Source organism: Rhinatrema bivittatum, chromosome 5 (genome assembly GCF_901001135.1).
Source record: "Rhinatrema bivittatum chromosome 5, aRhiBiv1.1, whole genome shotgun sequence".
In the NCBI taxonomy this organism is placed as follows: Eukaryota; Metazoa; Chordata; class Amphibia; order Gymnophiona; family Rhinatrematidae; genus Rhinatrema; species Rhinatrema bivittatum.
Window position 1 is genome coordinate 331,527,768 of NC_042619.1, and position 72,089 is coordinate 331,599,856.

The 72,089-nt window shown below is 46.3% G+C and overlaps 1 long non-coding RNA gene across 1 annotated transcript; it reads right to left on the reverse strand.

Annotated features, from left to right (window-relative positions):
* Positions 1-11,460: 11,460 nt before the first annotated feature.
* LOC115091696 lies at positions 11,461-33,603 on the reverse strand. Its single transcript, XR_003856798.1, has 3 exons — positions 33,476-33,603; positions 15,516-15,819; positions 11,461-11,765 (listed from the first exon to the last, which is right to left on the reverse strand). It is a non-coding gene; the product is annotated as an uncharacterized LOC115091696 (long non-coding RNA).
* Positions 33,604-72,089: the final 38,486 nt, after the last annotated feature.

The following is a 72,089-nucleotide window of genomic DNA, read 5'->3' on the forward strand; positions in this document are numbered from 1 at the left end:
AATTTTGTTGGATGCTTGGATAAGAGCTGGAGACTTCTTGGGTCAGTTGAATGCTGGGTTAGTGAGTGGGCAGCGGTTTGGAGTATCCTCGAGGCTATTGGTGTCGGTAAGAGAGGGAGGTGAGTCTGTCTCTGTGGGTTCATCTATGGTTAGTAGGTTAGGTCCGCTGTAAGGGCACTGCTTTCGTTTCCGCTGGCTGCAGGCTGTCGTGCTTACCTTGAGACCCAGCAGTGATTGAGGCCTGGCTTCTGGGCTTCTCTTCTGGGCTGCACTAAGGGGCGCACAAAGGGGCCAGCCCCTTTGTCGTGCTCCTTCGGCGTGCGACGCTCGGCGTGCGACACCTAGGCGCCGCTTTGGATTTAAAGGGCTCCTGGCCCTGCTGCTATTGGCGGCTGGTGGTAGGTCTGATTGGCTGTTTCCGGCCCGGAGGAGGGCTGAGGGAGGCGCCTCGGGTCGCGGCTCGGTGCCTCGTGGTCGGCGCTGGGGGCTGCCATGGGGCAAGGGTGCGATCAGGCCTTACCCCGGTGGGCCTCAGCGCCGGCTGCGCAGGCCTCGCAACGATCGGAGCCGCTGGAGAAGGTAAGAGGCAGTTTTAGCGTCGCCGCGGTGGATTTAAAGGGCTCCTGGCCCTGCTGCTATTGGCGGCTGGTGGTAGGTCTGATTTGAACAAATGCATTTGTCTTCACTGGCGGTCATACCAAAGAAGGCTCCGGGTAAGTTCAGGTTGATTTTGAACCTATCTTAGTCGGAAGGGTTGTCGGTAAATGTTTTATTCCACAGTGAGAGTGTACTGTACGGTATGCTTCATTCGACAAGGCGGTCGCTTTAGTGAGAGGTGTGGGAAAAGAGGCTTTACTAGCGAAGGTGGATATTGTATTAGCTTTGGTTGTTTCCCATTTACCCAGCGAGCTTTCCTTTGTTAGGTTTTGTGTTCAAAGGAGGTTACTATGTTATCGTTGTCTGCCTATGGGTTGTGTGATTTCATGCGTATTCTTTGAAGCTTTTAGCACTTTCATATAATGGGCCACCATGTAGTAAATGGGGTGCGGAGACAGGTTGCGTTACTTAGATGATTTATTGTTTGTGGGACCTAGTCAGTCCAGCATTGTCAGGATCAGTTAGATGGTTTTCTGGAGGTAACTCGTTCATTACGGGTGCTGATCGCGTGGGACAAAATGAAGGGGCCAACTACAAAGCTTACTTTCTTAGGTAAGGAATTGGATTCGGTCAGACTGGTGTCGTGTCTGCCTTTAGACACAGTTGTCAAGCCGAAGGAATTGGTGAAGTTGGTACGATGTTCGATCAAGGTGATGTTATGGCAGATGCAGTCCTTGATTGGTTTGCTTACTTTTGCATGCCGTGAGAGTCCAATGGGTAGGGCTTTCATTCGTAGGCTTTCTGCGATGACTATAGGTGTGAGAGCAGGACATCATTTTAGCAGGGTGATGCGTAAAGTGAAGGATGACTTCGGGGTATGAGACGGCTTCTTAGAGTCTTTTAACGGAGTTTGCATTATGTAAGAAGGGAAACTATCTAACAGGGATCGGGAGCTGTCTTCGGATGCAGCTGGGGCTTTCAGGGTGCATGGATGGGTGCATGGCTGGGTACATGGAGAAATGACTGGCAGTCTGGTAGGGGGAGGGTATTACTAAGAATTCACATTATTAGAGTTGTTTCCCATAGTAGTAGCGGTAGTTATATGGGGAAATAGACTACAGAATAAAAAAGTGTTTTTGGGTATGAGAACATAGGGGTGGTGCAGGCGATTAACCGGCAGTCTGCCAGTTGTTTATAAGTTAGGTTGTTGCGGGCATGGGTACTTTTGTGTTTGCAATGGAATGTGATTATCACGGATTGGCACGTGCCAGGTAGTCAGAATTTGATTGCCGATGCTCTTTCTTGTTTCAAGTGGGATGTTTTTCGAGCGTGGGCACCACAGGCGAGTTCGACCGGAGAGCCATTTCCGGAGCATTTATGGCATCTGAGCAATCGGAAACGTGGAGATTGATTAAACAATCCATGGCACCGGCCACATGGAAGTCGTATTTGGTGGGCAGAGGAGTAGTGTCTCATTTGTTGCAGACATTAGGAGGGAGAGAAGGGATGGTTCGTGAATATGTATTGCGGGCAAGGTGGAATGGATATTCACTAGTGTCTATGTGTTTTCATTTAGCAGGATTGCGGGTGAGTAAACAAGTTGCCCGCTCCAAGGCGAATGCTTCTAGTGATGATCTTTTGGCCCAACACGTTTGGGTTGGCGAGAGGGCGGTCACCTAGTGTATTCACAAATCAAAGGTGGATCAAAGCAGTAGAGGTCAGTGGATTTTGTTAGTTCCGGCACGCGATCAGTTGTTATGCCCAGTGCGGACAACACAAGCGTATAGAGATGTGAATCATGTGCCCGATCGTCTTAACGATCAGGTTCGGATGGTAGGAGGGAAAAATCGGATCGTTAGAGATTGTGAATTGGAATCGTTCCGATTCCAATTCACATTGTTAAATTTTTAGTGAGGCCTGAGCAGATAAACAAAACCCCACCGACCCCCCCCCCAAAAAAAATGTTAAATTACCTGGTGGTCCAGTGGGGGGGGGGGGGGGTCCCAGCGCGATCTCCCGCTCTCGGGCCATCGGCGCCATTTTGGCTACCACTGATAAAAAGGCGCCGATGGCCCGAAAAAAAAAAACCCACCCCGACCCTTTTCAAATTACCCCTTTGCTTCTCCCACCCTCCCGACCCCCCCAAAAACCTTTTAGATGTACCTGGTGGTCTAGCGGGGGGTCCAGGAGCCATCCCTTCAATCGTGCTGGTGCCGGTGCTGGAGGTTTCAAAATGGCGCCGATCGCCTTTGCCCTTAACTTGTCACAGGGAGCGACCATCGCTCCCTGTGACAAGGTAAGGGCAAAGGCGATAGACTGTCAGAATGGCGCCGATCGCCTTTGCCCTTACCTTGTCACAGGGAGCGACCGTCGCTTCCTGTGACAAGGTAATGGCAAAGGCGATCGGCGCCATTTTGAAACCTCCAGCACCGGCACCGGCACGATTGAAGGGATGGCTCCTGGACCCCCCGCTAGACCACCAGGTACATCTAAAAGGTTTTTGGGGGGGTCGGGAGGGTGGGAGAAGCAAAGGGGTAATTTGAAAAGGGTCGGGGTGGGGGTTTTTTTTCGGGACATCGGCACCTTTTTATCAGTGGTAGCCAAAATGGCGCCGATGGCCCGAGAGCGGGAGATCGCGCCGGGGACCCCCCCCCCCCCCCACTGGACCACCAGGTAATTTAACATTTTGGGGGGGTTCGGGAGGGTGGGGGAGTGTAAGGAATTTGTTTTAAAAGGTCGGGGTGGGTTTAGAGGTTGTGTTGGTGTGCCGGTTTTCCCACCCTCTCCCAAATAATTCCCGTGCCCTATTTAACGATACAATATAAATGCTCCTGACGATAAATCATGGGCATTTGTATTGTATCGTGTACTCTAACGGTTTAGAACGATTTTAAAATTATCGGACGATAATTTTAATTGTTCAAAAACGATTCACATCCCTACAAGCGTATGTTTGGGTGAGGCCGGATGTTCAGGGCTTGTTTCTGGTACACACTGATGGCATGCCCTTGACCATATTTCAGTTTTCCAAGGTTTTGAACTGGATGATCAAGGGTTTGGGATGTGAAGCAGAATACTTTGCATCCATTCCTTCCTTATAGGAGTTGCGACTACCGCAGCAGAATTAGGGTTGCCAGTAAGGATGATTCAGTCTATTGGGCTATGGCAAACAATGCTTACAAGGCAAATATCGGGGGATGAAGACTAGAGGTAAGTTGGAAGGGGAGGGGAAGTGTGGAGGCTAATGTCCTACTTTTCTTTTGCAGACCTAAAAGGGGTGTCTTACAATTCCTTCATGCACTGGGCTCAGCTACGGGCAGAGAAGCATCCATATGGAGGGAATTGGACCATGGATAGCAGGAAGTGGACAATTCATTGGTTCTGCAGGAGGGGCATGAAATGAGGAGTTGGTATCATTCCTGCAAGGGCTTGTTAAGAGTTGGGGTGTCCCACTGATGCTTATTATACATTTGGGTGGCAACGATATGGGGATTTTCCTTTTCAGGAGTTGGTGGCGCAAATGAAGAAAGACTTGGCATTTATTATGAACGTGATGCCGAGTACTAAGGTGGGTTGGTCGGATATAATCATGCAAATCTGACATCATACCGAACCATTGTGGATATAGTGTGTGGAAAAAACGGAACCGACAGATAGGTAATGGGTACAAAGGCAAGGTGGTTTTTGGGGTGCGGCACGATTGGTCGTGAGAGGTGTTAGGAGGTTTATTCCATTCTGATGGAGTGCACCTTTCGGATGTAGGCATTGACTTATTTAACAATTCTTTGCAAGAAGGTTTGGAGCAACAACTTAGAAGGGTTTAGGGGCCGCAGTGGGGGAACAAAGATAACCAAGGTTGTCTTTGTTTGTGGCGGAAATCCGAGCCCTAAGTGATAAGTGTTAGTATTGGATTGTAGAGATGTGCAATCGTTTATCACGAATTAGGCAATTACAAAGAAATTGCCTAATTCGTCCTGGTTCGGGGGCCCCGAAACCCGAAAAGGATTTTCACCGAACTTCGGGGAAAATCCATTTTTCGGGTTTGTATGGGGAGAGAGGCACTTTTTTTTTTTTTTAAATTAAAAACCACCCCAAACATTAACATTAACTATAATAACACCCCCCCCCATCCCGATCCCTCCCCAAGACTTACCAACATCCCTGGTGGTCCAGCGGGGTCCCGGGTGCCATTTGTCCCTCCGTGGCGTGCCCAGTGTGCTAGTGCTAGCCACACTCAAAATGGTGCTGAATAGCCTCTGAACTACTATGTCACAGGGGCTACCAGCGCCATTGGTCAGCCCCTGTCACATGGTAGGAGAACCGACCAATGGCGCCGAAAGCCCCTGTGACATAGTATGGGCAAAGGCTATCGGCGCCATTTTGATTATTGGCAGCCGATGACAACATCGCTCCCGGACCTCCGCTGGACCCCCAGGGATTATTGGCAAGCTTTTTGGCCAGCTTGGGGGGGCCTCCTGACCCCCCCAAGGCTTGCCAATAATCCCTGGGGGTCCAGCGGGGTCCCGGGTGCCATTTGTCCGTCCGTGGCGTGCCCAGTGTGCTAGTGCTAGCCACACTCAAAATGGTGCCGAATAGCCTCTGAACTACTATGTCCAGGGGCTACCGGCGCCATTGGTCAGCCCCTGTCACATGGTAGGAGAACCGACCAATGGCGCCGAAAGCCCCTGTGACATAGTATGGGCAAAGGCTATCGGCGCCATTTTGATTATTGGCAGCCGACGACGACATCGCTCCCGGACCCCCGCTGGACCCCCAGGGATTATTGGCAAGCTTTTTGGCCAGCTTGGGGGGGCCTCCTGACCCCCCCAAGGCTTGTCAATAATCCCTGGGGATCCAGCGGGGGTCCGGGAGCGATGTCGTCGTCGGCTGCCAATAATCAAAATGGAGCCGATAGCCTTTGCCCATACTATGTCACAGGGGCTTTCGGCGCCATTGATCGGTTCTCCTACCATGTGACAGGGGCTGACCAATGGCACCGGTAGCCCCTGTGACATAGTAGTTCAGAGGCTATTCGGCACCATTTTGAGTGTGGCTAGCACTAGCACACTGGGCACGCCACAGAGGGACAAATGGCACCCGGGACCCCGCTGGACCACCAGGGATGTTGGTAAGTCTTGGGGAGGGATCGGGATGGGGGGGGGGTGTATGTAATGTATTAAAATTAATTTAAATGCGTGGGGTGGGGTTTTTTTTTAGCTTTGTTTTCCCGCGTCGTTTTTTGGCCCGGTTTCGGTTTTCCCCGTTTAGTTTTTTTTTTTTTTTCAAAAAAACTAAATGATAAAAACCGAACTTTACCACGAAGTATCCGAGTCAAAAAACGACCCGGTAGCAAAACACGAAGCACATCTCTATTGGATTGTAAAGGGCATTAGAGGGGGAGGGGGGGGAGAATCTCGTGTAATTTGGGGCTGCTACACAGGATGGCCTATGAGCAAGGGGGAGGGGGGGTGTTGCGATCCCAGGTCGCCCCCGGGACCGGCGCTTACCCCCGGCACGGCCTCAACGCGGTCCTGGCGTCTCCGGGCCTGCTCAGGCCTCCCACGCTGCGCTCCTGCCCAGGAGGAGCTGCCGGCATCCTCCCGCGGCTGGCCCCGCCCCCTAGGTGCGCGCGGGGCTCCTAGATTTAAAGGGGCCAGCGCGGGAGAATCTCAATCGGCCTCCAGATGACGTCAGACGCTGCAGGGCTACTTAAGCCCTGCAGCTGCAGCCATTCCCTGCCTTGCAACGAGGTTCCCAGGGTTCCCCTGCTTCCAGTTGCGGTGTTCCTGCTTCGTCTTCAGGTTTCTCTGGTTCCTGACTCGGATTGGCTTCGGTGATTCTCTGGTTCCTGACCCCGGATCGGCAAGCGGTGATTCTCTGGTGCACGACTTGACCTGGTGAGCGACGACCCTCCGGCTCTTGACCTGTGGACTTCTTCAAGACTCCGCCTCCGAGGACCCACCTAAGTCCCAGCGGCCGGGTCCCTATGGGCTCCTCCTGGGGGGACACCGGCTTCCAGGGTGAATCTCCTAAGTCCCAGCGGCCGGACTCTTACGAGCTCCTCTCGGGGGAGTACCGGCTACCAGGGCGAAGACCTTCTACCACCAGGTCAGTCTCATCTTCTCTTCATCTCCCTGCTGAGCCCTTGGTCGCATAGGGCCTCCCGTGGTTCCTTCCTCCAGCCATCCTCGAGTCTGCCTCTGCCGCCTCCCGGTCGGGACCACTGCTGCGAACCATCCTTCGGTTCCGATCGGCCCAAGGGTCCACGAAGCTAACAGGGGGGGCTGATGCTCAGGCCGTGAGCTTACCCTCGCTTGGGGCTACGGCGGGGTAAGAGAGAGGGGAGTGTCGGCTTAGTCTTACCACTGGGACGCAGTGGTAAGTGAAGTGGAACAAGGAGGAGGAGGGGGAAGGGGGCAGTGTTTTGGTATTGTTTGTATAATAAGTTAGAGAGCTCAGGTTATGTTATGCAATAAACTGCGGCCTTGTATTTTAAAGCCATACAGGTGTAGTGTAATTCTTGTAGAGGGGGGGTGGGAAGGTGGCAGCGAGCTGCATGTCTTGCTTCCCTATGTTAGCACTTCAGTGAGTTCCAAAAAATTAATTCTGGGTCTATACCCCTTTTGTGGGTAGTATCTTCTTCTTTGCTGTCATTGCTGCTGAGCCCATCCCCTTTGCAGTATTTTGCACAAAAAACAGCATATCAGAAGCATGGCTGAGCCTTTTAAATCAGTGGTCCCCAATCCTGTCCTGGGGACCTGCCAGTCAGTCGGGTTTTCAGGATATCCACAATGAATATGCATGAGAGAAAATGTGCATGTTATGGAGGCAGTGCATGCAAATTTTCTCTCATGCATATTCATTGTGGATATCCTGAAAATCCGACTGGCTGGTGGGCCCCCAGGACAGGGTTGGGGACCACTGTTTTAAATGCTGCAAATGGCATGTAATGCTGTCATGGTCATGTAAAGCACTATTCTGACAAAGATATCCCGGTGTATTAAAAGGGCCATTCCTGCAGATGTCTAAATAGTAGGTGTAAGTATAGCCAGATATACTTCATCAGTTGTGTGGCAAAAGCAGCTAAAAATTTGACTTCTGCCGACTCCCCTGACATGCCCCTTTTTTTTTATCTGACTAAATGACAATGTTCACCAGAGATATTTGGATAAGTAGCGGTCACTAAAAATGCTTTGTAGCTGGGTAAGCTGTTTTATCCAGATAAGTGGCATCTAGGGTTCTGAATATTGACCTCATAATGTTTATTTTGGTTCAGCAAATGAACCAAACCAAATTAAGCAATAAACAAACCAAAATGCAAATTAAAAAAACTCAAACAAACCTGAAATGAAAAAATGAAATGAAATGAAAAACTTTCACCTGCACATCCCCAGCTGCTGACTTGCAACCTCTCTGGTGGAAAGGGTTAGGTTCAGCTTGGGAAACAGACATCTCCTTTACTAGGGCTTTCCTGTTCCTATTGCTACTGCTGCTTTGAATTTTGTTGTTGGAAATGCTGGCATACGAATGTCACTGTTTGAAAGATGGCTTAGTACCATCTCTCTACTTATGGAATTTCACTTCCACAATTCTGCTGTCTTGTGGGATCCCCTCTCTGTATCCTCGTGCGGTGCTGCTGGGGCTGGGGTTAAGGGAAGGTCAGAAGGTAAAAGGCCAGTGGCATTTTTCATGCTCTTGACTGCCTTCTGTTCCTGGGGAAAGGGAGGGTAATCTTGGTACTGGCAGGATTGCTTACTGCCTCTGCAGGCATGCTTTCCACCTGCTACTGCTTGCTGGATATTACACTAGTGAGTGTAATTAGGTCCTCCAAACCCTCCTTATCTACTAGGTGTTTAATGAATACTTCTAATTCGTCATATCCTTCACATGATTATGAATCAATAGATTCTGCAAAGATCTGCTGCAGAGACTAATCACAACAGAGTGCTGTGTTGGCTTTAGCTAATGCCTAACTGCCTTTGTCCCTCTGCTGCTGCCAATTTCCACTGACTTTTTCTGCCACTGCAACACACCTACAGTGGAAATAAGAGCATGCAGCTGCTGTTCCAGTTTCTTACCCAATCCTATCTCTCTAGCTGGTTTCCTCCTCTTAAAAAAAAAAATATCTTCCGAGTTTTGGTAGGAGGGATTGCCATCCTCATCCTATGTCTTTTATCATTGCCACTGCTACCTGAGCTGGCTCCAGATCTCTCCCTGGAGGAAAAGCCTTCCTTTCCCATAGCTCTGTTTGCTTCTTTATGCTAGTGACATAATGGAATTTATTAAAACTAGTGGGATTTTTGTGTTACAATGTTTGTACCTTAAAGTGTACTCACACAGACAACAGACCAGTCAGTCACTTATGTCACAAACAGAGCATGGTGAATGATCATTCTTGCTTACTGATTATATACTGTATGTTAAGAAAGTAAATCAAATATAATGCAAAAATCATACATATAAGAATTAGTACAATGTCCCACAGATTATTTTGCTAAATGGGGTTTTCTCTGAGGAGGGCCTTGCTACTAGTGGTGTGCCTCAGGGATCATCCTTGGACCAGTTCTTTCCAACATATTTGTCAGCGACATAATGGAAGGGTTGGGAAATGTTTGTCTTTTTCCCCAAGATACCAAAATCCATAACAAGGTGGATAGCCTGTTACAGTGGAAAACATAAGGAGGGATCTAGTGAAGCTCGAGTAATGGTCTAAGATCTAGCAGCTAAGATTTAATGCTACAAAATGCAGAGTAATGCATTTAGGAAGCAAAAACCCAAGGGAAAGGTACAGTATTGGAGATAAAATAATTCTAAACACAAAAGATGTTTCTGATATTCTTAAGGTGGCCAAACAGGTGGATAAAGTGACATTAAATGCCAGAAAGATGCTTGGCTGCATAAGGGAGAAGAATGGTCAGCAAAAAAAGGAAGGTGATATTAGGATGTGCAGAAGGAAAAAATTCATTTCGGTTCATTTATTTGTTTTGTTGGGACCCCAGTTCATTTCATTAGTTTCATAGCAAAAAAAACCCCAATTTGCTTATGAGTTTCATTCGTTTTTCGTTTGCCATTAAAGTCAATGGGGGAAGTATTTGCAGCCTATTTTTGACTGCAGAATTGGGGTTTTCTTATCAATTTGGATGAAACTTCTAGGGAGCAATCATCAGAACGGGAAAAGAGCTACAAGGTACCTAGACTGTGGCAAAGTGTACCAAAGTGGCATTAATAGCCTAAGGCACTGTAAAGGGGCAAAGGGGTACCAGGAGTGGCAAGAATGCTTTAACAGAGGTGAAAAGCAGCAGCGAGAGTGTAAAAAACAGACCACAGCTTCAAAAGAGAGCACCGATAACAGTTGCATGAACCCTCGAAGGCAGCAAGAGAGGCAAAGTGGCAAGACAAGTGGCAACATCCTACAATGAAAGGGGAACATAGCAAGCAGAAAGGGTGTCAGAAAAAAATACAAGGCGCCAATAAAGGGACAAAGCAGCAGAAAGACTAGCATCAACACACTGAGGAACCATGATAGTGGCAAGAACACCACAAGGAGTAGAGTCATCTGGTGTATGGCAGCAAGGCAGAGTGGCAGAAAGTTGATAGGAACAAGACAGGCTGGCATAGTGGTGGTAGTCAGGTCCCTGTGGGTTTGATAGGTGCAAGACAGGCTGGCAGAACGGAGGTAGTCTAGTCCCTATGGTTTTGGTAGGTGCAAAGCAGGCTGGCAGAGCGTAAGTAGTCTAGGACATGTGGTTTTGATAGGGCAAGACAGGCTGGCAGAGCGGAGGTAGGTCGCTGTGATTTTGATAGGGGAGAGACAGGCTGGCAGAACGGAGGTAGTCAGTTCGCTGTGGTGTTGATAGGTGCAAGATAGGCTGGCAGAGTGGAGGTAGTCAGGTCACTGTGGTTTTGATAGGGGCAAGACAAGCTGGCACAGCGGAGGTAATCAGATCCCTGTGGTATTGATAGGGGAAACACACATCAAAAGAAGAGGGTATCACTGGTCAAAAATAATACACAGTAAAGAATAACCACCTATGCAGTGTCTATGATACTGGTTTGTAGGACCTACAACTTGATGAGTTTGGCTGACATACAAACTCATGCTCTATGTAGAAGGTTCATTTGCTTTATTTTAAACAATCAATTTTTAAGTTTTTGTTGTTTTAAACTCCACCGAGTTGCTTTTAAATAAAATTCTGTGTCAATGAACTGAAGTTGCCACACAAAGTACTTTATAAGTCACACGTTTCTGAGACAAATACTCACAACAATGGTCTGACCTCTGTCTACTTGAAAAAAGAGTCTCATGAACACATTTTGGAAACACATCAAATCACCAAATAATTAAGAAGAATACTCATCTGTATCTATGAAAGCAAAAGTCCATTGCGAAAAAAGTCCCGAAACACATCAAATCAGCAAACAATTAAGAAGAATACTCATCTGTATCTTTGAAAGCAAAAGTCCATTGCGAAAAAAGTCCCGACACGAACGTGTTTTGGACCATACCGGGTCCTGCTTCAGGGGCAAACGACTCTTAAAAGTAGCTCTTCATCACCCGACGCAAACTTCAGTACAGCTTCATTTCTTTATTCTCCAAAACACAATGCTTTAATGGTTGAATCAGCTGTTATTCGGCGTGGTCTGCATTCAAACCGCAATTTAACAAAAACATGGCAGATCCTTTGATTTTATACACTCAGACCGGAAATGCTGTTACGTCATCGTAAGTTCTCAACCAGGTAGTGTTTAAAGCAGGTGCCGAAAAATGAACAAAGAACAATGAAAAAATAATAATAAACTGGAAAATTAAAAATATGAAAAAAGACTGCACACACCAATCAAATATCCATCGATCCAGAAGAACAAGGTATCAAACTTTTACCCAAAGTGCTCAAAACAAAGTCCAAATGGCACACTTTACATTAAAAGCGCAGCATGAAGACATATACTTAAGGCAGTTTTCAGCTAGGTCCATCTAGAAAGACAAAAGTTCAAATCAAAGAGTACCAATTTATCTTCTCATTCAGCCCCTGGGGATGTACAGCATGAAGTTTGTAAATCCAGAAATGTTCACGGCGATTAAGGCGAGCTTGAATGTCTCCATCACGAATGCTCTTTTGAAGTTTCTCTAGCACTGACCAACGTAGATCTGTAAAGGTATGTCCAGTCTGTAAACAATGTTGGATGAGAGGTGCAGTCAGTTTAGCAGTTTTAATGCAGCTTCTATGCTCAATGAGTCTCGTCCTGATTTTCCTCTTTGTGCGACCCACATAAATCTTATCACAAGGACATTGAATTACATAGATGACACAGTCAGATTCGCAGCGAGACAGTATTCATTTGCATATGCGCACATTGATATAAAATCTTGCATGCATGTATGCATGGGTAGCCAATTTTATACCATGCATGCATAAATGTGTACATGTTATAAAATTTGTGCACCCATGTGCACAATCCAGCAAATACACACATATGTGTGCAAGCGCACAGGTATTAAAATTCACCTCATAATTAATTTATGACATACAGCTGCTAGTTTGGATAGGCTGATTTAAAAAGTGCTGAAACATGATCGGCTCTTTTCCTTTCTTATCTCATCCCCAATTAGCTTCACGCTATTTATTTATTTATTTGTTTATTTGTTTATTTATTTATTTAAACTCTTTTCTATACCATCGTTAAGCTAGAAGCCATCACAACGGTTAACAATAAGGCACTTAAAATAATGTAGCTTTATTTTAACATCTAGATGGGTGCCTGCCTGCAAGGTATGGTACAGAGTTTCATAATAGCTATAAGATGCTAGGTGAGGTTGTGTGTTTAGGTTTATCAGGTCAGTTCAAAATTATTAATAATCTACATGTTATCTGTTACTGCTTAAAAGTAAAAAACACTCATAATGAGTAGGTGTATTGTGTCAATGCACAGACTCATCGCTTTCTGCAATTCTTTGGATTCTATTCTCCCTTCTCTTTGTGGTATGCTTGTTTAAATAGCCATGAATTTAGGCTCTTTTTGAATAGTTTGATGTCTTTTTGCAGCCTGATTTCTGATGGCATGGTGTTCCATAATGTAGGCCCTGCTAATGATAGGGCTCTATCCCTTACTTGAGTTAGTCTTGCAGTTTTAACGGAGGGAATAGTTAGTAATGCCTTGTTTGTGGATCTCAGGTTCCTGTTGGGGACGTGTACTTTCAGTGCAGTGTTTAGCCATTCTGTTTTTTCAACATGGATTAATTTATGTATGGTACATAGTGATTTGTATTGTATTCTCTGTTCAATGGGTAGCCAGTGTAGTTCAATTAGGATGTCAGTGATATGGTCCCTTCTACTCTTTCCAGTCAGAATTTTTGCCACTGGGTTTTGCAGTATCTGGAGTGGTCTAATTGTTGTATATGGTAAACCCAGGAGTAGGGCATTACAATAGTCAGTGCTTGCAAAGATTAATGCTTGTAGCACTGATCGGAAGTTGTTTGTAGTTAGCATGGGTTTTAATCTCCTAAGAGTCATAAGTTTCTTGTAACCTTCTCTTATTTTAAAAGATATATGTTATTTCATATTCATTTCAGTGTCAATTATCACCCCTAGGTTGCGTACTTTTTCAGCTAGTTCAATCTTTTGGTTGTTTTTGAGTGTAATAGGATTTTGGATGATTTCTAGATTTTTTCTTTCTAGATGAAGGAATTCAGTTTTCTCTATGTTAATAACTAACTCCATTTGGTTGAGAAGCTGTTTGATAATATCTAAATACATGTTGGCTAGGTCCAGAGTTTATTTTATTGTATTGTCAATGGGAAGGATTAATTGAATATCATCAGTGTATATGTAATGTGTTATGCCCAGTCCAGCTAATAGGTGGCATAGTGGCAGCATGTATATGTTAAATAGTGTGCCGGATAGGGCCGACACTTGTGGGACTCCTGTTTGAAGTTCTATTTTATTTGACATTGTATCTTTGATCTGTACTTGGAAGTATCTGTTATTTAGGTATGATTTGAACCACTTAATTGTATTGTTGCTTAGTGCTATTTCTTCTAGTCTATTTAGCAGTATTCCATGGTTTACTGTATCGAGTGCAGCTGATAGGTCTAGCATTACTAGGATAAAATGTTTACCGCTGTCAAACCCTCTCATGATGTTGTCTGTTAGTGCCAGCAGGAGAGTTTCAGTGCTGTAGTTTTTTCGAAAACTGTGTTGTGACAGCTATAGGATGTTGTTGGTTTCTAAGTGTTCTGCTGATTAGTTTTGTACAGTTTTTTCTATTAGCTTTGCTAGTAGAGGTAGGTTTGATACCGGCCTATAGTTGCTAAGGACAAGGGGATCACTGGGTTTTTTTCTTTAATATCAGTTTCACTATTGCTCCTTTAAGCGTATCTGGCATGGCCCCTTCTGTTAAGGATAGATTAATGATATTGGTTAGAGTCAGAGAAACTGTGGAGGCTAATTTTTTTTAAGTCTATGGTTGGTATTGTGTCTTGTGTATGTGGGGCTGGATTTAGCTTCTTTAACGTTGATTCTACTTCTAGTTCTGAAATTTCAGTAAAAGCTGTCCATTGCTTAACATCTCTTTTTTGCATTTTGATTGATTGTGTTGATGATTTTGGAATCTTTGTTTTTAGGTTCATAATTTTGTCCTTGAAAAAATTAGCTATTTCATTACATCTATTTGCTGGTAGGTTTGGGGAAGATTCATTTTTGTCGTTTGTGAGATTTTTAACTATGGTGAATAAAGTTCTGGGGTTGTTTGCGAATTTTTCAATTTTAGTACTGTAATATTGCTTTTTTGCATTGAGGATTACTTGTTTATAGTAGCCGAGAAGTTGTCTGTATTTTGTCAGGTTTTCTGCTGTTTTATTTATCTTCCATACTTTTTCTTTTTTTCTCAGATTTCTTTTGACTTCTTTTATCTTTTCATTGTACCAAGGGTTTGTTTCTTTGGGGTCTTTGATTTTGATCAATTTAGTTTGGTTTATTTTGTTGGCTAAGGTTCTGGTTGCTTGTAACCATGTTGAGGTAGCAGAGCAGCAGTTTGTGTAATCTATGTAATTTAGTCTTACTTCTAAATTATCTTTCAGGATGTCTATGTTATATGGCGGGCTGTAGTTAAATTCATTGGGTGTATTTTTTATTTTCTTTTGTAGTTCTGTGTATTTGAAGGAGGATTTAATGAGGAAATGATCTGACCAAGGGATCTGTGTATGCTCGGTGTTGATGTGTTCTAAGTGTTTATGATTAGTAAATGTTAGATCAAGGGAGTATCCTGCTTTGTGTGTGGGCTTGTCGGTAGTAAGAGTGAACCCTAGTGCTGTCATGAAATCCATGAATGTTTGGCAGGTATTGGATAGGGGCTGTTTATCCATCTGCAAGTTGAAATCTCCTAGGACAATTTTTAGTGGAATTTAGGTGTGTCGTTAGGAATTCAATTAGTGGTGAGGTGTTTAATTCAAGTAGAGTAGGGGTACAGTAAATGAGGCAGATTTTAGATTGTTGGTTTCAAAAAGGGCAATTTCATGGTTATTGGGGGGTGTTACTGGGATTGGTTTACATTTAAAACTTTTTTCAATTATTAGTAGGAGTCCCCCTCCTCTTTTGTTTATTCTGGGTATTGAAAATATATCATAGTTCTTGTGCGCTATTTGATTCTTTAGCACGGTGTCTGATTTTTTTAACCATGATTCTGTGACAGCAATGAAGTTAGGTTTTTCGTCGTATAATAGGTCTGTGATTATAGGGAATTTTTGGGATTGACTGGGCGTTAACTAGTAGGAAGGTTAGCATTAGCAGGTTATTTGTATTTGTGTTGTTATTTAAATTGATCATCTTTATTTTTATGAGGTTACTGGATTGTATTTTCTTGGTTTTTCTAGTTATGTTTCTGTATCTAATCTTTTGTGGGTAGTTGTTTCCAATACATACCTTTCTTTAGGCAGGCTTTAATTGTATGTGTTTTAGCTTCATCTCTCATGTTTTCCATAATCAGTATTGAAGAGTTGCAGTTTGTTGTGTGGTTTCTCCGGGGTGTACGAAGGGGTGGGCAAAGGGGCCTGCCCCTTTGTTGTGCCCCTCCGGTGTGCGGCATCGGTGCGCGGCACCACCGTGGTTGGCTCCTCTTTTAAACCCCCTTCCTGGTGCACTTTTGCTGGCATCAGTGACATCAGCGTCAGCCAAGAGGGGGAAGGGGAGGAGTTTGGGTCTTGCTTCGGGGCCGCAGTTCCAGCACCTAGGGGAGAGAAAAAAGAAGGAAAAGAAAAAAGAGACACAGCAGCATCAGTGTTAGATAGTGCGGGAGAGAGAAGGAGAGAGGGGTGGAGAGCAGAATCGGGAGGTTTGCAGAGCCTTGTTGTTTTCCAGGCAGGGTGTGTGAGACAAAGCTATCTGGCTTTGAGTACATAAAGGTTCGATTTTCAAAGGCCCATTCAGGCATCCATGTGCGCACAGTTCCTGGTGTTAGGGGTGTGCATTCATTTTCAACGTATTGGCAATCCGTAATGTATATGTCCCTATTCGTTATATTCGTGGGAAAACGAAATGTATCACGACTCCCCACGAATATAACTTATCATTCGTTTCATCCGTTACATGGTGCACGGTGCATGTACGTGCTTTTCTTCAATTGGAGGATGCCATTTTGGTGTATCCAGAGCCAAAAACCAGCCCTTTCCTGTGAGTCATCAGTGACTCACAGGAAAGAGTCGGACAGGTTCGCATGGATACCGGAATGCAGAGTATCAGCAATAACATTTTGTGAAATGCACTGAATGCAGTCAATCGTGCTGTCATTCAGTGCTCAGTGACGATTTTCCTGATGACCCAGCACTATATATACTTAAGCACGCGGCGTGCCACGCACTTTCTTTGCAGTGGTGGTGTGGGGAGGTGGTCTCTGTGGAAGCAGGCTGCACTCAGAGCTAGTCTGAGTTCAGAAATCTCTATTGAATTGCTAGCTAGGCTAGTTAGTAGGGAAATAAATGCTATTTATTCTTTATTTGGCTGCAGTGCCTGTGCCAGCTAGCCCTGTTTGTTTTTTAAGCAGTTTATTAGGTGATCTGAGACAGTCTCTCTGTGCCAGGGAGAGAAGCTGCTAGCAGTGCCATTTTGTTTCATTCACCCTCTGGGCTAGGCTGCAAGCAAGCACCATTTGGTTGTTGTGGCTGTGAGAGATATATTCAATTTTGCTAGAATTTCCATTGGAAAATATATTTCATCGATTTTCCTGCTGTGCCAACATTTTCAGCTTTTTTAAACTGAGTTTGTTTAATTCAACTCACTAAGTCTCTCTGTGCACTGGGCTTCAGTGGGCTGGCAGTTTAGCAGACTGAACTTTATTATTGGGACAGTCTGTGCAGTGAAATCCCCAGTCTGCCTCTTTTGTGCTTACACACAAGCTGTGTGTGGGTGTGCATACCACACATATTTCATTAGTGCATAGCAAGGCACTGTGACAGTGGGCAGTGGGTAGTTTAACAGACTGAACTTTATTATTGGGACAGTCTGTGCAGTGAAATCCCCAGTCTACCTCTTTTGTGCTGACACGAAAGCTGTGTGTGGGTGTGCATACCACACATATTTCATTAGTGCATAGCAAGGCACTGTGACAGTGGGCAGTGGGTAGTTTAACAGACTGAACTTTATTATTGGGACAGTCTGTGCAGTGAAATCCCCAGTCTGCCTCTTTTGTGCTTACAAGCAAGCTGTGTGTGTGTGTGTGCACAGCACACATGTTACATTAGTGCATAGCAAGGCACTGTGACAGTGGGCAGCCAGTACGCACTAGGCAGTGACATTAAATCCATAATGTCAGGGAAAGCTAGATGTAGTTGAGTGATTGGTCTGGCAGAGGAGGCACTTCAAAAGGCACTAGTGCCACTCCCCCATTAAAGTTAAAAAGGGACCTGTCACAATCTAAACTCTTTGGAGGGGCAGGCAGTTCCATCCAGAAAAAAATGAAATCTGACCATGATGCATTGCCATCGCCAACACCTGTTTCTGACCATGTAGTTTTGGAGGTGAGGGAAGGGGAGGCTGAGTCATGCCAGACAAAATGTTGACACCCAAAAGCAGCAGGGGGACAGAAGTCTCGACTAACACATAGTGTTGACAATGTAACGCAGTCACTGTTTGCTTCTGATTCAGATGAAGAATCATCTTGTGTGGAATTCTCATCAGAAACGGAAGAAGTAATAGCCTACGAAGCTTTAGGAGGATCAATTAGTCCTGTCTTAGCCTCCACTTCAGTGCAGCAGGGGAGAGATGAAACTGATGATGAGGAGGAGGAAGAGCAGTCAGCACAGGCATAGAGGGTGACTGAGGCCCCTGGCATTGCTTCTCAGGGTGTACCCACTACTTCAGCTCCACAGACAATAGTGCAAACATGGTTAAGACAAAAAAAGACAGGCACTTTAAGAACATCTGATGTTTTGCACACACTCTGCACCTGGTAGTGAAGACAGCTCTGGGGTTGGATTCCAATGACAAAGAGAATGAATACCTGCATAGGTTAATACAGATGTGCAGGAACATAGCAGCGCACTTATACAGAAGTGTGAAGGCGGGGCAGGTTCTCCGCCAAAAGCAGACTGATTTGGAGATGCCTCACAAACGTATCATTCATGACATTCCCACCCGGTGGAATTCCACCTTTATGATGCTAGACAGGTTAGTGGAGCTGCAGACACCCCTTCATAAACTTTCTGGTACAATGGACATAGGTGTGCAGAATCCCCTAGGGCATCATGATTGGTTAGTCATGAGTCAGCTGGTAAACATACATGCTCGCCACAGTTTGTAATCCCCATGTGAAAAGGAAACTCGCCCTACAGGATTGTCTCTTATTGGTGAAGGACCTGCTGTTAGCAAAAGTCCGTGAACAGGAGCGCCATAGGCAGAGACAGATTAGACGTGAAGCAGAGGTAGAAACAGCGGGCACTTCAGAGAGTTGTGCTGCTAGCCCAAGCAGGAGCAGCACTCTGTCAGCGACATAGTACCTCCTCCTCCACTTCAGAACGCCAAAGGCATGTTACCCATAAAGATTCATCTGTTGTACGATGGGCGAGAGAGAAAGCAGCTGGCATGAGTGAATCTCAGCCCACCCAAGCAAAGGAGACACCAACACAGCTGTCAGTGACATGGTATCTCTCAGAGCCGACAGAGAACATGCAGACAGATCCGCTGGCATATTGGGCACACAAGTCCACTGACTGGCCATACCTAGCCAAAGCAGCTCAGTGATATCTGTCATGTCTTCCAAACAGTGTGCCCAGTGAACGTGTCTTTTCAATGACAGGGTATATCATGAGCCCTCACCGCTCAAGGCTGGCACCAGAGTTGATGGAAATGCTAGTGTTTTTGAAAGTAAACCTGCCTTTGCTAAGGTTTCCAAATTTTCCCTGTGATTGGCAAGATGAATAAAAGCAATTCAAAGCCTTGCAACAGCTCCAACTATCTCCTATGCTCCAGATAATATAAGCACTGCAGCACATGTACCTGACCTGAAACGCTGTGCCTGACCGTCCACTGTCCAGGCTGTACATCCCTACAAGGGCCTGACCTGAAACGCTGTGCCTGACCGTCCACTGTCCAGGCCATATGTCCCTAACAAGGGCCTGACCTCAAACGCTGTGCCTGTCTGTCAACTGTCCAGGCCTTATGTACCTAGAAGGGTTTGACCTCTGTCCTCAACTGCTGTGCCTGTCTGTCCAGGCCTTATGTCCCTAGGTGGGATGGACTCTGTCTTGTATTGCTGTGCCTGTCCATCCAGGCCTTATGTCCCTACAAGGGTTTGACCTCGATTGCTGTGACTGTCTGTCCAGGCATCATGTCCCTACGTGGGTTTGACCTCTGTCCTTGACTGCTGTGCCTGTCCATCCAGGCCTTATGTCCCTAAGTGGGATTCAACTCTGTCCTCAACATCTGTGCCGTTTCGTCCAGGCCTTATGTCCTTAGGTGGGATTCACCTCTGTCCTCGAATGCTGTGACTGTCTGTCCAGGCCTTATGTCCTTAGGTGGATTCACCTCTGTCATCGAATGCTGTACCTGTTCGTCCAGGCCTTATGTCCCTACAAGGGTTTGACTAAGATTGTAAGCCCTCTGGGGATAGGGAAATACCTACAGTACCTGAGTGTAATTCAATATGAAGTGCTGGAAAAGCGTGAAAAGCGGAAAATAAATAAATAAATAAATAAATAAATACCATTTATATGCCTGTCCATCAAGGCCTTATGCCCTAGGTGGTATTCTCTCTGTCCTGTATTGCTGTGCCTGTCCATCCAGGCCTTATGTCCCTAGGTGGGATTGCCTCTGTCCTCGATTGCTGTGCCTCTCTGTCGAGGCCTTATGTCCCTACAAGGGTTTGACCTCGATTGCTGTGCCTGTCCATCCAGGCCTTATGTCCCTAGGTGGGATTGACTCTGTCCTCGATTGCTGAGCCTGTTCATCCAGCCTTATGTCCCTACAAGGGTTTGACCTCGATTGCTGTGCCTGTCCGACTAGGCCTCATGTCCCTATGTGGGTTTGACCTCTGTCCTCGACTGCTGTGCCTGTCCATTCAGCCCTTATGTCCATTGGTGGGATTGACTCTGTCCTCGACAGCTGTCCCTGTCCGTCCAGGCCTTATGTCCGTACAAGGGTTTGACCTCTGTCCTCGACTGCTGTGATGTCCATTCAGCCCTTATGTCCATCGGTGGGATTGACACTGTCCTGAATTGCTGTGCCTGTCCGTCCAGACCTTATGTCCCTAGGTGAGATTCACCTCTGTCCTCGACTGCTGTGCCTGTTCGTCCAGGCTTTATGTCACTAGGTGGGATTCACCTCTGCCCTCGACTGCTGTGCCTGTCCATCCAGGCCTTATGTCCCCAGATGGTATTCTCTCTGTCCTGTATTGCTGTGCCTGTCCATCCAGGCCTTATGTCCCTAGGTGGGATTGACTTTGTCTTCGATTGCTGTGCCTGTCCGTCCAGGCCTTATGTCCCTACAAGGGTTTGACCTCGATTGCTGTGTCTTTCCGTCCAGGCCTTATGTCCCTAGGTGGGATTGACTCTATCCTCGTTTGCTGTGCCTGTCCGTCCAGGCCTTATGTCCATAAAAAGGTTTGACCTCTGTCCTCGACTGCTGTGCCTGTCCGTCCAGGCCTTACATCCGTAAATGGGTTTGACCTCTGTCCTCGCCTGCTGTGCCTGTCCGTCCAGGCCTTATGTCCCATTTACGGACATTATGTCCGTAAATGGGATTGACTCTTTCCTGAATTGCTGTGCCTGTCTGTCCAGGCCTTATGTCCCTAGGTGGGATTCACCTCTGTCCTCGACTGCTGTGCCTGTTCGTTCAGGATTTATGTCCCTACGTCAGCTTGACCTCTGTCCTCGACTGCTGTGCCTGTCTCTCCAGGCCTTATGTCCCTAGGTGGGATTGACTCTGTCCTGTGTTGCTGTGCCTGTTCGTCCAGGCCTTATGTCCCTAGGTGGGATTCACCTCTGTCCTCGACTGCTGTGCCTGTTTGTCCAGGCCTTATGTCCCTATGTGGGCTTGACCTCTGTCTTCGACTGCTGTGTCTGTACGTCCAGGCCTTATATCCCTAGGTAAGATTGACTCTGTCCTCTACTGCTGTGCCTGTCCATTCAGCCCTTATGTCCATCGGTGGGATTGACTCTGTCCTGTATTGCTGTGCCTGTCCATCCAGGCCTTATGTCCGTACAAGGGTTTGACCTCTATCCTCGCCTGCTGTGCCTGTCCGTCCAGGCCTTATGTCCCTAATTGGGATTGACTCTTTCCTGAATTGCTGTGCCTGTCTGTCCAGGCCTTATGTCCCTAAATGGGATTGACTCTTTCCTGAATTGCTGTGCCTGTCTGTCCAGGCCTTATGTCCCTAGGTGGGATTCACCTCTGTCCCCGACTGCTGTACCTGTTCGTTCAGGCTTTATGTCCCTACGTCGGCTGGACCTCTGTCCTCGCCTGCTGTGCCTGTCTGTCCAGGCCTTATGTCCCTAGGTGGGATTCTCTCTGTCCTGTAGTGCTGTGCCTGTCCGTCCAGGCCTTATGTCCGTACAAGGGTTTGACCTCTATCCTCGCCTGCTGTGCCTGTCCGTCCAGGCCTTATGTCCCTAAATGGGATTGACTCTTTCCTGAATTGCTGTGCCTGTCTGTCCAGGCCTTATGTCCCTAGGTGGGATTCACCTCTGTCCCCGACTGCTGTACCTGTTCGTTCAGGCTTTATGTCCCTACGTCGGCTGGACCTCTGTCCTCGCCTGCTGTACCTGTTCGTCCAGGCCTTATGTCCCTAGGTGGGATTCACCTCTGTCCTTGACTGCTGTGCCTGTCTGTCCAGGCCTTATGTCCCTAGGTGGGATTCTCTCTGTCCTGTATTGCTGTGCCTGTCCGTCCAGGCCTTATGTCCCTAAATGGGATTGACTCTTTCCTGAATTGCTGTGCCTGTCTGTCCAGGCCTTATGTCCCTAGGTGGGATTCACCTCTGTCCCCGACTGCTGTACCTGTTCGTTCAGGCTTTATGTCCCTACGTCGGCTGGACCTCTGTCCTCGCCTGCTGTACCTGTTCGTCCAGGCCTTATGTCCCTAGGTGGGATTCACCTCTGTCCTTGACTGCTGTGCCTGTCTGTCCAGGCCTTATGTCCCTAGGTGGGATTCTCTCTGTCCTGTATTGCTGTGCCTGTCCGTCCAGGCCTTATGTCTGTAAAAGGGTTTGACCTCTGTTCTCGACTGCTGTGCCTGTCCGTCCAGGCCTTATGTCCGTAAATGGGTTTGACCTCTGTCCTCGACTGCTGTGCCTGTCCGTCCAGGCCTTATGTCCCTAGATGGGATTGACTCTTTCCTATATTGCTGTGCCTGTCCGTCCAGGCATTATGTCCATACAAGTGTTTCTACTCGATTGCTTTTCCTGTTCGTCCAGGCCTTATGTTCCTATGTGGGCTTGACCTCTGTCCTCGACTGCTGTGCCTGTACATCCAGGTCTTATGGCCCTAGGTGGGATTGACTCTGTCCTGCATTACTGTGCCTGTCTGTCCAGGCATTATGTCCCTACAAGGGTTTCACCTCAATTGCTTTGCCTGGTCGTCCAGGCCTTATGTCCCTAGATGGGATTGACTCTGTCCTCGAATGCTGTGCCTGTCCATCTAGGCCTTATGTCATGAGGTGAGAGTCACCTCTGTCCTCGACTGTTGTGACTGTTCATCCAAGCCTTTTCTCCCTACATCGGCTTGACTTCTGTCCTCGACTGCTGTGCCTGTCCATCAAGGCCTTTTGTCCCTAGGTGGGATTGACTGTCCTGTATTGCTGTGCTTGTCTCTCCAGGCATTATGTCCCTACAAGGGTTAGACCTTGATTGCTTTGCCTGTTCGTCCAGGCCTTATGTCCCTAGATGGGTTTGACTCTGTCCTGTATTGCTTTGCCTGTCCATGCAAGCTTTATGTCCCTACATGGGATTGACTCCGGCCTGTATTTCTGTGCCTGTCCATCCAGGCCTTATGTCACAAGGTGGGATTCACCTCTGTCCTCGACTCTTGTGCCTGTTCATCCAGGCCTTATATCCCGAGGTGGGATTCCCCTCTGTCCTTGACTGCTGTGCCTGTCCATCCAGGCCTTATGTCCCTAGGTAGGATTCACCTCAGTCCACCACTGCTATGCCTGTTCGTCAGGGCCTTACCTTTTTATGTCAGCTTGACCTCTGTCCTTGACTGCTGTACCTGTCCATCCAGGCCTTATGTCCCTAGGTGGGATTGACTCTGTCCTATATTTCTGTGCCTGTCCATTCAGGCATTATGTCCCTACAAGGGTTTGACCTTGATTGCTTTGCCTGTTCGTCCAGTCCTTATGTCCCTAGATGGGATTGACTCTGCCTCTATTGCTGTACCTGTCCATCCAGGCATTATGTCCCTACAAGGGCTTGACCTCAATTGCTTTGCCTGTTCTTCCAGGCTTTATGTCCCTAGATGGGATTGACTCTGCCTGTATTGCTGTGCCTCTCTGTCTAGGTCTTATGTCCGTACAAGGGTTTGACCTCTGTCCTCGACTGCTGTGCCTGTAGGTCCAGGCCTTTTATCCCTAGGTGGGATTGGCTATGTCCTGTATTGCTTTGCCTGTCTATCCAGGCCTTATGTCCCTAGGTGGGATTGACTCTGTCCTGTATTGCGGTGCCTGTCCATCCAGACCTTATGTCCCTACGTGGGCTTGACCCCTGTCCTTGACTGTTGTGCATGTCCGTCCAGGCCTTATGTCCCTAGGTGGGATTCACCTCTGTCCTTGACTGCTGTGCCTGTTCGTCCAGGCCTTATGTCCCTAAGTGGGATTCACCTCTTTCCTCAAATGTATATCGTTTAACCATTTTATTCTTTCCTATTTCTTCCTCTTCACCAAGTTTTGCTACCCTTGTTAATTGTAACTGTACCTTCGGTCACCTCAGTTCTAGTTTGATGTATTTAATGCACTCCCGTTTCATGTAAACCAGCAAGATATGTTCTCATGATTGCCGGTATATAAAAACCTTAAATAAATAAATAAAATAAATAAATGCTGTGCCTGTCCATCCAGGTTTTATGTCACGAGGTGGGATTCACCTCTGTCCTCGACTGCTGTGTCTGTCTGTCCAGGCCTTATGTCCCTAGGTGGGATTGACTCTATCCTCGATTGCTGTGCCTATCCGTCCAGGCCTTATGTCCGTAAAAGGGTTTGACCTCTGTCCTCGACTGTTGTGCCTGTCCATCCAGGCCTTATGTCCATAAATGGTATTGAGTCTGTCCTGTATTGCTGTGCCTCTATTAAAGCACTCTTCTTGCCACTCCTGGTACCCCTTTGCCCCTTTAAAGTACCTTAGGCTATTCATGCCACTTTGGTGCCACTTTGCAACAGTCTAAGTACCTTGGAGCTGTTTTGATGTTCTGATGATTGCTCCCCAGAAGTTTCATCAAAATTGATAATAAAACCCCAATTCTGCAGCCAAAAATAGGCTGCAAATACTTCCCCCATTGACTTTAATGGGATCTGGAAAACGAATGCATGTATCAACGTATTGGGGTGCCATTGAACGAATGCAACGTATCTGGGCCCCGACGAATACGTATCCCGAATGCAACAAATACTTTCTGGCTGCACATCCCTACCTGGTGCAAACATGGACGTGGCTATTTTATAACATGCGTGCGTCGGCACTCCCATGTTATAAAATATAATTCACGTATATACATGCACACCAGATTTTAATATCCATGCATGCATGTGCGAGTGGGTGAACTCTCGTGTGTGCAGGGAGGGGAATTGTGTAAAGTACGTGCAATGATGCGATCAGTTCTTTGCCCAGTTCACTCCCAGTCTGCTCCAGTTAAGTTTCCTATACCCCTACCTACCCTTCTTCCCTTTTTTCTGCTCCTTCCTGACCCCTAACCCCTACCTAGCTATTCACATTTTTTTTGTTTTTTACCTTTACTGCTTCTTTGGAGCAGAAGTAACTTTGGCACACCGGCCCACTGCCACTATCCCAGTTGGCCTCCCACCTTGCCCATCCCCACCCAGACCCCGCCATCCCTGGCTCACCCCTTTTCATTGGCCCGGCACCTCTGCACTTACCTGGATCATTTTTAAAATGCGCTCGGCGCACGTATGGCCGAGCCACACGTGTAACCCTTGGATTTTATGCACACATGACTTTGAAAATTCAGGCGAAAATGCATTGTTTTCCTTCCCCAATAGACTTCAATGGGACTGAACCACATGAGCCAAAAAGGATTCAGATTTTTCTGGGTCATCAACCATTTGATTCAGTTGCCCCAAACCAAGCCTCTACTCGTTTACTGATCATTTCTATTCAGATAAAAATAAATGCATATCCTTAATGCTCTGCAAGAATGTTGGGGACTTTCATACCCCATCCTTACTAGTCTTTTCCAAGCCTGTTATACCTTTTGAGGGAATTTGCATGCTACTAACTTTGTACATGTTGTTGTGCTAAATATTTAAGATACAAATTCTAAAATTAGTACATAACCTAAGTGATGTTTCACTGTTAATATTAACTTTGTATTGACTCAGATGCTAAAGAATTGTAATGCACTGTCTCCTTGGTCTGCTTAGTCTTCCAAACAATAAGAATTCAAATCATACCTTAGGAAGCAAATCTAAGTGGTCTGCAAACCAGAATTAAATATGGGATCAATTAGGGTGCTGTATGTGGATCAGAGCTCTAACACTTTGGGATTTGGTTTTGGACTTTATTCATGAAAAATGAGTCAAAATCGTGAGCAAATTGTGTCAAAATCTTGAGCAAATTGTGTCTTATGGAATTTCCATGTTCCCTGTACGTACCAGGATCAGTCCAGACGGTGGGTTATGTCCCCCGTCCAGCAGATGGAGTCAGAACAGACTTCGAGGGACGTAACCAGTAAGAGCCAGTGCGCCCTCTGCTGGAGCTCAGTATCTTTCTGACTCCAGCAGATGAGAGTTGGGGGGATCACGGCTCCCCCGCACTGACAGGGTTTCAAGTTTTTTCTCTCTTCTCTTTTCCTGTCAACTAGTTTGATTTGTCTCTGTATTATTGTTGAATCAAGTTAAAGTTTAAAAAAAAAAAAAGTGCCCTAGCTTGGGAGGCGTGTCTTTCTCTCTGCCTTCCTTGCTTCTGTTTGCTTCCTCGCGTATGGTAAGTTTTGCAGTTTTTCTCTGTTGTTGTTTCTTTTTGCAGGTTTTTCTTCGATCCTGCAGTTTTTGTTTGGAGGCCCGTGGCTGCCGGGGGTCCCGGTACCGCCACGTGGTGGCACTCGATCCCGCGGGGCTCAGGCCTTTTTCGCGGGCTTTTCGGTCTGCCGAGTCGTTTCTCGGCGCTGCAGAGAATTGGTGGAGCGGGTTGTGTAGGCCCTCCGGCCCCCCCGCGGCGCCTCGTAGTGCCTTCAGGCCCCCCCCCCGAGCCCTTTTTCCGTCTTTTTCCCGGCGTTTTGTGTCATGCCGCGGCCATCCCGATGCGCGGCCTGCGGCGAGCCAGGGTCCCGGATTTCGCGGGAGGGGATTTGTGCGAGGTGTCTCCCGGGTGGGGAAGGCACCTCGCAGCCACTCGATACTGTTTTGGCCCTCCCCTCCCCCCGGCAAGGGCGGCGCGGGCCGGCCACGTCGCCGCCATTGGCGGGAACGGCGGCCATGTTATTCTCGCAGCATGTTGCTGCGGCTGAGGCGGTTTTGGAGCGGAGGGATTTTCGGGAGGTTTCACCCCCGAATTTATCCCCGGAGGGGGGCTTGCCAGTGTCTGAGTCTTCGGAGGTCCCCTCCTCGGGCCCCCCTCCCAGCTTCCCGCGTTTTTCGCCGGAGTTTATTCTCCTTATGCACAGCGCATATTTGCAGGGGCTGGCGGTTCCCGGGGGTACCTCTTCCCCCCCAGACCCCCCACCGGCCAAGACCCCTCGGGTCTCCATGGCCCCTCCTGGTGTGCCCCCCGGCCCGGTGGGGTCGGTGTCAGGGGCCCCGGGGCCGCTCCCGCGTCCTCGGGTTGCTCAGGGAACTTCGGGAGTGATCTCGCCATCGGGGAGGGCTTCCCCCGATCCTTTGGACCCTTCGCTGTCGGAGTTGCCTCCCAAGGGGGATGATCCGCTGGCGCTTCGCATTTTCCAGAAGGATGAACTGAATGACCTGATACAACAGATCCTCTTGGAACTGAATCTGGATCCTCCCCCGGATCCACCGCTCCCGGTGGCGCCCGCAGTCACCACCTCGGCCAGAAAGGGGGATCCGGTACTCGCAGCGCTTCGTCCTAGGCCTCGGGCTTTTCCCATCCATGAGTCCTTCCTGCAGCTCCTCACCAGGGAGTGGGATGCTCCTGAAGCCTCGTTAAAGGTTACTCGGGCCATGGAAAAGTTATACCCGCTGCCAGAAGATTTCTTGGACCTGATAAAGGTTCCCAAGGTGGATTCGGCCGTCTCGGCGGTCACCAAGAGGACGACGATTCCAGTCACTGGTGGTACGGCGCTCCGGGACACCCAGGACCGTAAGTTGGAAGTCTTCCTGAAGAGGGTGTTTGACGTTTCTGCCTTGGGCATGCGTGCGGTGATGTGTACCTCCCTGGCCCAGCGGGCCAGTCTCCGATGGGTGCAACAACTGCTCACTTCGCAGTCCTTACCCCCGGACGAAGCCGCTCAGGCTGACCGCTTGGAGTCTGCCATAGCTTATGGGGCCGATGCCCTCTACGACCTGTTCCGAGTTCAGGCACGGTCCATGGTTTCGGTGGTGGCGGCCAGGCGGCTCCTTTGGCTTCGCAATTGGGCGGCGGATGCTTCCTCTAAGTCGAGCTTGGGCTCCTTGCCTTTCCGGGGCAAGTTTCTTTTTGGCGATGACTTGGACCAGCTCATAAAGTCGCTGGGGGAGAATGCGGTTCACCGGCTCCCTGAAGACAGACATCGTACCTCCAGGGCGTTTGCTGCTACCCGGACCAGATCCAGAGCACAGCGGCGCTATCGATCGTACAGGCAGCCGGGGCCCCGTGCTGCCTCCGCCAGACCTCAGCCTTGGTCCCGGTCCTTTCGGGGGCGGCGGCCCGCACGTGACGGCTCTGGGCAGGGTAACCCCCGCCTAAGTCGTCCCAATGATGCCAGATGGGCCCACTCCTCTACTCCCCTGATAGGGGGTCGACTAGCGGAATTCTACGAGGAGTGGGTAAGGATATCCGCAGACCAGTGGGTCCTGGACACCATAAGAGAAGGTTACGCATTGGAGTTTGTCCGTTCTCCCAGGGACCGGTTCATTTTCTCCCCCTGCGGTTCGGATCTCAAGAGAGCGGCGGTGCAACAGACGCTGGACCGGCTGCAGGGCATAGGAGCCATTTCCACTGTCCCCTTCGGCGAGGTGGGCTTGGGACATTATTCCATCTACTTCGTCGTACCGAAAAAGGACGGTTCCTGGCGGCCCATCCTCGATCTCAAGGAAGTCAACAAGTCCCTGCGAGTCAGCCGGTTCCGCATGGAGACTCTTCGATCAGTGATCGCGGCGGTTCACCGGGGGGAATTCCTGGCCTCCTTGGACTTGACGGAGGCCTACTTGCACATTCCTATCCTGCCGGCGCATCGTCGTTTTCTCCGCTTCAAGATCCTGGGTCAACACTTCCAATTCACGGCCCTCCCATTCGGCTTGGCGACAGCTCCTCGCACCTTCACCAAGATCATGGTCGTCGTGGCGGCGGCTCTCCGCAGGGAGGGAATACTAGTCCATCCCTATCTGGACGATTGGCTGATTCGAGCGAAGTCTTTCGCCCACGGGCAGGAATCGGTAGCCCGGGTGGTCCAGGTTCTCCAATCCCTGGGATGGGTTGTGAACTTCTCCAAGAGTTCGCTGGTTCCTTCCCAGCGACTGGACTTCCTGGGCGCCAGCTTCGACACGCTGCAGGGCAAGGTGTTCTTGCGTCCGGACAAGGCTCAGTCGTTGCGGGAGCATGTCTGTCGTTTTTCGGCTTTGCTGGAGCCCACCTCCTGGAATTATCTACAGTTGCTGGGAGTGATGGCGTCCACCATCGATATGGTGCCCTGGGCTTTTGCGCATCTGCGCCCCCTGCAGGCATCCCTCCTCTCCAGGTGGAAACCAGTGTCTCAGGATTATCAGGTGGTCCTCCCGCTCCCTCCGGTCGCCAGGGACAGTCTGGACTGGTGGCTGGTCCCGGCGAATCTGGCTCAGGGAGTTTCCCTCGAGGTTCCCAACTGGGTGGTAGTCATCACCGATGCCAGCCTCGTGGGCTGGGGCGCCGTCTGCGACCGAAGTGCAACGCAGGGGACATGGTCCCCAACAGAGGCGACGTGGCCGATCAACCACCTGGAGACCAGGGCGGTGCGGCTGGCGTTGCAACGGTTCCTCCCCCTGGTGTGGAACAGGGAAGTACGGATCCTCTCCGACAACGCCACCACGGTGGCTTACATCAATCGTCAAGGAGGCACAAGAAGCAAACATGTCTCCCTCGAGTCGACCCTCCTCATGGAATGGGCAGAACGGCACCTCGTCAGGATCGCAGCCTCTCACATCGCCGGGGTGGACAATATCCAGGCGGACTTTCTCAGTCGTCAACAACTGGATCCCGGCGAATGGGCGCTCTCCGACGAGGCGATGCGGTTATTGGTTCCGCGGTGGGGCGCCCCGCATTTCGATCTGATGGCTACGGCCACCAACGCCAAGGCGCCTCGGTTCTTCAGTCGCCGCAGGGAACGTGGCGCGGAGGGGGTGGATGCCCTAGCTCTTCCGTGGCCGGCTCGTCGGCTGCTCTATGTCTTTCCTCCATGGCCCTTGGTGGGCAAAACGCTTCACAGGATCGAAAATCATCAAGGTCCTGTGATCCTCGTTGCTCCGGAGTGGCCGCGCAGGCCTTGGTTTGCGGACCTTCTCCAGCTGGCGGTGGACGGTCCGCTTCGGCTCGGTCACCTCCCTCGGCTACTACACCAGGGTCCAGTATATTTCGACCAGGCCGAACTCTTTTGTCTTGCGGCATGGCTTTTGAACGGCGCCGCCTGCGACGCAGAGGCTACCCTGAGGCGGTAGTTTCTACTATGCTGCGGGCCCGGAAGTCTTCTACTTCGGTTGCTTATGTACGAGTTTGGAGAACCTTCGACGTCTGGTGCTCTTCCAGGGGGATCCGACCCATGGAGGCGTCGGGTCCCTCGATTCTGCAGTTCCTTCAAGATGGTCTGGATAAGGGACTCGCCTATAATTCCTTGCGAGTCCAGGTGGCGGCCCTGAACTCTTTCGTGCGAGCGGATGGCTCTCTTCTCCTGCAACCGGACATCGCCCGATTCCTCAAGGGGGTCAAGCATGTACGTCCTCCTGCACGGGATCCTTGTCCCTCCTGGAGCCTCAACCTGGTGCTTCGAGCCGATCCGGGGAGCGACCCTCAAGGACCTGACGCTGAAGGCGGTCTTCCTTGTGGCTATTTGCTCTGCGCGTCGTGTCTCGGAGTTACAAGCTTTGTCCTGCAGGGAGCCTTATCTCAGGTTCACGGATTCAGGAGTCTCCCTGCGCACCGTACCTTCTTTTCTTCCGAAGGTAGTCTCGTCTTTTCACTTGAATCAGACGGTGCAACTTCCGTCCTTTGGACCCAACGAGCCCCGGGCTCTTCGTCTTTTGGATGTCAAACGCACGCTGCGTCACTATCTGGAGGTGACCAATGACTTCCGACTCTCCGATCATCTCTTCGTTCTCTGGTCGGGTCCAAGGAAGGGGTTCCAGGCCTCGAAGACGACGATTGCACGTTGGCTTAAGGAGGCTATCTCGGTATCCTACATCGGAGCAGGCCGGCCTCCTCCTAGTGGGGTCATCGCTCACTCGACTTGCTCACAAGCTGCGTCTTGGGCAGAAACTCGCTCAGTCTCTTCACAGGAGATCTGCCGGGCAGCGACATGAAAGTCGCTGCATACCTTCTCACGACATTATCGACTACACCTGGCATCGTCCTCCATGGGACATTTTGGTGGCCAGGTTCTCCGAGCAGGGCTTTCAGGGGCCCACCCGGTTTAGGGAAGCTTTGGTACATCCCACCGTCTGGACTGATCCTGGTACGTACAGGGAAAAGAAAATTATTCCTTACCTGCTAATTTTCGTTCCTGTAGTACCAAGGATCAGTCCAGACGCCCACCTCTTTGGGATCTTTTGCTTCTGCTCGGGTCTGATGCTTGTCGATATATCTATATATTCAGTCTTTGTGTTTTATCTCTGTTTCACAGCTCCCTACAAGTTGGGTGCCTTACCGCTCGTTGGCGGTTTATTATTATCTATAGTTACTGCCTGTTTTTCAGGTATGTTTACATTTATGTAACTTGATTCAAACCCTCTTTGGGCTTTGCTATACGTGGTACTGAGCTCCAGCAGAGGGAGCACTGGCTCTTACTGGTGACGTCCCTCGAAGTCTGTTCTGACTCCATCTGCTGGACGGGGGACATAACCCACCGTCTGGACTGATCCTTGGTAGGGATGTGAATCGTTTTAGGACGATTAAAATTATCGTCCGATAATTTTAATATCGTCTTAAACCGTTATGGAACACAATACAATAGAGATTCTAACGATTTATCGTTATAAATCGTTAGAATCGTGAGCCGGCACACTAAAACCCCCTAAAACCCACCCCCGACCCTTTAAATTAAATCCCCCACCCTCCCGAACCCCCCCAAATGACTTAAATAACCTGCGGGTCCAGCGGCGGTCCGGAACGGCAGCGGTCCGGAACGGGCTCCTGCTCCTGAATCTTGTTGTCTTCAGCCGGCGCCATTTTCCAAAATGGCGCCGAAAAATGGCGGCGGCCATAGACGAACACGATTGGACGGCAGGAGGTCCTTCCGGACCCCCGCTGGACTTTTGGCAAGTCTCGTGGGGGTCAGGAGGCCCCCCACAAGCTGGCCAAAAGTTCCTGGAGGTCCAGCGGGGGTCAGGGAGCGATTTCCCGCCGCGAATCGTTTTTGTACGGAAAATGGCGCCGGCAGGAGATCGACTGCAGGAGGTTGTTCAGCGAGGCGCCGGAACCCTCGCTGAACGACCTCCTGCAGTCGATCTCCTGCCGGCGCCATTTTCCGTACGAAAACGATTCGCGGCGGGAAATCGCTCCCTGACCCCCGCTGGACCTCCAGGAACTTTTGGCCAGCTTGTGGGGGGCCTCCTGACCCCCACGAGACTTGCCAAAAGTCCAGCGGGGGTCCGGAAGGACCTCCTGCCGTCCAATCGTGTTCGTCTATGGCCGCCGCCATTTTTCGGCGCCATTTTGGAAAATGGCGCCGGCTGAAGACAACAAGATTCAGGAGCAGGAGCCCGTTCCGGACCGCTGCCGTTCCGGACCGCCGCTGGACCCGCAGGTTATTTAAGTCATTTGGGGGGGTTCGGGCGGGTGGGGGATTTAATTTAAAGGGTCGGGGGTGGGTTTTAGGGGGTTTTAATGTGCCGGTTTTGCGATTTTTCGATTTTTCGATTTTTCACGATTTTTCACGATTTTTCACGATATTTTACCCCCCCAAACGGCAACAATACGATTCCCTCCCCCTCCCAGCCGAAATCGATCGTTAAGACGATCGAGGACACGATTCACATCCCTAATCCTTGGTACTACAGGAACGAAAATTAGCAGGTAAGGAATAATTTTCTTCTATAGCTTTTTGTTTTCACTTGCCTCTGTCAGCTTCAGCAAAGTTAGGATGGAAATCATGGAATAGGAAAAGGAATCTTAAGAGGCACCAGATATTGACAAGGGCAGTCAAATATAAATATAACAAGCATATAGAAACAAGGAAGCTTGAGAGTCTACATAGAGAAAGCAGTGGGGACTGAGAAAGAACATGGAGGAGACAGAGAGAAAGAGAGAAAGAGGAAAAAAGATGCCAATACTCTCATCTCACTAGGGAAAGATGAACTTTGAGAACAATGAAATGAGGTCCTGTAGCCTTTATTACACAGACTCTTATACAGTGGAACGATAGGAAGAAGCATACCCAGGAGGATTTCATGCAATTGACATACCAGAATATGTTTGAAGCTGCAATGTTCCAAAAAAAAAAAAAAACCTGAGGGAAATGTTATGCTGCAAAGGATTTCTGAGTAGCAATACGCTCACAAAGATTTGGGAACAGCGTTATTTCCAAAAGGATTTGGGGGATGTAGCATATTGAACCACATTTGTGACAGGGGCAGTGGGGTGCCTGCAGGCCTATGAGACTGGAGTTCTACATCATATTTGTATACTATACTTAGAACAAAGGCACCCAATGTGCTTTATTGCTTCAGAATATGGCACCCTTTTTTATTTAGTTTATCATCAACTGCCGAGGGAGAATATGAAACAAAAAATAGTTATTTTTGGCAAAACCTAAAAAGGAAAGGTATTTAGAAGAAAAAAAAATAAATCTAGATTTTTGCCTGTCCATGAAATAAGAAATAAATCCAATTACCTTTTATGATTGTTCTTTTCTGATCCTGACCTGTGGTGAACAGGTTATGATCCATTAGTTTCTTTGTTAGAAAGAGTACATACAGTTCATTCTGCCTGAAATTTTTCTTAGGGGCAGGAGAAGAGTCATCAGTCTGTTTGGAAAGAGAGAGGAACAATTGAATTCAGATTGTCATGCAGCCTGAAGGAGACAGAAGGCCCTACCAGATGTGATTGTAAGATGAAAGTAGTTTGTCAGAAATAACAACAGAAGATAATGCATGGGAAGAATATGCAAATGGAACTAGAAAGGTCTTCAAAAGTAAATTGTGCTATTAACAAGAAAGAGATTTTTGCTCTAAATCATGTTGCTGTCTAAAAAACGTTTTTTAAACTGGCACAGCTGTCAAAGACTTCCCATGGAAATAATCCAAATGGCAAAAAACAATTCAATTTTAAAATACTTTGCATTTCAGGCATAAAATGTAAGGCATGCTAATGTTTAGTTCATCATTAGGGGGTCATTTTCAGAGACTTCTGTATGCAAAAGGTTTTTCCATAGATATAGGGATGGTAATTTTCAAAAACCTTCTGTGGGTAAAACAATGTTTTATGCAGAAATGGCCGTTTATAAAATTGCCCTTTCGATATTGGGTAAACTTATGCATACATGCCGTCTTTGCATGTAATATTACCAGGATGGAGCAGAGGTATTCCTGGAGGCGGGGTTGGGGAGAGAGTTTGATGATGTATGTTTTTTAGAGATGAGTTTCGTTTTTCTGGGTCGGGTAGGGTTTCAGTTCAGGCACTTCATGGGAAAACTCATTTTCCCATGGATCGTTTTTCGGCAAAAACGAAGCTGAAACCTGACCCGAACCCAGAAAAACAAATTAAAAAAAAATCAGAATCGTAAAAAAAAAAACACCCCAACCCTTCAAATTTACTGTATTACAACCCCCCACCATTCCGATCCCTCCCCAAGACTTACTAAAAGCCCTGGTGGTCCAGCAGGGTCCCGCAAGCAATCTCTCCCTCCGGGCCGTCAGGCTGTCGGGTCTGCTACAAATCAAAATTGTGCCAATGGCCTTTTGCCCTTACGATGTCACAGGGGCTATTGCTTCCATTGGTTGGCCCCTGTCACATGGTAGGAGCAATGGATGGCCGGCGCCATCCATTGTAAAGGCTATCGGCGCCATTTTGAATATTGGCAGCCGACGGTGCGAGTGCAGGAGATCACTCACGGGACCCCGCTGGACCACCAGGGACTTTTGGCAAGTCTTGGGGAGGGATCAGGATGGTAGGGGGGTTGTAATACAGTAAATTTGAAGGGTTGGGGGTGTTTTTTGTTTTTTTTTAATAAATGTGCCCCTCCCCCCTGCACTAACCCGAAAAACAAATTTCGGGGAAAATCTGTTTTGTGGATCAGGCCCCCCCCCCACCCGAACCACAACGAATTAGGTAGTTTCATTGAAATTTCCTAAATCGTGATAAACGAATGCACATCTCTAGTGTTTTTATCTTCAATAAAGCTCTTTTTCCTTCTGAAGGATGGGGAGGTGGTATATTAATGATTCAATAAAATAAATAAAACAATTTACATGCATACTTTTAAATAATTGGCAATATACATGTAACTTTTCAAAAACATTTGTGCGCACTATAGAGCACACATAGTAACGTGTGGGGGATAATGTTGATGGGATCATTTTCAAAGCACACTTATGCGCGCAAGTTCACTTTGAAAACTGATGACATTTATGTGCATATTTTGCTGACTGTTTGAAAATTACCCTTTAGAAGGTGTTTTAGGAAGACTGTTGGATCCAATAATATTTCGGAACAAAAGAGGGAAAATGGCAATCACATTTATTAATGTAAACTGCTAAATGTTAAAGCTTTGGGAATCAACTACTATGCTTACATTAGCAGAATGGTTTAAAGAAATGTCAAAAATTGTATCATATGAATATCTAATTTATGAGCAAGAGGTTAATATAATTTGGGTTATGCCTGCGGGCCAAGCTGAAGGCAGTCCCCTACATCTGACGGCAGGCCACTGCTGATGCCGTCTTTGCGCAGCCCGGAAGCCACCGCGTTGTCGGGACCTTAAGAACATAAGAACATATGAACATAAGAAAATGCCATACTGGGTCAGACCAAGGGTCCATCAAGCCCAGCATCCTGTTTCCAACAGTGGCCAATCCAGGCCATTAGAACCTGGCAAGTACCCAAAAACTAAGTCTATTCCATGTAACCATTGCTAATGGCAGTGGCTATTCTCTAAGGGGCGGATTTTCAGAGCCCTGCTTGCGTAAATCCGCCCAAAACCGGGCGGATTTACGCGAGCAGGGCCCTGCGCGCCGGGAAGCCTATTTTACATAGGCCTACCGGCGCGCGCAGAGCCCCGGGACTCGCGTAAGTCCCGGGGTTTTCGGAGGGGGCGTGTCGGGGGCGGGCCTGAACCGCGCGGCGTTTTCGGGGCGTGTCGGGAGCGTTCCGGGGGCGGGCCCGGGGGCGTGGCCACGGCCCGGGGCGGCCCGGGGGCATGGCCGCGCCCTCCGGACCCGCCCCAGGTCGCGTCCCGGCGCACAGGAGGCCCGCTGACGCGCGGGGATTTACGCCTCCCGGAGGGAGGCGTAAATCCCCCGACAAAGGTAAGGGGGGGGTTTAGACAGGGCCGGGCGGGTGGGTTAGGTAGGGGAAGGGAGGGGAAGGTGAGGGGAGGGCAAAGGAAAGTTCCCTCCGAGGCCGCTCCGATTTCGGAGCGGCCTTGGAGGGAATGGGGGTAGGCTGCGCGGCTCAGCGCGCGCCGGCTATACAAAATCCATAGCCTTGCGTGCGCCGATCCAGGTTTTTAGCAGATACGCGCGGCTCCGCGCGTATCTACTAAAATCCAGCGTACTTTTGTTTGCGCCTGGAGCGCAAACAAAAGTAGGCTATTCGCGCTCCTTTTAAAATCCGCCCCCAAGTGAACTTAATAGCAGGTAATGGACTTCTCCTCCAAGAACTTATCCAATCCCTTTTTAAACACAGCTATACTAACTGCACGAACCACATTCTCTGGCAACAAATTTCAGAGTTTAATTGTGCGTTGAGTAAAAAAGAACTTTCTCCGATTAGTTTTAAATGTGCCCCATGCTAACTTCATGGAGTGTCCCCTAGTCTTTCTACTATCCGAAAGAGTAAATAACCGATTCACATCTACCCGTTCTAGACCTCTCATGATTTTAAACACCTCTATCATATCCCCCCCTCAGTCGTCACGGTCCTAGTGCCACTGCCCAGCCCGATGTCTCCTGTCTCTTTGTGGCTCCTAGCTGCTGCTGCCGGTTTCCTCTTATGGCAGGGGTGCCGCTGCCAATGCCGCTGCCTACCTGACCTCCCACACGGCAGGACGCCGTCGCAGGCTCCTGCCTTCCAGCTCTTGCTAGGTGCGGGCACGCGCCTCTCCTGCACATTTAAAGGGCCAACAGTGGGAAAAGCCCAGCAGCCCCTAGCAGTAATGTCATCAGCCTTTGCCTGATTCAGCCCTATAAAAGGGCCCTGCTTCAGTTCTTCAGGGCCTTCGGATCCGGTCTTCACAGTGTCTGTGGTCTTCTTCCTGGTCCAGGTCCTCTGTGGTCTTCCTGTGCTTTGATGGATCTTCGTTCCTTGTTCTTCGTGTTCCTGAACATTGTCTCCTTGATGTTCCTGGTCTCATCCCTCGTCAGAGCTCCCTTGTTGCCTGTTCCATGTTCCTGATGTTCCAGATGTCTAGTTTTCCTGATGTCTAGATGTTCCGTGTCCAGATGTCCTGGTATCCTGTGTCCTGAGGTGCCATGTTCCATGTTCCTGATGTCTGATGTTCCTGTCCTGAATCCGTCCGTCTCATCTTCAGCTCTTTGTCCAGTTTCCAGGTCCCTTGTCTGTTCACTTTTCCTGGTGTGCCACTGTCGTGGTCCATGACCAGCCCATGGGGGGTTGTGTAGGGTGCCTCATGGTACAAGGCCTTCTCCTCGACTGCAGCACAAGCCTCCAGAAGACTCCTGTTTTAAATGGCTTGCTTCTGAGAATCCTGAGTCTTGAATACTGAGTCTTGAATCCTGTCCCGGTCTTCAGAGTCCCTTGCCTGCTTCTGTCCATGCCTAAGACTCTGCCAGAACCTGCTCCACTTCAGCGTGGTCTGCGACCAGCAACAAGCGGCTGTGTAGGGCGCGCCCCGGTGCAGGCCTCTACTGAATCTTCATCATGTTCCAGTCTCAAGTTCCACTTCTTCGCCTGGAGACTACTTCACGATCAGTGTGGTCCACGACCAGCCAGGGGCGGCTCTGTAGGGCATGCTGCGATGCATTTCCCACCTAGTACTTTCACCTGACTCCTGAATCCTTGCCTGAAACTTCCAAGCAACCTGACTCCTTGTCTGAGTCCTCCAAGTATCCTGAATCCTTGTCCGAGTCTTCTGAGTAACCTGAATTCTTGTCTGAGTCCTCCAAGTATCCTGAGTCCTTGTTTGAGTCCTCCGAGTATCTAAGTCTTCGTCTGAGTCTCCTTATCCAAGTCTACGTCTGAGTCCTCTGAGTATCCTGAGTCTTCATTTGAGTCTTCTTGTTCCTTCCCCCAGTCTCTGTCTGGCCTCACGCACTCGTCATTCCCAAGCGGTGGGTCCGGAAGGGCTATTGAGTGGTTGGAGGGCTACTCTCGAGACCAGCATTGTGTTGCTGGGTCTCCTTGGTGCGTGTAGGTCCAGTGGCAGGCTGAGCCTGCCTAGTTCATATTCCGGATATTCCTCACCTTGTCTTCAGTCCAGCCTTGCTCTTGCTCTGCCCGTGTTCATACCTGCTCACCTCTCGCAGTGTGTCTTGGGGTTCCTACCTGAGCCGCGCCGTGATCCAAGGGCTCACATCCTCCCTTGAGATGGGACCGCATCTCCACGCTTCTAACAGGGCCTGTAGGCCATGCTCCTAATAGGATCTGAAGGCCATGAGCTCAGTGAGCTGTCACTGTGACGGGCTCCCGTTCCTGGACATTTTGTTAGCCTTGATTGTGCCCAGAATTTTTGCTTCAGTTCCCGGACACTTTTTCAACCTGTTCTTTGCCCAGAATGTTTGCTCCTAGTTTCCTGGAGATTTAATACCTTGCTTTTAGCCAATTTTTTTTCTTTGCTGCTTGTCTCTCCTCTTCAGTTATCTGGATCCCATGACCTGCAGGAGGCACCTGCGTCCAGATCATCTCCAAGTCCAGTCCGGTCCTGGAACCATCTCGATCTGCAGGATCCCTTCGCCCTTGCATTGACTACAGAGATCTGAATGAGATCACCATCAAAGACTGGTATCCCTTACCATTAACTTCAGAATTATTTGATTGGCTCCAGGTGGGCAAAGATTATCACAAAATTGGATCTAAAAGGCGCCTACAATCTCGTTCATATCCACCATGGGGATGAGTGGAAAACGGCTTTTAACACTCACGATGGCCACCAAGTATTTGGTAATGCCTTTTGGCCTCTGTAATGCCCCGTCCATATTTCAAAATATAATGAACAACATTTTGCGTGATCTACTGTATCAGTGTGTGTGGTCGTTTACCTAGATGACATCCTCATCTTTTCCCGTGATGTGCAAGCCCACCAAAATGATGTCATTACTGTCTTACAGTGGCTTTGGGCTAATTGTCTGTACGCCAAGCTCAAAAAGTGTGCCTCTCATCAACAGGCAGTCCCATTCCTTGGGTATATCATGTCCAGTAAGTGTTTTCAGATGGAACCCCAGAAGACAAAAAGCATACAAGACTGGCCTCAACCCACCGGTATCAAGACTTTATGCCGCTTTCTTGTCTTTACAAATTATTATCGCACCTTTATCAAGGACTACTCAACCTTGACTGCTCCCCTCACCGCTATGACTAAAAAGGGGGCTAACCCTTCACATTGGTCTCCTGAGGCCATTTCTGCATTTCAAGTGCTCAAAAAGGCTTTCCTCCAGAAACCATGCCTATGCCACCCTGATCCTCATAAGCCGTTCGTCATTGAGGTGGATGCCTCAGATGTTGGCGTTGGGTCTGTATTTAGCTAGCACAGTGATACTCTCGTCTTACATGCCTGTTCATTCTTTTCGAGATGTTTCTCACCAGCAGAGAGGAATTACGGCATCGGTGAAAAAGAAATGCTTGCCATCAAGCTTGCATTTGAAGAGTGGTGCCCCTGGTTAGAAGGTGCTCAACATCAAATAACTGTGTTCACTGACCACAAGAATCTGGAATATCTTTGCCATGCTCAAAGGATTAATCATTGCCAAGCAAGATGGTCACTGTTTTTTTTTACAGGTTCAACTTCCTGCTCAAATATTGTCCTGCAGAGAAGAATGTTCGGGCAGATGCTCTCTCCATTTCTTTTACTCCAGATGATGTCCCAGATAAACCACATCACATCATTGACCCTGAGAAAATAATGCTAGCCACTGCGCATTCAGTTCCCATAGGTAACACAGTGGTTCCTCTGTCTTTAAGGAAGAAGCTGTTGAATTGGGCTCATGACTCTAAGTTAACAGGCCATCCAGGACAAGCCCATACCCTTGCTACCCTACAGCGATACTATTGGTGGCCGTCTATGAAGAAAGACGTGCAAGCGTCCATGGAATCTTGTACCTCCTGTGCCAGACAAAAGCCTCCTGCCAGTCACCTCTGGGTCCTGCTCCAACCATTGTCTATTCCTGATGAACCATGGATGCACATTGCAACTGACTTTTTGGTTGATCTACCACCTTCTAGTGGGAACAATACGATATGGGTTACCATGGACTGGTTCTCTAAAATGGCACACTTCGTGGCTCAACCTGGTCTGCCATCTGCCCCGGAACTAGCCAAACTATTTGTGCGGCATATTTTTCGTTTACATGGGATGCCGAAATACATTGTATCAGACAGAGGAGTACAGTTTACTACCAGAAAGACTAAATTAATTCTTTGCTTCTGTGTTTACTATTGAGGATGTTGGGGAGATATCAGTTCCGGAGATGGTTTTCAGGGGTGATGAGTCAGAGGAACTGAATGAAATCACTGTGAACCTGGAAAATGTAGTAGGCAAGATTGACAAACTAAAGAGTAGCAAATCACCTGGACCAGACAGTATGCATCCTAGGCTACTGAAGGAACTCAAAAACGAAATTTCTCATCTATAGATTAAAATGTGTAACCTATCATTAAAATCATCCATTGTACCTGAAGACTGGAGGGTGGCCAATGTAACCCCAATATTTAAAAAAGGCTCCAGGGGTGATCCGGGTGACTATAGACCAGTGAGCCTGAATTCAGTGCCAGGAAAAATAGTAGAAACTATTCTCGATCAAAATCGTAGAGCATATAGAAAGACATGATTTAATGGAACACAGTCAACATGGATTTACCCAAGGGAAGTCTTGCCTAACAAATCTGCTGTGCTGGGTGCCTCTAGCCATGCCCCACCCCGCCCCCTGAACCACCCCACCCCGCCCCTTTCCTGAGGCCCCGGGACTTACACATGTCCCAGGGATTTATGCCCATGGCCAGGCCTTTGAAAATTGGCCCAGCGTGCATAAGCCCTGGATTTACACACGTAAGGTTTGGAAAATGTACCCCTTTATCAGTAAAGGGTATGTCCATTCAGTTGAGGAATACAGTCTGGAATTTGGGGTTTTTAAGAACATAAAGAGTATAAGGCTTGCCATACTGGGTCAGACCAAGGGTCCATCAAGCCCAGTATCCTGTTTCCAACAGTGGCCAAGCCAGGCCACAAGTAACTGGCAGGATCCCAAGGGGTAGATAGATTCCAAGCTGCTTATCTCAAGAATAAGCAATGGATTTCTGCAGCTCTCCCTTAATAATTATTAATTCCATTTTCCTCCAGGAACTTGTCTAAATGTTTATTAAACGCAGCTATAGTAATAGCTTTCACCACATCCTCTGGCAATGAATTCTAGAACTCAATTATGCGTTGAGTAAAAAATTATTTTCTGTTATTAGTTTTAAATGGACTACCAGTAACTTCAATGTGTGTCCCCTGATCTTTGTACTTTTCAAAAGAGTAAACAAATGATTAACATTTACTCGATCCATTCCACCCATTATTTTATAGAATTCTAACATATCTCCCCTCAACCATCTCTTCTTTGGCTGCCTGTAAAGAAGCGAGTGGAATTTAAATTTTTTTATTTTAATTTTTAAAGCTCTGAGACTGGATGACTCTTCTTATCTTGCTAATTTATTAACCATATATAATCTCTCATGGACCTTACGCACTCATGAGGGTAAAAAAACTTTTTAGAAGTCCCATTTGCCAAGGCCTTATGGTTAAACGAGACACGGAAATATGCCTTTTATATTAAGGGGCCTTACCATATTATCTGCGGGCTTCAGATGATATTTTATTTTTTTGAAGCAGCTGAAGGCTCACTTTTTTTCAAACAGCCTTTGGTAGTCTGCTTTGCACGTTTGTTCAGTAGACAAGTGAATATGCTTATATCAGTCTGGTAACACTATAGTGTTGTCATGAGTTTATTTTTAACCGTTTAGATCTGTGATGTGTCAATTTTATGTTATTTTATAATTTTACTGTATGTCATATCATATTGTAGTCTAATTAGCACAATGATCTGTTATAGGTTAAATACATATATTTTTAATAATTAAATAAACTATAGCTGCCATCTGGATCAAGTGAAGCTGATGTCCTCCTACTGAATATTCTGAGCATATGTTGCGGTCCCAACTGCTTCCCTTCTGTTAGGGCTCAGGCCCGCCTACCTCCGCTTCAGTAGTCGCCGCATTCCGCCTGCTCCGGACCCCGGGGGCTTCTCTCACTCCACGTGGCGGCCGCCATTACAGTTTGCAAGGCCATGGACTCAGCGGAGGCCCCAAGCCTGCAGGCCATCCCGGGGATGGCACAACGCCTCCAGCAGCAACAGCACTGTATCGACACACTTGCTGCTACCGTGGAACAGCTGGTCTCTCACCTGGAGGCCGCTTCTCCGGACCCGCCTTCGGTCCCTCCTCCGGCTCCAGTACCCAGTTCGGCACCAGTGATTCAGTTACCCACATCGACCCGCTATACCGGGGATATCAAGACATGCCGTGGCTTTTTGAATCAATGCTACGTGCGCTTTGCCCTTCTGCCTGCGCAGTTTCCCTCAGATGCAGTTAAAGTGGCATATATATTTTCGCTACTGGATGGTAAAGCACTTGACTGGGCTTCTCCCATGTGGGAGCATCAGGACCCCTTGTTACAGAATCTGCAGGAATTTGTTCTCAACTTTTGCATCGCTTTTGATGATCCTGCACGCCAGACCACCGCGGCGTCGAAGCTCTTGCACCTCAGGCAAGGGACACGCTCGGTGGCAGATTACACCATAGACTTTCACACACTGGCCATGGAAGTTGGCTGGCAGGATGATTGCCTTAGGGGGATCTTCCTGGAGGGCTTGCCAGCTGCATCAAGGATGAGTTAGCAGGCCGAGAACTCCCGGAGGACTTAAATGACTTAATTGACATCGCCGGCAGGGTGGATCGCCGCCTTCAGCAGCGGGATAAGGAGACCCGTTCCTACTGTAAAACACCACCACTGTCATCTGCTGCCCCCAGAACCCGGCACCCAAGGGACTTCCTGCCTCTGCCAACAGTGGAGAATGCATACAGTTGGGCAGATCTCCACTAACTCCCGAAGAAAGGAGAAGCGCTGTTCGCAGGGCCTCTGTCTCTACTGCGGAGGCAAGGGACACTTCCTCGCCAATTGCCCAGAATGTCCGGGAAACGACCGTGCCTAGGTTATACCGAGGAGTGTTTAAAAGGTCCAACACCTAGGCTTTGCAGGATCAGCTCCTCAATGCACTTTACCAGTGACTCTTAAATACCCCGGTGGGGAACTCCAGATCCGGGCTTTCATTGACTCTGGGGCCGAGGGGAATTTCATTGTTGCTGATCTGGTGAACCAGCTGTCTCTTCCCATGCAGCGAAAGGTTCCTCCGCTGCGTATTTCCTCCATCCGGGGCACTCTGCTCCCTGGAACCATCACCTGCTCTACGGCCCCTTTGACTCTCCAGACAGGGTTGTTCCATTCGGAAGAAATCTCCCTGCTAGTTTTGGAATGAGCTGTGCACCCCCTGGTCCTTGGACTACCGTGGTTCCAACAGCATTCACCCGTTATTCAATGGGATACCTTTCAACTAACCCAATGGAGTCCCTTTTGTTTTGAGCATTGTCTACACCTTCCACGTCCACCAAAAACCTTGCACCTCTGCTCGTCCCTCCTTCTGCCCGAGCCATATCGGGAGTTCGCCGACGTCTTCTCCAAGGAGATGGCTGAAATTCTTCCACAACATTGGCCTTTTGATTGCACAATTGACTTGCTACCAGGCACCACGCCTCCCCGTGGCCGGGTGTATCCTTTGTCCTTGCCAGAGACTGCTGCCATGTCTCAATACGTGACTGAGAACCTTGCCAAAGGCTTCATTCGCCCCTCTCATTCTCCCGCTGGAGCCGGCTTCTTCTTTGTAGCCAAGGAGGACAGCTCTCTCCGTCCATGTATAGACTATCGTGGCTTGAATGCCATCACCAAGCGGGATCATTATCCGCTTCCCCTGATTCCTGAGCTTTTGGATCGCCTTCAGGGAGCACGCGTCTTCACCAAGCTAGACCTCCGAGGGGCCTATAACCTCATCTGTATTCGCCCAGGGGATGAGTGGAAGATGGCCTTTAATACCAGGGACGGGCATTAAGAGTACCTAGTAATGCCCTTTGGACTCTGCAATGCCCCGGCCGTCTTCCAGAATCTCATGAACGAGGTCCTACGCGACATGCTTCACTCTCATGTTATTGTCTATCTTGATGACGTGCTTATCTTCTCCAGGGATCTGGATACTCATCGCCACCATGTCATACAAGTTCTGCAGGCTCTCTGAGACAATCATCTCTATGCCAAGCTTGAAAAATGTGTCTTTGAAGCTGATGCCCTGCCCTTCCTGGGGTACATCATTTCTTCCACAGGCTTCCGGATGGACCCCGAAAAAGTCTCAGCCATAACTAGATGGCCCCAACCCCGGGGTCTCAAGGCCCTCCAAAGATTCTTGGGGTTCGCTAACTTTTATAGACATTTTATTCCACAATACTCGCATCGGATCGCTCCCCTTACTGCCCTGACCCGTAAGGGAGCTGACGCCAAGAACTGGCCTGACGCTGCGGTCGCAGCCTTCACTGACTTGAAAGAGGCATTCCTCACGGACACCTGTCTCCACCATCCGGATCCGGCAAAACCTTTCATCGTCGAGGTCGATGCCTCCACCATAGCCGTCGGGGCGGTCCTCAGTCAACACTCCGATTCCGGACAGTTATTGCCTTGCTCCTACTTCTCCAGGAAGTTTTCCCCTGCCGAGGCGAATTACTCCATCGGCGACAAAGAGTTGTTGGCAATCAAGCTCGCGTTTGAAGAATGGAGACAATGGCTCAAGGGGGCAAGACACACAACCACCGTATATACAGACCACAAAAACTTAGAGTTTTTGTCCCAGGCCCAACGGTTAAACCCCCGCCAAGCCCGGTGGGCCATGTTCTTTAGCCGCTTTGACTTTATCCTACAATACCGGCCGGCGGCCAAGAATCTCCGAGCTGATGCTCTCTCACGGACCTCCCTACCCGAAGAAGACCGAGAACCTCCACAGTACATCCTAGACCCTAGTAAGGTTCGCCTGTCCGCCCTGATGGTCCTCTCCCAGGGTAGGACCGTGGTTCCCCGACGAGATCGTCTAAAGACATTGCGCTGGGCTTATGACTCCCTCACTGGAGGGCACGCAGGACGAGAGAGAACATTGGAGCTCCTTAATCGTTATTACTGGTGGCCCAACATTCGACAGGATGTTTGCGTCTATGTAAGTTCTTGCCCCACCTGTGCTCGACAAAAGCCCAGTCCTGGACCCCCGTGCAGTCTTCTACAGCCTCTGCCAGTTCCCACAGAGCCCTGGACCCATCTCGCTACAGACTTTATGGTTGACTTGCTTCCCTCTCGCGGTCAGATGGTTATCTGGGTCACCGTCGACCATTTCTCCAAGATGGTGCACCTTGTTCCTTTGACTAAGTTACCCTCTGCACCCGAACTAGCTCTCCTCTTCGCCCAGCATATATTCCAGCTGCACGGCCTCCCGCAAGACATAGTTTCCGACCGTGGGCCACAATTCGTCGCTCATTACTGGAGGGCTCTCTGTAAATGCTTCAAAGTGCAGCTCAGCTTTTCTACGGCTTTCCACCCGCAGAGTAATGGGCAGTCCGAAAGGATGAATCGGTCTCTGAAAACCTACCTTCGAGCCTTCACCAATGAGAGGCAAGACAACTGGTCTGAACTGCTGCCCTGGGCCGAGTTTGACTATAACAACCAAGCTCATGCCGCCACCGGGCTCTCACCTTTCCAGCTAGTGTACAGGAAACAGCTGAGACCTCCGCTTCCCATGCTACACCCAGTGCCTCACCAGCCGCCCAGTTAATGGCTCAACAGCTACAGACCCTGTGGCAGAAAACCCAGAACAAATTGACCCGCTCAGCCTTTTCCGCCAAACAAACGGCTGATCGCCACCGACGACCGGCTCCCACCTATCAGCCAGGAGACCGGGTTTGGCTCAGCACAAAAAACATTCGTCTCCGCCTCCCCTCACGGAGATTTGCACCCAGGTTCTGTGGGCCATTCCGGATCGCCGAGAGAGTGGGCTCGGTCTCTTATCGGCTGTGGTTGCCGTCCTCTCTTCGAGTCCACAATGTTTTCCATGTATCCCTGCTAAAACCCGTAGTTCTTTCTCGCTACCACCGAAGACCTCCGGATCTATCTCCTACTTCCATCGATGATGATCCTACTTACCAGGTACGCGAGGTCCTAGATGTTCGATTCTACAACCGAAGGTGGGAATACCTTCTCGCATGGGAAGGTTGCGGCGACAAGGACAACACCTGGGAGCCCAGCCGTAACATCCTGGAGAAATCCATATTGCAACAGTTCCACCGTGAGCACCTGGAGAAACCCGGTCCTCTCAAGAGGGGCCATAAAGGGGGGGGTACTGTTGCGGTCCCAACTGCTTCCCTTCTGTTAGGGCTCAGGCCCGCCTACCTCCGCTTCAGTAGTCGCCGCATTCCGCCCGCTCCGGACCCCGGGGGCTTCTCTCACTCCACGTGGTGGCCGCCATTATGGGCCTGCTTCCCTCCGGTCTCGCGCGCCCAGCTCCCGGAAGCCCGGCCCCGCCTTCGCGGCTGACATCATGCCCTATTCCCGATATAGCCGGCGTTCAGACTCTCTCTCAACGCCTTGCAACGAGGTTCACAACTTCTTAGTTGCTTCCAGTTGCGTTCCTGTTGATCTCCACATTGCCTGCTTCTGACTCCGGTTTGCTTCTGACTCTGCTTCAGCTCGCTACCTGCCTCTGACTCCGGTTTGCCTCTGACTCCGCTTCAGCCTGCAGCCTGCCTCTGACTCCGGTTTGCTTCTGACTCCACTTCAGCCTGCAGCCTGCCTCTGACTCCGGTTTGCCTCTGACTCCGCTTCAGCCTGCAGCCTGCCTCTGACTCCGGTTTGCCTCTGACTCCGCTTCAGCCTGCAGCCTGCTTCCGACTCCGGTTTGCTTCTGACCCCGCTTCAGCCTGCAGCCTGCTTCAGACTCCGGTTTGCTTCTGACCCCGCTTCAGCCCACTGCCTGCCTCTGACTCCGGCTTGCTACAGACTCCGCAGCCGCCCTGCCTTCAGCCGGCCCTCGGCTCTGCGCAGCCGGCCCCCCAGCCTTCCTGGTACCTTGGACTTCCTTTGGACTCTGCCTGCTCCGGTCCCGGCCTACGCCCCACCACAGCCTTCTGGACATTCTGCAAAACAGCTCCCAGTCCCTAGGACCCGGGACCCTACAGGCTCCTCCCGGGGGGTCCCTGGTTCCTGGGTGAACCCTTCCAGCTTGTGGCTCCGCCTCCCGGCCTACCCTGTCTCCCTAGGTAGGCCGGCCCAAGGGTCCACTATCTTCTCCAGCAGCTTCAAACTGCAACAGCATATGCAAGAAACTTTCTATTTGCTCTCTAACAGTTTGCAGAGAAACATCTCTTTTTATAGAAGATCTCAAGAGCCAATGCAATAAGACTCGCACTGAAAATGGATGCTCGTATTGAGTGCCCATTTTCCTAATGCACATTTAGCCACATCCCTGTGAACACCAATGCAATATTTAAATGAGAGGCAGCATAAAAAAGGGGGCACTATGGGTGAATGTGCATCTTTGGTGATCGAAAGAGGTTATTACATTGAACACCCATAATTACAATGGGTGCTCAATACGAGCGTCCAGTTTGATCAGCTTGCTTTGCTTATTTTGCTGAGGTGCCGATTTTGCATGCTGCAGTTTATTATATCAGGTGCCCATTGCTACAGGCATCTAAATTATGCAGTCATAAGAATCATGTGCTTCTTTTTAAGCCAATCAATATACATTTATTTTTTGCCACCACAAGCAGTAAATTCAAGAATCAGGATAATACTAAGGAGGAGGACACTTTTATTGCAACACAGAGGACCACATTTTATGTTTCTTATTAGCCCTTGATTGCAAGTTGACTTTACTTCACCTCTGAGGCTGGAGTTAAATTCCCTGCATTACAAATTATGATTTGGGCACCCAGCACTTTCCTGAATTGGGCAGTACTAGCTAATTTCCTCATCTACATGGAATTTGCATGATTTGAGCACTATCAGGTTCGCATTTGTTAGGTGGTGGACCCTATAAAGGACAGTGTGGCAAAACTAAACCCAGCAGAAATGCACTGGCCACATGCACAGATACATCTGAGGAAGGCTGAAGGGAAGAGGCAAGGTTAGCCTAGATTGCATGATTATGTTCTCCAGAACCACTCTTTCAATGTTCAGCTGGCCTCAGGGCATAGAGGTGAAAGTATAATCAGCATCTGCTCAGGGCACATAAGAAAAACAATGATGAAAGTGTTAGGTCACTATATGTGCTCTTTGTGATCCAGGGTAGAGACTAGAGGTGGAAGTTTAAGAGACATAGCAGGTCACTTTACTTTAGATTAAAGGGAAGCTCTATTGTATGGTCTAACAAGGATATTCTGCATTCTGTTTCCTACAGTCTGAGTGGAGTACGGTGGACCTTGAGGCTCTGAAGGTTCAGTTCAGAAATGATACAACAGTTGAGCCAGGCAGGGAGGCCTCAGGAGGGTACGTATAAACCTGTTTAAATCGTTCACTTTTTTTCTCTCCAATAATGTCTAGATGACTGCACAAGTTTTGGCAAGGGTTCATCAAAGGCTTTGAACAGTATCAGTTAGACAGCATACAAACTGAAAATCACTGAAAAGGATCAAAACAGCATTTCCTTCACTCTATTAAAAGAAGATTTAAAGTCTGAATTGGACATGTTAGGAGTGGACACCCCTGTTTGCTTTATAGGGGGCTGATGCAATACGGGGTGTTCGGCTTAGCGCGGTCGTGAACACGCGATTGAACGCACATTTTTCGAGCGCAAAGAGAACGCAAATGCAATAACAAGTTTTATGCGTCCTTAACGCACGCGGAAAATCTGCATGAACAGCATAATGCCAATGGCATGCAAATCTTTGTTAAATGCGCCAATTAGGTATTCGTACCCAATGCAATAACACGCACTGAAATTTGTGTGTCTTTAGCAAGTTTTTTAGCGCTCAAAATTTTGCGCCAGCTTTACACTGGCATTATTGAGCTGTTAGCTTCTGATTTATGTTTTTTTCTGTTTCTGTAATGGATACTGTTTTATTTCCTCATAGTGTTGACCTTTTTCTTGCATCTGCGAGCAAGTATTAGGGCAACTACACAGTCAATAGCAAATAACCCCGCCAACAACAGAAGAAGACTGGAAGAAGATCGTGCAGACTGTGCGGAGCAGGCAGAGGTTAGGAAATGACTTGTTTTTAATTTTAAATTGAAATCTATTGAATTCACGTCCAATTTTTGGGCCATTAGGATACCCTAGGGTTGGACGTTGATTACATCAATGGTTTACCATTGAACGTTCATTAATTTTGTGTCTTTTAATACTACAGTTCTTTAGTTCTGGGTCTGTTTGCAACTGTTCTTTTGTAAGCTGGGAACGTGGTTGGTCTAACAGTTAGAAAACACCTTAGGATCACAGCAGCAAGGGTCCATGTCTTTTGTTCCTTACATTATTCTGTTTCCAGGTGCAGCCTGGAGCTATCCATAGACCCTTGAGGCAGCGTGGAAATTCAGCCACGCACAACTCTCCTAGGATTACCCGAGCCTGAAGTGGTGCGAAGATACCGTCTCAGCTCTAGAGCAATTGAGCCCCTGTACCAGGACCTGCCAATGATATAGATCCCTTCGCCTCTTGCAACCATGCTGTTCCGGGGCTGGCGAAACTCCTGTGTGCCTTGCATTTTTTTGTGACAGGAAGTTTCCAGAATACAGTCGGACTGGTTTGCGGGATGAATCAGTCCTCAGTCTCGCGGCACTTTGGACAAGTCTTGAGGGCTATGATGAAATGTATTTGACAGTATATTTATTTCCCGGTGGACCCAGTGCAACTGCAGGAGATCCGACATGGATTCTTTGACATAGCTGGGATGCCCAATGTTTTGGGAGCAACAGACTGCACCCATATCACACTTACCCCCAGCTCGGAACAGGAGAGTGCTTTCTGCAATTGGAAGTCATTCCATTCGAAGAATGTGCAGGTGGTATGTGATGTCCATCAACAGATCCTGAATGTAGTTTCAAGGTTTCCAGGGAGCTGCGATGATTCCTACATCCTTGCTCGTTTCTCGCTTGGAACCAATTTTCCTGAAGGGAAGCATGGTGATGGCTGGTTGCTTGGTAAGTAACAATAGGTAACCGTAGTCTTGATAGAGAACCAGGTGGCATGGGGTAATGCACAAGTAGTAAATTGCCTAATCCTAAAATATTTTGTTAGTATTGTGTAGATATGTGTTTCTTGGTGTTTGTTTTGTCAGTTTCAAAGATGCAATATTTATTACCTCTGTTATAGGTGATGCTGGGTACAGCTGTAAGCCGTGGTTGCTGACTCCACTCCAGGCCCTGCACACCACGGCGGAAAAATGGTACAACGAGGCACATACAAGCACTAGGTCTGTCATTGAATGGACATTTGGCATGCTGAAAGGGTGATTCTAATGCTTGGATTGGTCTGGTGGTGCCCTCCAGTACAGTCCTGAAAACGTTGCATGCATTATTATGGCCTGCTGCATGCTATATAACCTCACCTTGCGCTTTGGCCTGGAAGTGGAGGTCCCTAAAAACTTGCCCCCAGATCCACCTGAACAACCCGCTGCAGAAGTGGACAACACATTGTGAGGCTCAGAGGTTCGCTGAAGGGTCATTGAGGAGTATTTTGCATGAAGGTTCTTAGAGGTCTTACAAATAACCCCTCTCCTCTGTCTAAGATATTTCCCAAAATCCACTGTTTTTTATATTTCTGGGGTTGTAATTGGAGTCTGAGAGGCTCTGAAGGATGTTCAATGATTTATAATGTTATCTTTCTTTCCTGACTTCTTTATAGTTAATAAAGTGTTTATACAGCTGTTTCTGTGGTTTAATGTAATTCCTTTAATCCTTATTGACGTTCTGAACTTGGACGTTTACGCCTGAGGCATTCTTTGAGGGCCAATCGCCAGCCCCTAGAAAGGACACCGAGGTTGTAGACATCCATGAGGGCCGCATGAAAGGACGTCCCCAAATTGACCCTTTTAAGAGATGCATGAAGACTAGACCAAGGGGTCACTTAAAAATGCCCAACTTGGGCCGCCGATGACAGATTGTTCGGAAACCCGTTTGGCACCTTTAAGGGACAGCATGTTCATCAACGTCCATGAGGGGCACATGTCTTACAATGTTCATCCCCCACAGCCATGCCTAAAACGTCCATTTTTGTAGCTGACAATGCCACAAGGAAGAGACCGCCTTCCTAAATTTGTGGACAGTGATGTTCGGCTGCTAGCCAGCCTCATTGTGGCAGATGAGAGGCACCTGTTTTTTTGCCCTGGGCGCTGGAGCAATCAGGAGAGGGCAGATGCTGCCTGGCTGGTGCTCAGGGCAAGATTCAATGCCCAAGCATCCTACCCCAGGGAGGTTAGTATGGCTGAGGCCTTGAATTGTATCTTGAATTGTAGGATGAGTGGGAGGTGCAGGCCCAGTATTAAATACTGTAGAGTATATAGTATTGTTTTCCTTTTTATTCCTACCCTGAATATGGGCAAGGCCTACATTGGTAGCTTGAATTGTAGGATGGGTGGGAGGTGCAGGCCCAGCATTAAATACTGTAGTGTATATAGTAATGTTTGCATTTTATTTTATTTCTGTCGCCAAATGGAAGCATTGAAAAAGATGGCCAGGTGTCTGCCGCGGGAGGAAAAGGATTGGCTCCTGGCCATCTGCACCAGACATGGGCAGCTGGATGGTGAGTATATTAGGAATTACAGATGATTATTACATCGCCTAACTCAATAATATAGCGATTGATGTGTGCGCTTGTCCATTAACTTGGCTTTCCATCAATACAATTATTGTTATAAGTAGAGATAATAAGATTTATTTATATCTGTTGAGTTAAATCAATGTATCCTTCATTCCATCCTTCTGTCTTTCTTTTTCCCCAACATCTTTTGCAATTTCCTATTTCAGACACCTCGAGCTCAGAGGAGGAGGAGGAGGAGGAGGAAGAGGAGGCCATGGTGGTGGAAGAGATGGAGGAGGAAGAAGGGCCACTGCCAACACCTCCACCCTCAATACTGCCACCCCCAACACCACCTGATTTCTGGCCCCCACCCCCAACACTGCCACCCCCAACACCACCTGATTTCTGGCCCCCACCCCCAATACCACCACAGCCCCATTCCCATGCCACCTGCCCATTTCCCGCCCCGTGTCCTGGAGGGACAAAGGAGGTAGTTGTCATTGATGATGAGGAACTCTCCATTGATGCTCCATCGGCGGCCCGGGATCAGCAGGAGCAAGAGGTAGCATCCAAGTATTTGCCTGGTGAGGAAGGAAGGCCTTCTTCAATCTAGGCATGCCTGGATGCTATCATAGCACTGCTCAGTCAGATGGACCGCAGGATGGACACAATGCAAGGGCTCCTGGTGTATGTGGGAGCCAATTTGGCAGAGCTGGTACATGGGAAGCAGCAGGTGATTGAGCTTCTGTCAACCATGGCAGGAGCTGGATTTCTGATGGTCCTATCCAAGCCCCGGCCAAGTGGGTCCCCGCATCCCCACCAGCGACGCTCCTCCTCATCCCCCAGGGACACCTAAACAACCCCTGTCCTCTATCCCTACCCCCTCCAGTACATATCCATTGCTGTCCCTGAAATGTGCAAGGGCAAAAATATGATAGAGTGGGAAGAGGTTAGAGGAGAGGATGATGACAAGGGTAATTTCACAGTCAGACGGGAAATGGGGAGAGGGTACATGAAGATACCAGGCAAGGGGTAGGGGTGTCTCAGTGGCAATGTTTAGGGGTTGGGGGAAGAGGTGAGAAAAGTGAAGAAAATCTGAGGTTGTGCCATTATCTCCTGTGTTTTTATTAGCAGGCTTCCCACCTTTAATCATACTGTAATAAAGCATAAGAAGGTAAAAACTAGACATCTTGAAAACACTGTAAAAAAGAGAGACATTGCAGCCTTTGAAAAACAGGGAACTAATTTATTGAGACGATATAAATAAAACTGTCACTGTGGTGTTGCTGATGTGAAGACTTGGCTTAAGGCCTCCACAGCCAGAACCAGTCTTCCCACCAGTGTGGTGATGTTGTTTTGGAACTCTAAATTCTCCCACTGCATCTGCTGGAGGATCTATTGGACTCCAGTCCACCCCTCCACAACAGCAGAGTTGTGACCTTGCTGATGTTCTATTAGGTTGGTCACCATGTTGTTGGCAAGCTCATCCAGGCAGATGATGGGCATGCCAACCTCATCCACTTGCTGCTCTACTGGAGTCCCTCTAGTCTCTGCCCTACTGTGTTTCAGGGGCATCCTCTGGAGGGGTGTCCTCCTGCAGGGTCAGCATCCAAAGTTGTTTGTGCTGCGTCTCCTTGACCACTTGGGTCTCAGTGGGAGGGTTCTCATCGGTGATGTTGGGGAACATGAATTAAGGCATAGAAGAAGAGTCTGAATCACCTTCCACACCCTCATCCATATTGTTTCTTCTCACGTTTAACACAGCAGCTGCAGGAATGGACAAAACATTGAATAATTAGTTAGGTCATGTGCCCAAGCACATACAAAGAAACAAACAATGCAAACATGGTAGTCATTTTGAAAATTGTACCTTCTTGTCACTCCGTCAAGCACCTCTGGGCGCAGTGTGGAAAGGACCAGCTCCTCCAGGGGAGTCAATTGCAGACTACAAGCAGCTCCTCCAGGGGAGTCAATTGCAAAGCCGCAATTTTGTCAGCTTTCTCCTTCACCTCTCTGAGGGTGTCATGCCAGCGGTGCTGGATCTGCTTCATATCGCTGGTCTTTACCCCTGGAGACTGACCTCTCGAGCGATCCACTCCCAGATTTGCTTTCTGGTCTACTGTGAGCACTTTGATTTGAAGAGGGCCCTGTAGTTTTTAACACACTCTGGCAGAGCTGCTCCTTCTCCACATCAGAGAAGCGCACATCATGCACACGCTTCTGTGGAGGTGGTTGGACACCACTAGGGCCCGCCTGCTCTTCATCCGGATGCAAGCTTCATTTTCTTCCATTTGCATTCTGATGTCCATCCATTTGACCACCGGCATTTCGACCATTGTTCTCCATGTCAGTTACTCTCTGCTGAAACAGAGACAGGAAAGAAAAGTATTGTACTCCAGTTAGTGGCAATTTAAAGAACAGCTATGATACATGAGAAAACAGATCAGACAGGTACAGAGAGAGAAAGGGCTATGAGAGAGCATGGATAGACAGAAAAAGAAAGACACAGGCCCCCAGAGAGCATGGACAGAAAAACAAAGAAACAGAGGCCCCCCAGAGAGCATGGACAGAGAGAGAGAAAGGCCTCCAAGATTGCTACCAAAATATTTTTTAAAAAGGCGGGCTTTAATGGTGCCAAAAAAGAATCACCGGTGTACATGGATTGAGTTCCCTTAAGCTACAGACGTTTTTAACTAGGCGCCACAAAATAGATTTCTAGGGGCCAGAAAGCAAGGAATTTCTGAACATGTGTAGAAAAACTCCAGGAAGGATAAAGAAACACAGCCCCCCCCCCATCCCCCCAAGAGAGCATGGACAGAGAGAGAGAGAGAAAGGCCTCCCAGATTGCTACCCCAAAATAATAAAAAAAAATCAAGGCTTTTAATGCCAAGAATCACCGGCGTACACGGATTGAGCATCCTTTAAGAAGCTAACAGTCGTTCGAAAAGTAGATAAGAATGTTGGTGCCGAGGCTGGTTGCCTCCAAGTATTATAAACATTCAAGCATGAGACGTCGATCTACAATGCAATTTTATGGCCGTGTGATAACGATGCAAGCCGGGCATACAGGAATATGACGTCGACAAAAAAGTACACGCCGAGAAAAAATAATTTTACACAAGCGGCTTTCAGGAACGCTTTTCTTATGAAAAAGTTTGCCCCACTGTACACACATTTCCAATACCCTTAGTGAACCCATTATAAATGATTTTGCAATACCCCATTTTCAGATGTTGATCCTTAACACGCTCTATCCTCAAACGCTGTATTTAAGGACGTACATTTACAATATATGCAACAAAAAATATATATAATATAAAAAGTATTTATATAAGTAGAAAGCAACCAATTCTTACCTTTGCAAAACAAAAGGAAATGAAGAGATGAAATGAATCTCAATGAAGCTCAAGTCTCGATGAAAGCTCAAGTCGTGTGAATTTAAGGGATCAGTCTGTAGCCAGTACAGGTCCAATCGAACTCGACACAAAGCGGAAGTTTGCCTGGTTGCAGCAATTGATATACCCTGCTCCTGATAGGATTATGACACACTTGCTGACGTCACAGGCACAAAGGGGGAGCAAAGCAGATATCAAATATGCATTATTCATTTTAAATATCGATTTTTGTACTTCAACAATTGATTTACATTTGCCAAACTTTTTCTGACAAATATATGCAGACTGATCGCACGAGCGATGCAATATTGAACGTACGATGCAATCATAACAATGGCGCTATAGATGCTCCATTTTGAAAAACGTGCGCTTTTAATATTAAATTTAAATATTGCATCCGTAGTGCCGGTGAAAAATGTGCGCGCATTAAAACCGTGTGCGTTCCTAATGAATGCAATTTGTTTGCGCGTTTTTATAGCATTGGCCCCTAGGTGTGGGCAGAAAATTATTCCCTTTATGAATGAAACTTTTTCAATAAATGAGTAGCCTGAGGTATATGTTGACATAACTACCTAGTAGCCAGAAAACTGATGCAGATGAAAGCATGTAATGATCATACATGCTGAGGGGGGTTATGATAGAGATGTTTAAAATTATGAGAGGTCTAGAACCGGTAGATCTGAATCGGTTATTTTCTCTTTCGGATAATAGAAAGACTAGAGGGCACTCCATGAAGTTAGCATGGGGCACATTTAAAACTAATCGGAGAATGTTCTTTTTTACTCAACGCACAATTAAACTCTGGAATTTGTTGCCAGAGGATGTGGTTAGTGCACTTAGTATAGCTGTGTTTAAAAAAAGGATTGGATAAGTTCTTGGAGGAGAAGTCCATTACCTGCTATTAAGTTCACTTAGAGAATAGCCACTGCCATTAGCAATGGTAACATGGAATAGACTTAGTTTTTGGGTACTTGCCAGGTTCTTATGGCCTAGATTGGCCACTGTTGGAAACAGGATGCTGGGCTTGATGGACCCTTGGTCTGACCCAGTATGGCATTTTCTTATGTTCTTATTACAAGATTCCATCCCATAGCCAGCAGGGAAGCCACTAGTGAAATACAGAATCAAGGAAATAATTTCTCAGCAAAAGACAGTTGTCCTTTGCCTGAAACAGCATAGTCATGTGTAGTGTTGTGTCCATCGCTGTCCGACGTCTCTGCTCCGCCCACCTTACCTCGTTGATGACTTCCTCCGGGGTTGATGGAAGGCTAGCTACTGCAGCGTCTCCAGGCTGTCCTCCTCCGGCATCCCCGGACCTGCTCGACGCTGCAAGCCGCCATGTTGACCAGATGCCTAAGGGTGCGCATGCGAACCTCAGGGGCGACCCCTGAGATGACGACATCAGCTTCAGATATTTAAGGTCTCAGGTTTCGCTAACAAGATGAGTTAGCAAGGGTTCGCTTCTTCCAGGTCGCTGCGGATGGGATTCGCTCTCGGCAAACCTAGCTACTCTGCCTCCTCGGACTTCACTAGAGGTACCCGCTCCTCGGGTTCCTCGCTCTCTCTTTTTCTTTTCAGGTCGCAGTCCGGAACTGGTACTCGCTCCTCGAGCGCCCACATCCCGGACCAGCTCCTGAATACCACTTCTGCTAAGAAGTCATCGCTGCTTACAACATTAGTGAGTTCCATCTATCTCTCAGAGCTTTCCCTGGGACCAGGTATTTGCTCCTCGAGGGCCTACTGTATTCCAACTCCTGGGCTGCCTCAAGAGACTATGGTGTGAGTGTCATCACCAAGGACTTGTTCCAGAACTCTGCACATCCTATCTACTCACTTTCTTAGTTTCTCTACAGCTCAGCCACCTTGGGATCGCTGTTCCAATACCTGAGGGGCTACAGTCCAGCCAGGCGCTTCCATTTCACTACTGCCACCTTTGGTGGTTTAATATACTGCTTATTAAGAAGTCTTTGTTGCTTATAACATCAGTGAGTTTCTATCGATCTCTCAGAGCTTTCCCTGGAATCAGGTACTCACTCTTCGAGGGCCTAATGCATACCAACTCCTGGGCTGCCTCAAGAAACTATGGCATGAGTGTTATCAAGGACGTGTTCCTGAACTCTGCATGTCTTACCTGCTCACTTTCTTAGTTTTTCTACAGCTCAGCCACCTTGGGATCGCTGTTCCAGTACCTGAGGGACTACAGCCCAGCCAGGCGCTTCCAGCTCACTATGCCACCTCTGGTGGTTTAATATATTGTCTAATAAAAGAACTAGTGTGTGTCTGTTTCCTACACTAAGCCTGATCAATGGTCCCTCTCGGGAGCTCACCCGAGGGCATGGTCACCTGCCACTGGTCCAAGGATCCACCCACAACTATTCTAAATAATAACAGATTGCTATCTCCAGCAACTCCATTAATAACAGATTGCTAATTCCCAGCTTTAACAACAGAGCTTTAACAACATGTAGATACCTGTCTGATCCCCTTCTTGACACTGTAGGTGGAAAGTCAACAGATAATAGTTTCCAAGCAGTACGGTGCTAGAGGTTGGTACTTTGTGTTTATCAAATGGCAAAGATATGTTTTCAAGGATTACTATCAATGGACAACAATTGGTCATAAAGTGTATTTTGCTGCAGAAAATATCAATATCACTAGTATACGTGTCTGTTTTTGCATGGCGCAGAGCTGCATCCACTTTAATTACACACGTTTATTGCATTTGCTAATAGTTGCTGTGTCAGTAAACAGGAGTTTTCTCTAAGTCCCTTCAGGGTAGATATACATCTCATGGGGTTTTCATTATTGTGAGAGGCTACAATTGTCATGGTCTCTGATCAAGTATTCACTAGCACTCTCTCTTCTATGATATGTGTTGCTCCACAGGATAATCTAATTTTAATCTTTTTATGTCTTTCCCTAACACAAAATCACAAAAAAAAAAGAGCAAAGAGATCCCAGACAGGAAATAAACTATCAAAAAAGGGGGGATCAAACAGCAAATTCAATCAATCAGACTGCTTACCATATGATAATCATATTTAAAGAAATATGGTTAATATAAATTTTTGTTAAAGCTGCATCAGCAAGCCAGACAGCGTATCTCTTGCATTGAATGAGATTGCCCTGCCTTCTCAATCATTTGCGGTTTTAAACAGAGTCTTTGCTAGAGACCGCAAATGATTGAGAAGACTGGGCGATCTCATTCAATGCAAGAGATACGCTGTCTGGCTTGCTGATGCAGCTTTAACAAAAATTTATATTAACCATATTTCTTTAAATATGATTAGCGAATGGTAAGCATTCTGATTGATTGAATTTGCTGTTTGATCCCCCCTTTTTTTGATAGTTTATTTCCCTAATACAAAACATCAGAGGCCTAGGAGGAACATGAAAGGGAGGAGGATGAAGAGCAAATGAAGAAGGAGGCAAAGAATGATATAGTAGCATAAGAGGAGCTAGAAGAGGCAGAGAGCGGCTCCCAGGAGGAGGAGGATAAGGAGGCAGAGAAAATCTCTCAGGAGGAGGAGGAGGCAAAGAGGAAGGCAAGCAAGGAGCATCAAGACAAGGGAGAGGCAGAATCCTGTCTGCAGGTCCTGTCACCCTGGCAGCCCAACCTGAAGCAGCAACTCTCCTGGCCTTTGCAGCCCCACATGCCCTGCAGCCCTTATTAAAAGAGGTTTTCCAGGAGCTTCAGGACAGAAGGGCATATAATGCCATCCTGGTGAGAAAGGTCCAGGATCTGGGGGCCACAACTGCCTCTGTCACCAGGGAGGAGTTGACCTTGCACACATAGAAATGCTTGTGTGGATCCTTGAGCACGTGGCGTTATGGCAAGCTGATCCTTTGGGCCCAGGTCAATAAGGGTACAAGCCTGAGATTGTCTCACCTACGGAGATATGATTGGAGCATACAAGGCAAACTTCCTTTAGTTATCAGGCTCCTTTACTTTGGAATTGTTTACAATTGGACATAAGAAATGAGTCCAATTACCTCAAATTTAGGAAATTAGTAAAACCTTGGATTTTCTCTCAGATGTTTGATAATTAGGTGATTCTAATTTATTAGTCTTGTAACTTTAGAATTGTGAGAAAAGTATAGTTTAATTGTCTTCCTTATTAGAAGTATAGACAAGTGGATTGCAGCATGTAATTTATATGTGATTTGGATTTTATGTTTTATTTGTTTTTATTTTATTTGTTTTAATTTTTGCTTTTATATTTTGGTATATATGATTATGTAGGTATTAGATAAGAACATAAGATTTGCCATATTGGGTCAGACCAAAGGTCCATCAAGCCCATTTTCCTGTTTTCAACAGTGGCCAATCCAGGTCACAAGTACCTGGAGGGATCCAAAGGGGTAGATAGATTCCAAGCTGCTTATCCAGGGATAAACAGTGGATTTCTATAACTCCAACTTAATAATAGTTTATTGACTTTTCTTCTAGGAACTTGACTAAACCTTTTTATGTAAACCACCTAGATCTTTTGTATAGGCAGCACATCAAGAATAAATAAACATAAATATAAACATAAACATAATGAATATACATCAGATAAATTTGCATACACTACATCTTCAATAAATTCAGATTTATCTCATTTATTCATTGTGCATATCCTGTGATCATGGCTGTCTATAGGGGCCACCAGAACAGATTTTGGAAACCCTGCTCTAAGCTGTGAGTAGAAACAATATAACCTTTGCCAATATGTCTTCCAGAGACATGAAACATACTTAAAAGCATATAATTGAAGTATATACAACTTTAAAGGGTACAGATGAAATCAACGTAAATTAGCAGTGCTACAGAGTGTAGACAATATGACAACAGAATATAAATTGAAATTGGAGTTAAGAAAATGATTCCAGAGCAGATGGTAAAATGTATTCATGAAAAGATTAATAAATGTAAGAATGAAAATGGCCTACTAAATGAAAAAGCTAGAAAACATATCAGAATTGAATAGCATAAAAAAACAAGATGCCAGTGCTGGAGTGATGAAATGCAGTAACTATATATAAAAATAATTTATCATAATAACCTGTATTTGTCAAGAAGCAATGTATATTTCTTCACAATAGTAAAATCAAAATGATTCTGAAATCTATGTGTGATCAGTGAGTCTGTGACAATGTGATTATAAAGCATTTCTTTTTTGTTATTGCTAACACAATAACACTGTGTGTGACAAAGGATGTTCTTTACATAAAGACTGCTAATACCAACAACATATGTATTACTTATTAGCTTAGAAGCATTTTGGTGGTTGTCCTACAAATTCATACCATTCATGCATTTAATTAATATAAATATTTCTTGTTCCTCATATGGATTTTTCATTATAAAAATACTATGTAAGATTTACTTGAAATTAATCATTTTGAAGGTGGTTTTCCCAAGGGATATAGGCATCTAACCATGGAATTAATGTCTAAAATCATTGCTTGAAAATTTTTATTTTTATTCTATTATTATTTCTATTTTTATTCAGTGTAATATTACATGAGAAGTGCATTCAGGGTACTTCTGAAAAACTAATATAGCTATCTATTAGAAAATCATGGTTTAAATTTTTTTTCAGATTAACTAATCATAATTTCACATTTTATATTTTGTTTCATCATCTCATTCTAAATCATGACTAAATTAACAGGTCAGCATGACCCAGGCCCTCATCGCAATTACATGCAAGTGCAGCACACGTTTAGTCACAAACAAGGATGTCTCAGCATTATATCTATTTTCTACCACACATAATTAATTCTTCAACCTTGGCTTATTGGTATTATGCCTATCTAAGGATTGCTTAATTCTTCGGTATCAAGCTTTGCAACAACTAATACATCTGGTTATATGTAAGAATACATATAGGATATTTTACATTGAATTGAACAGAGAGATGCAATAAAATCTTTTTACTTCAACAGTACATTATTTGCATATGAAACTGGATGTGTGGCACCTGAAAGTACATGTGTACGTTGTAGTAGACACCTATATATCCAATACCAGAAAATTCTTACTTTCTCTGCCTATTTTATATTTTATGCATATAAAAGTATATAATATATCTGCCTAATGACCCTGATTTAAATGCAGAAGCATATATTTTTTAAATTGCATGTATACCATTCTGAAAATGCTTACTTTCATGCATACTTAGACTCATTAATTTGCTAACACCTTCAGTTCATCCAGTCCTTCTCCATTTCACCTAGACTCTCTTGCACTTTATCCTACACCCCCACCAGTTAACTCAGATCTCACTCCCAAAAATTGCAGACAAAAGAATATTCCGATTTCAATTGCATGAGTCCATTAACACATGTAAAAATATTTGGATAAGTTCGGTAATATATGCATAAATACCTCTTACAAAACAGCAACTCGCATGTGTACTTCTGAAACCCACCCTGGAATACCCCTAGACCACCTCTTTCCCCCCCCCCCCCCCAATAAAATCTACATGCCATGCTACAAATATGCATGTATTTTCAAGGTTTATAAAATAGAATATACACACATGCACACTACTTATATACGTATATGCTATTTTTGCACTCAAAACCCTTTTAAGAATTACAGTAGTTCAACCTTCTAGTAACAAAACTATGCATCGTACTAGTATAAACAGTAGTATCTACATATGGTTTAAGTAGTTAAATCTACCTTGATACTGTAATTTGTGGATTTTGAAACTACAGCAATAACTAACTCCACTAAAAGGAGAGTCACGTGATGTGGTGAGCTCGGGAAGACGCACACTGACCGAGCTCCAGCCGTCTCATCCCTTTTTCACTACGTAGGTGTTGGTTTCTAAGTTTTATACTCAAAATATTTTGGTAACCATCACCTACGATCCCATCTGACCAAGTTCGGAAGCTAACCAGACCATGGTGACTAAAATACAACGAAAAGACAAAGAGAAAGCTAAACCGCCAGACCCCAAAATGGCGCAAGTTTCCCCGGAAACTGTGGAATCTGCAAAGGAGGAATCCTTGGAGGATAGAATTTCTCAGGCTGTGGTGCTTGCTTTGGACGCGCGGCTACATCAAATCGCTGAGCAGATAGCCGAAGTGAGATCTTCGATCACGGAGATTGACAGTCGGGTGGAGAAGGTGGAAGGACGCACTACCCTTCTAGAAGACGACATGGGAGAGTTGGAACGCCGAATACATGATCTGGAAAAAACTACCAAACAGCAAGGTGACAAGCTCGACGAATTAGAAAATAAAGCAAGGCGTAACAATCTTCGCTTTGTCGGGTTTCCCGAATCTATTATGGATGTGGAGATTATGCACACTTTGGAAACCTGGCTGACTACGCAGATCCCAGCACTGCAGAATATACCAGGAGGCCTAATGGAGCGAGCGCACAGGTTGGGCCCCAGAATATTGGAAGGGCAGGCAGCTAGGCCGCGTGTGATCATTGCGCTTTTCATAAACTATGTGCACAAAACACTTATTCTTCAACACTTTCGCAAAGAGAGAGGTTTAATGTACGGCGCTCAGAAAATATTAATTTTTCAAGATTTTTCAGCACATGTCTCCGGTTTGTGCAAGGAGTATACCCCTCTCTGTTCTGAACTGGTCGCTAAGAAGATATGCTTTTCCTTGTTGTATCCAGCAAAATTGAAAATTTGGCACCAAGGGTCACAACAAATCTTTACGGATGTCAAAGCAGCCAAGGAGTTTGTTACTGGAATTACATCTACAACCGAGGCTACCGATGGCTGAGTGCTTTGATGTAATATCAAGGGCACTTATTTTTCATGATGCTACTGTTCATACCCTGGGTGTGGATGACGGTCAGGGGTTCGTGCACTGTTTTGTGCTACTCCCCTAGGCTAGGAATTCGAACTGTGTTTAATCTGGAACTATCGAGGCTTTGCAGTGCGGCTTTTTGACTGGTTTTCCAAATGTGCCAGCTTTCAACCATTGGAACGCTGGAGGGATGAAGGGTCCCTTATATGGATCCTGTGAGAACCTTTGTTGTTTTGTATTTCGCCTGTCTCTGTTTTTTTTCGTTGTTTTTTTTTTTTTCTCAAGTACTGACATTAACCAGGCAACGTGGGATTTGTGAAGGGCCGTTGAGCGACTGTAAATATCCATAGAGAACTCTGTGCCTTAGAATCCTGTGCTACTGGGAAAGTAAAAGATCCGCTATTAGTTGCCTGTGATGCTGAAAAAGCATTCGACAGAGTGGAATGGCCCTTTTTGCAGCAAGTGCTTATAAAGTTTGGCCTTACGAGGCAAGTTTTTGAATATGTCATGCTACTATATTCTAACCCCACTGCTAGGATCATGGTGAATGGTTCTCTCTCTAGCCCAATTCCACTATGCCAAGGGACGTGCCAGGAGTGCCCGTTGTCCCCACCTCTGTTCATTTTATCGGTGGAACCCCTGGCAATAGCTATCAGAGCCAACCCAGATATTAAAGGCATATGGGTGGGTTTACACAAGCACAAAACTTTACTCTTTGCAGATGACCTCCTTTTACTTCTCACTAATGCCCAACACTTGCTACCTGTGGCACTAAACCTTTTTGGGGACTATCGGGAGGTGTCGGGATTTAAACTGAATCTTGACAAAAGGGAGGTATTGGATATTTGTGGGACCTTGGAAGCATCATGGCAAGACTTTCCTGTAAAATGGGTGGGAGAGAGAATTAAATACTTAGGGATACAAATCCACAGAAATACAGCTCAATGGTACCGTGTTAATGTCCCTCCTCTATTAGACAAACTCAGAAATAAACTGGAGGCTTGGAATCAATTCCCCCTATCATTATATGGCAGAATAGCTGTTATATGCTAATGATGCCATTTTTCTTTTTGGGGACAGATCTAAAACGTATTCAGCGAGATGTAATGCGGTTTTTATGGCAGGGGAAAAAGCCTCGGTTGGCTTACAAGACCCTGGTTGCTCCAAAAGATAAAGGGGGCTTGAATCTGCCTGATTTCAAGTTATACGCATGGGTGGCCAATCTAAGATTTCTGGGGGACTGGATAACTGGCTCCTCAGAGTTTACTGATTACTCTCTTATTGTAGACATATGCAAACCACTAGACCCCAAGTTAGTCCTGCACCTGTCAAGGCGGGATATTTTGAGGAATGGAATTACAGCGCACCTACCCCATATCATGCGGTGGGTTTGGGTGGAAGTGCGGAACATGCTAGACCTACCGGTCCAAGACTCATCGCAATACCCACTATTAGGTAACCCTGAGATTCCACCCTTGGACACCCTTTTTAGTAGTTTTTCCCCACGTCTCGAGAACATATCATTGGGTCTTTTTATTGACCTTGACTCTGGGGGCCTTAAATCTTTCACAGAAATGCAGGTACAGATGGGTCTGTCCCCAAATTGCTTCTTGGGATATGCGCAGCTCCATGCTTGTATAAAAAAACTGTTGGCTAATACACGTAGACCTTTAGATTACCCTACATACCTTTTTCTTATCAAATTATTTCCAGAGAAGATGGGTTCTCTATCTTTGCTCTATAAATTTTGTCAGAATATTACATCGTTTTCAATTTTTGAAAGATTAATGTATAAATGGCAAAATGATATACCGGAGAAACTGGATGTTTTAACGCTAAAAGATTGCTATTTGTCTATTTTCAAAATCACCAGCAATGTAACTTTAAGGGAAATGCAAGGGAGGATCTTTTACAGGATTGTATATAGCCCAAGAGCGGCCTTTCATATGGGCCTTTCCGCCTCCGGGCAATGTGTTAAATGTTGGTAGGGACCTGCTACTTTTATTCATGCGCTATGGGAATGTGCTGCCATTCAAGCCTTTTGGGAACAAATTCGTTCTAAAGTATCTCAGTTATTTTCTGTACAGATTCAATGGTCGCGGGCTTTTTGTTTGCTGAATCTCGACACTGGAGACACTTCTTTAAATCATGATAACACTCTTTTTTTTTTCTAAAGCCTGTCTGATAGCAAAAAAATGTATACTATTGAAATGGCTGGAAGAGGTACCTCCGGACTGTTCCTTGTGGTTAACCCAGATGACAAATTTATTCCAGTTGGAATATGGGTCCTTATATCATAAATTTTCTTTTAAGAAAAAGTGTTTTTTCAGAGATCTGTGGCTTAATTTTTATGGTTCTCTCCCAAGGAATATCCAGCGACTATTTCCTTTGCTGACACTGGGCCCTATGGGAGGCAGGTGCTAAACTTGACTTGATTTTTGCACTTATCTGTGTTTTTTTCATATAACTCTTGTTTTCTCTTCTTTTCCTTTTCATATGTGTTTGATGGAGCCACTGTAGTCAATGTATGCCATTGGTATATTTACTTTAGCAGTGCATGGGGGGGGGGGATATGTAAGAAAATTCTCTGCTCTTTGTTACACAATTGTGTGAAGTTATGTTAATGTAATGTTATATCTGAGTGACTTTTGTTATTGAAGAAACTGTAATGCAATATTGAGCGGATTAATAAAATATTTTGGAAAAAAAAATGACAGGAATCTGGTGGCACCTTACAGACTAACCAATTTATTGTAGCTTTTGAAGACAGTGTCCAATATAAACCTGTAACATTTCAGCAAAATCAATGGTGCTATATCATTAGTACAGTACTAATCTCAGTTCAATGAAAGCAAACCACTTAGTTCCTAACATTGTATTTATTTATTTAGAGTTTTTTCTATACCGAAATTCATTTTCACATCATCTCGGTTTACAAAGAACAAATTAACAATGAAAATTTATGATTTATGAGTTCAGATTTGTGTTTCTTGATACTGATCAATGTGTGGGTATGAATTACGAGAAGATCTTAGGGCTTGGCACAGAAGTTCACTGCAAATGTGCATTTTTGGGGCTTTTCTTTTCAGAATTTTACCATATTATCATGTGAAGTCAGTGCTTTTGAGACTATCAGCCACCACAAGACCTAACAAGACCTAAAATTTCTTGAAAATAAACAAACAGAAGTTTGTCAGTTCAGCTTTGCATTCATGGTATTTTTCTTTTGAAATGCCCCTCGTGGTTTAAAGTTTAAGCCCTGGAAGTGGGAAAGAAATGCAGATAACCAACTCCACAAACATTCATTTCATTCATTTCTTAAAGCAAGAGTCGTTTTTAGCACTTTGATTTTTTTTTTGGGGGGGGGGGAGGGGGTAACTTCTCAAATACTAAATTTTGAACAAAATCACATCTTTGATCATTTTATTTTCATTACTAAATTTTGCATGAAACTGGCCATCTCCTGAGTATATAAAGAAAGCCAAATTTTCTGTATATTGTGCAATAATTCAAAGTACAAGCCAAAGAGTCATCTCCAACCTGTATCAATTCACACTCTAAGTAAGTTTTTAAACAGTTCCTCCATAATTATCTTAAGCATTTGTAAATGATGATTCTGGTTTCAAATAGTCAATACCAACTATGTCCTGAGAGATTGCAGATAGAAGAAGCTGAATCTGCTGATGAGTAATTAGGACTTGGTGGAAAGGCAGCTTAAATCCTACATAGGAATTTGTTGGAGGGTTGAACTATAACTGTGTGTATATATGTATGTGCTAGTAAATAAATTGAGAGTTTGCATTAGAAAAAAAAAAAACTCCAATAAAAGAAGAAATGTCACATCCAGACTGCAGATTTCTGTATTAAAAGACAGAACATTCTAGTGAAATAGGTGGTAAAGTATAAGCTAATAGCTGTTTGCCCACCCACAAAGCCTTAGTTTTATCTGTGTTTAACTTTAATCAATTTAATGTCAGCTAATCAGCAATCTTTGCTAGACTACAGTTAAGATTAGAAATAGTCTCGAGTCATTTTAATGATACTATCAGTTGTATATCATCAGCATAAAATAATAATGATGGAGACCAGCTTCTTTTAAGACTGTCCCCATCAATGACATATAAATGTTAAACAATACTGGTGTTAATAAAGAACCTTCTTGCACTCTACAGTTTTCTTTCCATGAATTAGAATCTAAGTAAATCCTCTAGAACTACAGATTGTGACCTGTCTCTCAAAAATACATGAAAACTAGGTTAGGATTGGTTATCCAATCCCAATGCTTGCCAGTCTACTTGATAAAATGCTATGATCCACTGCGCCAGATTAAGTGTGATAGCAACTATAGGCTATATATGGTCCAACTCTTGATGAAGGTTGTCCAGCAGGTCATTAAGTCAATTTCTGTGCTAAAATGCCCCCTAAAACCAGACTGCTGTGGGTCAAGGATCTTCAGCTCTAACTTTATTAGGGCCATCATTTCAAGGATTTTCTCCAGAATAGGAATATTAGCAACAAATCTATAATTAGCTAACACATTGGGATCAAGTGAACTTTATTAAATTATAGGTAGTATCACAGACTCATATTACCTGGCATACTATTTTCCAGCAAAAATTTGTTAATCATAGCCAACAATAGTTCAGCAAGCTGAACACTACACACTTTGACTAACCATGAAGATTATAGAAACAGTAATCGCACAATATCCACAAAGGCAAACTGATCAACCAGAGAAAAAATGTCAATCACAAAATCAAATGTCACTAAGGTAGACCATTTATCATAAGAACATAAGAAATTGCCATGCTGGGTCAGACCAAGGGTCCATCAAGCCCAGCATGCTGTTTCCAACAGAGGCCAAACCAAGCCACAAGAACCTGGCAATTACCCAAACACTAAGAAGATCCCATGCTACTGATGCAATTAATAGCAGTGGCTATTCCCTAAGTAAATTTTATTAATAGCTGTTAATGGACTTCTCCTCCAAGAACTTATCCAAACCTTTTTTGAACCCAGCCTCACTAACTACACTAACCACATTCTCTGGCAACAAATTCTAGAGCTTTATTGTGCGTTGAGTGAAAAAGAATTTTCTCCGATTAGTCTTAAATGTGCTACTTGCTAACTTCATGGAATGGCCCCTAGTCCTTCTATTATTCAAAAGTGTAAATAACTGATTCACATCTACCTGTTCAAGACCTCTTATGATCTTAAAGACCTCTATCATATCCCCCCTCAGCCGTCTCTTCTCCAAGCTGAACAGCCCTAACCTAAATAACTAACAGTGATGAGAAAGACAGAAAGAAAAAAAAGGTGAAAGAATCCATCTGGAACTGAGAGGGGAGGGGCGGTGTGTGATCCTCGATCGGGAGACCCGCCCCCTCTGACGTCACTGAGGACTGTGATGGACGTTAAACAGCGCCAGAACACCAGGCGTCATGTGCCGAAGGGGCGCGATAAAGGGGCACTCCCCTTTGTGCACCCCTTCGTGCATCCTGTAGTGTTAGTCATGCCCATGTTCTTTTATATCCCTTGTTAACAATCCCCATATTTAAATGTTTAATGTATTTGACAAAGGTAACGCATGAATTCCTGCAAATTTTGTTAAATGTAAACCGATGTGATATGTAAAATAGAACACCAGTATATAAAAATAAATAAATAAATAACCTCCCTCCAGCTACAAGCTGAACAGCCCTAATCAACCCTCCCTCCAGCTACAAACTGAATAGACTTTTATCTTATTAGAAAAATGATTTGGAAAAGCATTACCTAGTACACAGGAAGACTCCAACTGAATTTGAAGATCTCTGTTCAAAAATAGAATTCACAATTTTAAACCATTCTTTCAACTGAAAACCCAGCAATCTAAATAAAAATGATTTATCCACCTTTAAGTCAGCCTTCTGCTACTGTCTCTTTAATCTGTGCCAAGTCCACTTAAGACTAAGGACTGCTTCTGTAAACCATGGAAAGACTTTTATCTTTGACATTAATCAGTTCCTCAGAGGTGCAATTCTAATTGACAGTGGAATGTAAACTTTATTCCTTGCATTGATCAGAATCTCTAGAAAAATGCTCAGAGGGAAAGATTGCTGGATTTTAGGAAAATAAGAACGTGGCATAAGAACATAAGATATGCTATGTATCCTGTCTTTGACAGGGGCCAGTCCATCTCATAAGTAACTGGCAGATCCCAAAAACTAGATCTACCTTTTGTTATTCACTCCTAGGGATAGCAATGGCTTTCTGTATTCTACCTGACTAATAGTGTTTTGTGACTTTTACCTTCAGGAACTCTTGTAAAACCCATTATACTGGTTACCTTGACCACATCTTCTGGTAACAGATTCTACTGTTTGATTATGTATTAAGTGAAAAAGTAATTTTATGATGTTTTAAATCTACTGGTTCTTAGTTTCTTGGAGCATCTTCTTGTTTTAGAATTATTGAAGGGATATATATATTTTATTTTGGTTTTACCCTAAATTTAATTTGTTTCTTATGAATATTTGATTTTTATTGTATTTTAATTTATTTTGATCTCATTTTTAATTTATCTTTTAAGTATGTATATTTTATCAGAATCGTTATTTTATGTTTTATGGAACTCAATTTGATTTTAAGAATTCCATTCTCCCCAAACATTATCATTGCTGCTTGTTCTTATGATAGTTAATTTTAAGGAATTGTTAATGGTATTCTCTATTTATTTTTACAAATAGCTACTGTACATGGAAAGACTGTTCTTGACTGTAAATGTCTTGTTTTAATGACAGTTTTTGTATTCTATTGTAAACCATTACGATGGCTTGTCTCAGTGACGGTATATAAAACTAAATTAAATAAATAAATAGATAAATGTTTTTATTTACCCTTTCTACCCCACTCATGATTTTATAAATTATCATATCCCCTTTCCAAGGTCTCTTGTTCAAGTTGAAAAGCCCTAAGATGTATAGCCTCTTTTCATAAGGGAGCTGTTCCATCCCCTTTGTCATTTTTTGTTTCCCTTCTGTGCACAATTTCTAATTTTGCTATGTATTTTTTTTAGAAAATCTGATAGCTTTGACAGAATCATATCATGATCTCTTTGTCCAGATCATCTTTTCCACTAAAAATGTCTGCCTTTTGTACATTATTTAAATCCTCTGAATATCTGAATTTCTTTATGAAATATTCTCTCTACTTTGTATCTTCCACAGAAAACATATTTTTGCCCCTAAGTATTTAGTCAAAGAGTCTGTTATAGTATTTTCATTATTTTGTAAGAAGTCTTATGGGTTATTTCTTCTGTGTGTCACTCCAGAGATTCAGCCCCCAGAAATGGGCACAATATTTCAGATAAAATGTCATCAGTGGTTTGTATTTAAGTGTAGGCCCCCACCTCAGTTTCCATATGGTGATATTGTGCCATGGCCCATTTAAGTCTCACCTGAATTGAAAGGCTGGAAAGAGTGGAAAATTACTTTATCAAGCACCAATAAGATTAATCCCGTTCGATTGTGGCCTGGTGGGAATCCATTTAGTATACTTCAATCTATGTGGATCTTTATCAAATCCCAAAAGCAGATAAGATAACCCGGCAAGAATTCTCATCCAATCAGGAGTGAGTTTGTATCTGAGGAGGGTAACTGTGTTCACACCCCAAAGGGAGGGGACAAAGAGAGCTACAGAGGATGGATATGTGTGCAGCTGTTGTCCAAGCAGTTGGAGTGTTGGAGAAAGGACTTAAGTTTCTTGCAAACTAACAAGCTGATACAATAATCAAATGTTAAGAAACTGTAAAAGCTGGTTTTGAGTGCACATTTTTAACGCTCAGTTTAAATATTTTTAACTCCTGCTGCAGTAAGCTATGCAAATGCATTGGGAGAAAAAAAAACACATTAAATGTAAAATGTGTGTTCGGCATGGGCAGAATGCTCATATTAATTCGGAATAGTGGAGTTGGGAGGCATCCCTGAGAGGAAAGATTGCGACCAGATTGCAGCCATTATCCAGGTAGGTGGCAGCAGCCACTGTTACTTACACAAATAAGTACTGATTTATCCGGATATTTGACAATGGTAAGCCACTGCCACTTAGTTGGATAAATCAATACTTACCTGAGTATGTTTCCATACTTTTTTCCAACTTTATAAAAGGGTTTTAAGTAGGGATGAGAATCGTGTGCCCGATCGTTTTAACAATCGGGTTCGGCTGGAAGGGGGGGGGGGGGGGGGAAATCTGATCGTTACGAGATGTGAATTGGAATCGTTCCGATTCCAATTCACATCACTAATTATTTTTAGTGAGGCCCGCGCCGATAAAAAAAACCCCACCCGACCCTTTAAAATTACCCCCTTAGCCTCCCCCACTCTCCCGACCCCCCCCCAAAAACCTTTTACACATACCTGGTGGTCCAGGGGGGCCACGGGGAGTGATCTCCCATTCCCACGCTATCAGCTGCGCTAAAAAAAAATGGCGCTGATGGCCCTTTGCCCTTACCATGTGACAGGGCAAAGGTAGCGCCGGCGCCATTTTGAATACTGGCAATACGGCCGGAGTGCAGGAGGTCGCTCCCGGACCCCCGCTGGACTTTTGGCAAGTCTTGTGGGGTCAGGAGGCCCCCCCAAGCTGGCCAAAAGTCCCTGGGGGTCCAGCGGGGGTCCGGGAGCGATCTCCTGCACGCGGGCCGTATTGCCAGTATTCAAAATGGCGCCGGCGCTATCTTTGCTCTGTCACATGGTAAGGGCAAAGGGCCATCGGCGCCATTTTTTTTAGTGCAGCTGATAGCGTGGGAATGGGAGATCGCTCCCCGCGGCCCCCCTGGACCACCAGGTATGTGTAAAATGTTTTGGGGGGGTTCGGGAGAGTGGGGGAGGCTAAGGGGGTAATTTTAAAGGGTCGGGTGGGGGTTTTTTTTTATCGGGCCATCGGCGCCATTTATATTAGTGGCAGCCAAAATGGCGCCGATGGCCCGAGAGCAGGAGATCGCGCCGGGACCCCCCCACTGGACCACCAGGTAATTTAAAACATTTTGGGGGGGGTTCGGGAG